This window comes from Chenopodium quinoa, unplaced genomic scaffold, assembly GCF_001683475.1.
Source record: "Chenopodium quinoa cultivar QQ74 unplaced genomic scaffold, ASM168347v1, whole genome shotgun sequence".
Classification (NCBI taxonomy): Eukaryota; Viridiplantae; Streptophyta; class Magnoliopsida; order Caryophyllales; family Amaranthaceae; genus Chenopodium; species Chenopodium quinoa.
The window spans coordinates 447,275-519,363 of record NW_018745470.1 but is presented as its reverse complement, the minus strand read 5'-3'; the positions used below and the strand labels follow the sequence as shown (position 1 = coordinate 519,363).

The window sequence follows — 72,089 nt, the reverse complement described above, 5'->3', positions numbered from 1 at the left end:
AGAGCTAAGCTACAAGAGGCTGAGGATCAGCTCACTGCCAAGAAGGAAGAAATGGTCCAAGTTCAGGCCGAGGCTTCCCGGGTTCAGCAAGAGTTTACCGAGCTGAAAGGCTCCTCCTCCAAGCTCGTCGATGAGCTGAAGAGATCCGAGGAAGACTTGGAGGAGACGAAGAAGAAGTTGGCCGATGCTGAGGCTCTACTCAAAGTCCGTATCTATACCCAAGAAGAGTATGAAATGGGTTTTAGAAACGGGTTCAGAGTGTGCCGAAGGGTCTGCCTTCATGCTGAGCCGAAGCTGGACTGGTCCAAATGTGCTGAATGGGTCCAAGATCCCGAAGACCCTCACATGAAGTATGCCACTCCAATCGAAGCTGAAATCCTTAAGGCTGAGGAAGCCGAGGAAGAAGCTGAGAGGATGGAGTTGGAGGCTGAGCAGAGGAAAAGGGAGGCTCGGCAGAGTGCAAAGCCTGCTTCTTCTGCTGCTGGAGCTGAGACCACCATTGGGCCCAATGAAGCTGATCAGTCTGATCCTCAGGCTGAAGCATAGGAACTCGGGCAGTCGTCTTCAGAATCTTGCGGTTCATCATGCGCTCAACTTTAGACTTGCCGCTTTCTGAATTTTTGCCTTTTGTTTTTTTTTGCTTCAGCTTGCCTTATCGTACAACAGCTTATTATATTTTTATTTCGCCTGTACGTATTTCGGCAGCTGTTACTTTCCGCTTGTGGGCGGCTGCCGACTATTTTTGTAATTCAACATTTTTATTTCAAAGAAGTTCACTTTCTCAGCTTTCTTGTGTATTTTTTTTTCTTCGCTTTACCAGTCTTCGCACTTTAGTGCAGAACTTCGGCTAGCGAGAATCATTTCTGCTGAGACTTCTTTTTGCCGTTTGTACTCGGATGTTTTCAACTTGTGAAAAAACTGACATAAGTATCAAACTTCGGCTGAGCTGAAGGGTATTAGATCAGTTGTGCCATTTCTCTATTTCCCTCTGCCCCCCCAGAAATCTGAAGATGAGGTCTTCTGAATTCTGGAATGGCTGATAATTTTTCTCGGCTAAGCCGAGGATCTTTGAACACTTTGCTTTATTTTCTACATCTGTTTTTAAAGTACTGATTTCCCACCTGAGAGTTTTCACTCTAGAGATGGTACTCTTGTGACACTTTCTTCAATTCATCCAAGGGAACAACTATCCGAAACACCATGCCGGGGCAGCAGTTTATCTGAAGTACGAGGCATCATCATGCAATACTTCAGAGTTGCAACTACCACCCGGAACTGATTCATCCGAAGTACAAGGCATCACTATGCAATACTTCGGGGCTTTATCAGTTCCTATTTTTTAGGCTATGTTTCGGATAAGTCTATGGCCTTTTTGCCCAAAGGAACAGATTCTCCGAAGTACAAGGCATCACTATGCAATACTTCGGGCTTGTATCTTTTTTTGGCAGGTTTTACGGCTTGCCGAGGTACAAGGCATCATTATGCAATACCCCGGACAGCGCCGAATGAAACCTTGAATTTTTGAAAAACCGTAGAAAGCATAAAGACTTAAAGAATACACGCAATCTGAATGAATACTGGCTCGATGGCCTTTTTATAAACAAAATCAGTGTACTTACATAGATTGTACTATCCGAAGGATTTACACATAGTATTTTTTGAGCACATCGGCATTCCAATGGTTTTTCAGCTCGGTGCCATCCATTTGTTTGAGTCTGAAGGTACCGGGCTGAAGCTCTTGATAAATTTCATAAGGTCCCTCCCAAGATGCTGAGAGTTTGCCATGAATGCGACTTTTTTGAACAGCTGCAGCATTCCTCAAAACTAAATCCCCAACTCTGAGAGGTCGTTGATAGACTCTTCGGTTGTAGGACTTGCTCATTCTGAGCTTGTGTGCAGCCATCCTTTCTCGGGCTAGATCTCTAATCTCGTCAAGGAAGTCGAGGGACTCTTTCATGAGCTGCTCATTTTCCTCGGCTGAGAAGAGATTCACTCGTAGGCTTTCTGAGCCCACTTCCACTGGAAGCACTGCTTCGGATCCATACACCAGCTGAAAAGGTGAATGCCCCGTTGCCTCCTTCTCGGTTGTCCGGAGTGACCAGAGGGTTCCCGGAAGTTCCTCTACCCACTTGGACTTTTGATCCTCTACTCTTTTTCTGAGAGCGTTAAGGATCTGTTTATTTGCGGCTTCGGCTTGGCCATTACTCTGAGGGTGGCAAACCGCGGAGTAAGCCAATTTTATCCCGAATTGATCAGTGTATCGGCGCAAGGGCAGGTTGTCAAACTGTCTGCCGTGGTCGAACACAAAAACTTTTGGGATGCCGAACCGAGTTATTATGTTCTGCCAGATGAACTGTCTGGCAGTTTGCTCAGATATGCTTGAAGCAGCTTCCGCTTCAATCCATTTGCTGAAATAGTCGATTCCGACTATCAGCCACTTTCTTTTGTATGGGGCCTCGGGAAAGGGTCCCAGAATATCCAACCCCCATTGTGCAAATGGAAGAGGATTAAGAATTGGCTGGAGATCTAGGCATGGCCGATGGATTACCGGTGCAAATTTCTGGCATTTCTCGCATTTTCTGACCATGTTCTTTGCATCCGAGATCATTGTAGGCCAAAAATACCCTGCCCTGAGAGCTTTGTGGGCTAAGGTTCTCCCTCCTATGTGGTTTCCGCAGATGCCGAGGTGAATCTCTCGGAGAATATAGTCGGCATCCGTTGGACCCACGCATTTCAATAATGGAGCGGAGAAGGATTTTCTGAGGAGTTGGCCGCCGAAGACGAGGAATCGTGAACTGATCCGCTTTATCTTGGAGGCCGAATTCCTATCCTCGGGGAGCTCGTCCCTGAGTTTATAAGCCAGGATGTCATCCATCCAGCTCGGCTCGAGTGCAGCGCAGCAGATTGATATTGCTTCGGCTACACTCTTTTCTCGGCGCACCTCCACATAGACAGAACGGCTTAACTCAGTCAGAGTTGAGCTTGCAAGTTTGGAGAGTGCGTCCGCTTGAGCATTTTGACCCCTTGGGATCAGCTCTACTTCGAAAGATCTCAGCTTCGCAATTGTCGATTTGATCCTTGTGAGGTAAGCTGCCATTGAAGGCTCTTTAGCCTCATACTCCCCCCGGATCTGATTGGCGACCAGCTGAGAATCTGTCTTGAGGTAGACATGCTCGGCTTCCAACGATATGCACAGGTCTAAGCCAGCAATGGCTGCTTCATATTCGGCCTCGTTGTTAGAGGCTTTGAATGAAAATTTTAGTGCATACTCGAAGGTTTTGCCTTCGGGAGAGGTGATGACGACCCCTGCCCCCGAACCGTTCACGGTGGAGGACCCATCCGTGAAGACGGTCCAGATTTTCCTCCTTGCATCCAGAGTCTCCTGATAGGAGCACTCGGCCAAGAAGTCTGCCAAGGCTTGCGCCTTGATGGCTGTTCTCGGCTGATAACCGATACTGAACTCGGTGAGCTCGAAAGCCCACTTTGCTAGTCTACCGGATTTTTCAACCTTGCCGAGGACTTTCTCTAACGGCTGATCAGTTAGAACCGCTATTTGATGAGAATCAAAATAGGGTCGCAACTTCCGAGCAGCCACCACCACTGCATAAGCCACTTTTTCTAACAATGGGTAGCGCGTCTCGGCATCCGTCAGGGTGTGGCTGACGAAATAGATCGGCTGTTGAACTTTTTCTTCTTCCCTTAGCAGCACCGCGCTTACCGTGGCTGGACTGACCGCCACGTATAAGTATAGGATGTCTCCTACGACTGGCCTTGCCAGTGTTGGGAGTTGAGCCAGGTGTTCACGGAGCTGCTGAAAGGCTGACTTTTGTTCGTCTCCCCATTCAATGCCTTTTGAATTTTGGAGCTTCAGCGCCTTGAAGAAAGGGAGCCCTTTGTCTGAGGCTCGTGAGATGAACCTGGACAAGGCAGCCATTCTCCCGGCTAGACGCTGAATATCCCTTTTTGTCTTCGGCTCGGGGAGGTCTAAAGCAGCTTGTACTTTGGCGGGGTTTGCATCAATCCCCCTCTTGCTGACCATGAAGCCGAGGAACTTGCCTGACTTCACGCCGAAGACACATTTCTTCGGATTCAGCTTCATTTTGTATTTTCTGAGGGTGGCGAAGGTTTCGGCTAGGTCCGTGACATGATCTTTTTCTTTTATGCTTTTGACGATTGAGTCGTCAACATAAACCTCCATGTTTCGGCCTTTTTGCTCGGCGAAAACCTGATCAACCAACCTCTGATATGTTGCCCCCGCATTTTTCAATCCGAAGGGCATCATTCTGTAATTGTACAACCCGGAACTTGTTATGAACGCTGTTTTAGCTCGGTCCTCGGGGTGCATGAAGATCTGATGGTATCCCGAGAATGCGTCCATGAAACTGAGCAGAGCATGCCCGCTTGTCGAGTCGACCAGTTGGTCGATCCTCGGCAGCGGATAGGAGTCCTTGGGACATGCCCTATTCAGGTCCGTGAAGTCAACGCACATCCTCCAGTTACCATTTGCCTTCTGAACCATTACAACATTGGCCAGCCACTCCGGATACTGACAGGGTTCAATGAACCCAGCATCTAGGAGCTTATCGACCTCAGCTGCGATGTTCTGGTTCTTTTCGGCGGAGTAGTTCCGCTTTTTCTGCTTAATGGGTCGACTGGAGGGGTCGACATTAAGCCTATGGGAGACGAAGTCCGGATCAATCCCGGGCATTTCTGCGGCTGAGAAGGCGAACACGTCTCCACTGGCCCGTAGGAGTTGGACGAGTGCCGCACGGGTGTTTGGCTCCAGTGACGACCCGATGCTAACACATCTGTTCGGATCTCCTACGGTCAGTTCTATTGACTCGGTCAGGTCATCCGTCTCCATGCTCTTAGAGTTGGATTCCTCGAATTCCGGCCTGCTATCAATATTAGCAGACTTTCCTGACCGCGGCTGGCCATCAGAGTCGTTCGGCTCTGAGGCGGAGTCAGCCTTTTGGCCCCCATCAGATTTCTCGTTGTCTGGGGCTTCATTAGCCGAAACGTCTGAGCCTCTCGGCTTTTTGGCGTTTCGGTCCCGGTGCTTTTCCTCCCCATCGCCACGGTCGCCTCGGCGAGACGTGGATGGCTTGAGGTGATTGCATCGGCGGGCTTCTTTTTGACTGCCCTTTATTTTCTCGGAGCGTCCCTCGTCTGAAACGTATATCATGATTTGATGATACGTGGAGACGACTCCTTGAATGCCGTGAATGAGGGGTCTCCCCATGATCACGTTGTATGCAGATGGAGCATCTACGACCAAAAATTCGGCCATGATATTCCTAGCTGCTCGGCCTTCGCCGATGGTGACAGGAAGTGTAATCTTCCCGTCAGGATACGAGGAAGAGCCGTTGAATCCAGACACCGGGTAGGGTGCGGGGGCCAGGTGCTCGGCTCCCATCCTCAGCTGGTCGAACGCTCCTCGGAAGAGGATGTTCGCCCCGCTACCGCCGTCGACGAGGGTCCGCCAGACGTTGCGGTTGGCGATGCCCAGAATGATTACTAGTGGGTCATCGTGGGGGTATACCACCCCCTCACAGTCTTCGGCTGTGAACAGGATGTTCGGCGCCGGTGACTGGGACTGCCGAAGCTCAGCCTGATGAATCTGATGGGTTAGACCCCTCAGTTGGCGTTTGGCTGTGCCTCGCGAGATTCCCCCGGAAATAACTAGGATGTCGAGGGACTCCTTGCCCTGAGGTCCCTTATCCTTCTTCCGAGCGAAGTTGAGGTCCTGCCGAGAATCTTTTTCAGCTTTTTTCTCCTCGCGCCTGTCCGCGAGGTATTGGCTCAGGTACCCCTTGCGGACCAGATCCTCAATCTGGTCCTTCAGCTGGACGCAGTCCTCGGTGCGATGTCCGGGTGAGTCATGGAACTCGCACCACTGGTCCTTTCCCCTCGTCTGATGCCAGGGAGGCAACGGACGAGGTTTTTTGAATCTCCCCTCGTCCTTCGTCGTGCTGAAAATCTTAGCACGGGGAAGGGAGAGTGGAGTGTATGAATCGTACCTTCCCGTGTAGGGAAAGTGTCTTTCCTTCTTCGGCTCGGCAGCAGAGGACGGTTCTGAGGCCTTAGCCTTCCCTTTCCTCTGTGCCGAGACTTCGGGCTGCTGCCCTTTCGGCTTCTCAATTCTCGGACGAGACTGAGACCTGGATCTGTTCCACTCCTCGGCTCGGATGAACCTATCCGATGCTTCCAAGGCTTCCTCCAGGGTCTGCGGGGGATGCATGACCATGAAGTCCAGGAACTTTCCAGCTTGGAGGCCGTTCCGTAGCGCGAACACGGCCAGGCCTTGATCCAGGCTTGTGATTCCGGATGACTCGTTGCTGAAGCGAGTCAGATAGTCGCGGAGGCTCTCGTCCTCCGCCTGCTGCAGACTCATTAGCTCTGCAGTGGTCTTCTCTCGGCGGTTGGCCGTAGAGAATTTGCTCTTGAACTTGTTGGAGAGGTCGTTCCAACCGGTTATGGAGCCTTCCTTGAGCCCTTTGGTGATCCAGGATTGGGCAACACCTTTGAGGGTCGTAGGAAAGTATTTACACCAGGTAGCCTCAGACCTCGGGTTCAGATACATGTGCCCCTCGTAAGAGGCAATGTGATCCTTAGGATCTGAGGTACCATCGTAAGTAATATGTGCCGGGATTTTGACCGTTGGCACATGCTCTTCCAGAATCCACTTCTGGAAGGGCGAGTTCGATGGAACCATGACCGCCTTCCCCTTGTACCCGGCCTCAGGGACCTCGCTCCCTCCTCTCTCAGAGGTGGAAGTGGTTTTCGTCCCCGGCTGAGACAAGGTTGGGTGGGGTCCGGTATCCTCTGGGAAGGTGAGGCGGCTATGCACACTCACCTCCCTCGAACCCAAGCGTTCGTGAACGCTTTGGCGGGCGAATTCCGGGTCCTTGGAGGGCCCCATGGAATTCTGAGCTTCAGAGTGGTCAGAGGGTTGAGGGTTCCTCCTCCTCTCCTTACTGGAGTTTCGGGTGTCCCCTCGCCACCTCTGGCCGAGCTCTCTATGTGGTGGAACTTGTCCACCATCATCCTGACCGATCCTCCTTTTCAGGTTTCTCGGCTGGTGATCATCAGGCATCTGGATTGGAGCCCCTTGAGCTTTAAGGAACTCCATGCAGATGGCCACTGCTCTGGCCACTTCCTCGGTGGAGGGTCCGGAGGGAGGAGTCTCCCGCGGATGTGACCTGGATTGCACGCTATGGCGCGGCGGGGAGTTCCTCGCACCTGAGCCACTCGGTCTCGGGGATGGCCCCGGCTGCCGAGTGTGGTGCGAGGTGTTCTCCTCCTGGAGGCTAGGACCTCTTGAGGCTTCCCTTTCCGGAGAAATGGGGGCCTCCGATTCGGAAGAGGCTTGCTCCGGGGAGGGATAAACCGGCTGGCGTTCCCTCACCGTAATCCGGCCTCCTCCCTTCTTAGCCTTCTTGGAACTCTTTCCACTCTTAGTCATGGCGACTGCCGGAGTGTTTGATGACTGACGCGAAATTTAGTAGCGTTCCCCACAGACGGCGCCAAATTGTTTCGGATGAAAACAATCGAATCTCGGAAGATCCTTTTATCTTGAGGGAACTTGGTCTCGGTCCGAACGACGCAGGAGCCGAGGGTTTCCTGCACAACAAATACACGTAAACTAGCCTCGGGGGGGACGCCGAGGAAGGCCCCTCCGATGCTTAAGTCAGTATATTAGAGAGAGAAAGCTGTGCAAGAGTTTAGTTGCTTGAGGCTTTATTGTCTTACCAAGAATTGACCAAATTGTTGGCTTTTATACCTTGGCTAATGAAGGAGGCGGATTGGGCCCGGAAGTCAGTTGGGCTGGGCCAAGCTGATTGGGCCGTTGACTGACCTTGACATGGCTTTGAGGATGTTGATTTTTGACTTTAGCACATTTGGAGAGTTGAACCTTAACCTTGGGCTTTTAATTGGATCATTCAGTGACCAGGCCCAATTGGACTAAATTGGACCCAAACAGAGATTATACTCACTAATGAATTCTCCCCACAGACTCTCAAACTCTTCAACTGTCAAGCTTTCATACACCACAACCTTCTAAACCCCCTTAAAATCCTTGTACCTACAAGGAGACACAAAAAATCAACAACAATATTTAACACCTTAATAAAAATTACAAAACAATAACTTTATTGTTTACTAACCTCTCACATTTACCCAGTTTTTCGGGTATTTTCCTCATTATATGCCAGATACACCAGCGATGCCGGGTGAATGGCATGATCTCCTCAATGGGTTTCCGCATGGCGGCAGCCTGGTCAGTAAGAATCGCCTTAGGAGGCCGATTTTTCATGCATGACAACCATTCCTTGAATATCCATCGGAAAGTATCACAATCCTCGTGTGACACCAAAGCACATCCCAACAAAATTGATTGCCCGTGGTGGTTAACCCCTACAAAATTCACAAATGGGAGTTCATACTCATTTGTCAAATATGTGGCATCAAAGCATAAAACGCCACCAAATTCTTCATATGCTGCGCGGCTACGCGCATCAACCCATATAACATCTTTCAGCCTCCCTTGTTCGTCTAGTCGTTGGGCATGATAAAAATTTGGGTTGGCCCCTTGCATTTTATTAAAATAGGACATCATTGCGGTCGAATCCCCGCCAACCATTTTCAACCTCCGTTCCTTGTACACCACGTGCGACAAATCTTTCACAGTTAATCGCACATTTGGTTGGCTCCCTTGTATTTCTGTAGAAAGACACCCGTGAATTTGTGTAACAGTAACACCCTCATCAAAGAATTTCAGCAACTGCCTCCTTGCCCCTGAGGTTAATCCCTTCATTCGATACTCTTTCACTAGGTTCGCCTTACTAGGTGTTGGTGTATGATTAGAGTGCTCCAACTCCACTCCCTTCACCACCCACTCACCCTGGCGATTAACACTTGCATCAACCTTCGCCTTACACTCACATTTTTTAGACTTCCGCTTACGTTGACTCAATTCATCTGCACACACAATACCATCAACTGCTCCCCCTGTACCACTTTAGCCCTCTTTCGTGCCTCCCTCAAAGCCCTCATGTCTGGTCTACCCCAGCACTCACACCTTCAAGTAGTCGAAATACGATCTCTCCCCTCACCTTTCGAATAAACACCTTGTGCTCTCGTGACTCCAAAACCATGTTGTTGGGAATATTCTTTATAATATTCCTCCACATCTTGCCACGTCTTAAAAACCATACCCACCTTTGGCGGTTCTTTAGTTGAAGAACCGCTCAACTGATTGCTACCTACAATTGTGCCTAAGGTATCCAACGTGTTAATTGGAGATTGGAATTGCTCACAATTCATAGCATTGTCAAACTCCTGGGTCATTGGTGATGTTGGAAAAACACCAATCCCAGACTTAACCTGACCACCACCAATCCCAGAATGTTCCTTTACGTAGTTTACATTATCGGGGCCATCGTCACCATCACTCAAAATGTCTTGAACATCCATGTTTTTAGCTCAGCTCACAACAGTCCCAACCTGAGATATATTAGTAGCTTCTATCATTATAGTGTACTAGTATAATTATTTCCGTAAAATACAGGTGTTTAATTTTTTTTTTTACCAAACAGCATTATTGAATTTAGTGACACGCAATTCCCAAATATTTCCATATTACTTCTTAAAACACATAACTCTACTAACCCCCTTTGTGCACGATCTCCTTGTATAACTCGAAATTTTCAGTTATTTGATCGATCTACTCTTTTTTTTTTTTTAAAAAAAAAAAAAAAAAAAAAAACAGATCGATCTACATTATTAAGTCACCATTCCACATGACAATTAACAGAACGGGCCTATAAGATTTATCTTTATCATGAACGGGCAAACATGAACACTCTTCAATAATTCTTAGTCAATTTTCATCATGTGATTTTACAATCGCATTGATAATTACATCAAACAAAAAAAAACATACAAACATAATTGCCTTAATGTCCGTTTCATAACTTACTTAGGTTATTTAGTCGAGATTTATAAAAAATAAGCACAAATTTCAAATAAACAACTATGAATAAAACAATTCATATACTAACTAATCAATATAATCTATAAACAAATCATACCATAAACCTGAAATCAGAGCGCCAGACACATTTGCCGTGTCTTCCACCGAGGACAGATCCAATCTTTCAGTACGCTATGAATTATTTTTTAAATTACAGTAACATGTAAAAGCCTTAATGTGTTTCTTAAAACTTGTTACCCAAGAAAGCTTTTATACAGCTAAACAATAAACCTACCAACCACACAAGTAATTACAGCTTCTCCATTACGTAACCCGATCAACGGCGTTAACATTTCTGCTTGCGACGTTAACACCCGCAAGCACTGTCATCATCCCACTCATCACATAGAATAGGGTACTGCTGCGTTGGTTGTACTGACTCATCACCGTTTATTGAGGAGGGCTGACTTGGCACAAAATATTGACAATCTAAATAAATCATAAAGATCAACTGGACATCCCTCTTAAATAATAGAGATACAAGTAGATCACATTCATAAAAATTCTACCGTAGTAGTCAACTACAGACGACTATGGTCGACTACAATAAGAGATTAAATCTCAACCATTTATTTGTTAATTGACTAATCCTAGGCGTCCAATTCGACAACTCAAAAAAACAGTCATCAAGTCTAGTCATCAAGTCATTAAGTTTTGTTTGGTTAAATTTTTTTGTTCAAAAAATAGTCTTTTTTTTCTTTTACAAAATTGAATAAAAATATCTTCCAAAAAATAATTATTCATCTTCAACCTATATCATCTAAAACCTTCATGTTCAACCTACAACATTCATTCTTTTGGTTCAAATTAATTAAATTCTTATATTTAGTTTAATTTCATAAATTATAATCAATTTATTTATTTGAATCAATGTTTAAAAAATCACTTAATATATATTTTGATTTAGTCAATCAATTTTGTTAGATGAATTCGTCAATAAAAACTTCAAAGTTCTAAAAATAATCAAGTTAAAGTAATTTATTTAAAGATTCGAATAATAATTATTTCATTATTAGTCAAAATTATATTGCGCTTCATTTTAATGTAATTTCATGATTCATCCGCAATTTTCTTTTTTTTTTTTTTTTTTTGAATAGCAATCTTCCATTGTTAAATGTTAAGGTTGAAGATGATTAAAGGTTAAAGATGAATATAGGTTGAAGATGAATAATATATATATATGTATATTTTTTTAAAACAATCCTTTATTAAGTGTGTGTTTTAGGGGAACAAATATTATAATTTATTGATTATGGGGAGTTTTATTAGGTAAAGATATTATAATTAAATAACTTATCTTTTCCTAATTGATTTACTTCCAAAAAAAAAAATTACCAATGTGAGAATTAGGTCGGTACATCTCCTCCATTTAATCCATTATGTTGCTTGCCAAAAAAATGATTTACTCCTTATACGTGTGGGTATTACTAGATGTCTGGATCCGTAAAACTCTAATCAGATTTCTTTGCTATTATCTTTTGGTAAATGATATGACGCAATTTTTTGTAATGAACTTTCCCATAGCCTAATGGTAAGAACCCAATAACTCTCAACTTAGGTCGCCAGTTTGACTCTCTGCTAACACTTACAGTATTATTAATCATTTTTCCTTTTTTTATTATTATTTTTTAATATTAGGTTTTTCAATTATTAAATTTTTTTTTATTTGCTTTAACCTTGTTTTCTTTTGGGGGCATTTACATAATTAATACATGGCTCAATTACCCATCATCCAAAAGTTTTTTTCTAATTTTTTGTTTTCTTGTTTTTTCGGGCCATTACTTTTTTTTTAAATTCGTCGCCCACGTGGCTCGACAGTTGGCGAAAAACTAAAATGCCAGATGTCATTGTCTCGTGGTGTGGCAGCGAGATCGGCTTTATTTATTAGGTACGCGACACGCCTATCAATATATGTTAATGAAAGATGATAATATGATACTTTGTATATTAATACATTTTTTTTACTCACTTATTAATATTAACCCTTTTTATTAATTTTGATCAAACTTATAAATTTACGATGTAGGAGGGCATCGCCCGTGCCAATATCTAGTAAAATATCAAAAGTTACTCATAGTGTTACAAAAGTAACCCATTATTCTTTGCTTTTTTTTTCCCTGCCATACAGTTTGTTAATGTGCACTCAATTTCTTAAAACTTTTATGTTTAAGATTATATAATTCATCTACCTTAACACAATGAGAATTCTCAATCATTACTTGGCACTTCAAACCGAACAATAAGGCTTAAGATAGCTATAAAATGTCTTTAATGTTAATTCAAATTTTGGATACGCCCAAAAGTAAATAAGGGATATCTAAAAGTGAAATTTATGTATGCTCAATGGGTTCCGAGTTTTGTTCAATACAAGATTAATATGTTGCAAATACTAGGACTAATCGAAATTGATAGGATTTTTCTGCGTACAAATTTCGATAATTATCCTTTAATTAAAGACAGGTTGATCTTTAACATTTTATTTTGGGACTAACTAGTAGTCGTTTGGGACCGCCTAGTTGTGTCCATTGTTGCGTACTATGTACATGTTGTGAGTATATGTTTTTGCGTATCTCTAAATTCAGTTCCAAACAAGGATCATGATTAAGATAATGAGACTTTGATTAGATAGAGTGGCAATCAATCGAGTCAAGAGTACTAAAAACGGATTTGATTATCCGAAATAACCTTATACTCTTTTGTATTTTTTAAAATATAATTAAACTACTTAAATTTGTTTTAGGCATGCCCACATATAACTTAGGTAATCCAAAATGGTAAACAATTTATCCACCGTAGTGATTATACATATATGTTTGAATCAAGTCTTAACTTTGTCAACCCTTTTGATTGACTGATAAAATTAAAATTTTGGGTACGCCCAAAATAAAATAAGGCATATCTAAAAGCGAAATTTATGTATGTATGCGTTATGGGTAGCGAGTTTTGTTCTACGTAAGATTAATCGGTTGTAAATAATCCTATATATAACGTCACAGGGTGTTTGGGTGATAAATTTCAATTTCCCTAATTACCCCTTTCAACTTTTTTCTTTTATTTGTTTTTTAAAAAAAAAACCCTCTAAACTTTCTTTTTTAATTAGTGAATAAAAATAATAGTCTAACTTCATCAAAAAAATTTATTAAAAGTTTTAGTTTTATAACTTTTTTTACAAATATTTTTTTATCAACGGTATTTAAATTTACACCCACTTAATTATATTTATTATTATTTTTTATTTAAAAAAGTGAAGATTTTTTTTATTATTGTTATTAGAGTAAGGAAATTTTGACTTTTACCACCAAAAAATTTAGACAAATTGTTTTTTACCACCTACTGTTTTAAAAGTTGTATTTTACCACCAAATAATGTTCTAAAAATTGTTTTTCACCACCTACCGTTAAGAAAACCGTTAAATCTAACGGTGTTAAAAAACATTCTTCAATTTTCGTGCCCGAAATATGTGTTTTATAGGTTAAGGGGGGCATTTTGGCCCTATGGGTCCAATTTGAGGTCAAAATTGATAAAAAAAAATGATCGAAAATACCTCATTTTGCGTGTTCACGCAATTCGATGTATTTTTAAACACGCAAAACGAGGTATTTCCGATCATTTTTTATCAATTTTGACCTCAAAATTGTCCCATAGGACAAAATGCCCCCCTAAACCTATGAAAAACATATTTTGGGCACGAAAATCGAAGAATTTAAAAAAATTCCGTTAGATTTAACGGTTTTCTAAACGGTAGGTGGTAAAAAATAATTTTTTGAGTTTTATTTGGTGGTAAAATACAACTTTTAAAATAGTAGGTGGTAAAACAATTTGTCCAAATTTCTTGGTGGTAAAAGTCAAAAATTCCTTAGAGTAAAGTGGAGGTTTATTATATTGCACACATACGCAATATGTGTGTTCTTAGCTTGTAGTACTATATTAAAATTGCTAGGATTCTTTTGTGTGTGAATTTCAATAATTATCCTTCGATTAAATGTAAACTGATTTTCTTAACCGTTTTATTTTGGGACTAACTAGTAGTTGTTTAGGACCGCCTAGTTGTGTTCTTAGTTACGTACTACATATGTGCATTCAAGTACATATGTTTATTTTTGCGTATCCCTAAATTAAGATAATGGCTATTTAAACCATTAAAGATCGTTATATAATATATAATATTTTAGGTATCCTCAATTTATTTTTGGGTATACCTAAAATTCGAATCTTATTAGTCAATAAGGACGATTGAAAGATAAGACATGGTTAAAACATATACTTGAATGTACATTGTACGGAACAATAATATAATGAACACAACTAGGCGATCCCAAACACGCGACTACTAGTTAGTCCCAAAGTAAAACGCTAAAAATCATTTTGCCTTTAATCAAAGGATGATTATCAAAATTCATACATACAAAAATCCTAACAAATTCGATTAGTAGTTCTATTTCTCTCGGCAGAGAAATAGAGGATTACTCTTGTGTAGAAAAAAACTCTCAACCCCTATACAACACACATTCATAAATTCGCTTTTAGATATCCTCAATTTAATTTTGGGTGTACCCAAAAGTTGATTTTGACTTGATTAAAGCATAGGTTACAGTGTATATATAAATTGTTTCCCAATTTAGGTATACCTAAGTTATATTTGGGCATACCTAAAACAAATTGGTTCAATTATTTTTTTTACAAAATACAAAAGTAAAAAGTTATTTCGGATAATTACATCCGTCTTTAGCACTCTCGAGTTCAAGTCTTGCTTTAAGCATTTATAGTTTTCAAATCTAATACTAGAGGTGATCAACATTGGCCCGACCCACTAGCCCGGCCCAAAAATAGGGTGGGTTTGAGCAAGTATAAAAACGCATTTATAGTTAAAAGCCCGAACCTAGCCCGAAAAGCCTGAAAAGCCCATTTTGGCCTGACAAGCCCACTACTTTTTACGGGTTTGGGCACGAGATATTGTGTTAAGGCCCGGCCCGGCCCGATTTTTTATCACCTCTATCTAATGCATATTGTGGAGGTAACATGACATCCTAGTATTTAAAGGTGTGACATGTGGCACATATTGATGACATGTCATGTTTATTGTGCTTAAAAAATTGACACATGATATATATTTTGTTTTAGCTTGGAACGATTTTTAATATATAACTAGTGTGTGGCCCGGGCGATCCCCGGATTGATAGTTTGTACATGTTTAATTTACTAATCAAATCCGAGTATTTAGATAGTAAGATTTGTCGTTTCGAGTTTAAGTCTTGCTGTAAACATTTTTTAGTTGTCAAAATCAATGACATAATGGAAACAAATAGTATAATAAGACACAAATTAACTTATCTAAGTTAACTATAATTTTGTTGAAAAAAAACACAATTAATAAATGGCTAAGATGGTAAGTCTCTTAACTTAAGACTTGTTGGTCTTGGGTTCAGTTTTGTTATAAGCATTTTTTAGATGCAAACCTAATACATGTGAAAGTGACATGTCATGTTTATAATGACATGTGGCGCATATTATGACATGTCGAACTTGTAAAAGGTGACACGTGGAACATATTCTGTCTTAGGAACGCTTTTTAATATATAAAATAAAGCATAGATAAAGTATTGATTAAAATAAATATATTATATATATATATATATATAATGTTAAAGTTTATTTTCAAGTCTTTATACATTCCGTAACTTGGAAATTTAAGTAAGAAAATGAAGTATTTATTTCCTTTCCACCATCAATCAATTAACCTATACTAAAAGCGAACCTAAAGTGACACTTGTCACGATGTTATACAAAAATTTCCTGCCTTTTCTTCTTTCCTTTTTTTTTGCCAAATTTTAATAACTTCCATTTTATAACCTACCGTAGTACTTATTTCCATTTTGACAACACATCTAATCCAATCATACATATACTCAATTAATTTTTTTTATTTTTTATTTTTCAACATATATTTTATATAATATAAATCTTTTAGTTACAAATATATTAACACATTTTAAAATTAAGGTATTGACATATATCATCATCCAAGATTATCATAATATTATTATAATTTTTTTTCCTCCGACTTAAAATTTATTTTAATTAAAAATAGGAATAATAATTTTGGTAGGATAATTTGTATAAATCTTACAAATATACATAACGTTTATAAGAACAACTTAACAAAATCATTTTATTATATACAAATTTTTGTATGTGGCTGGCCACATGGTGCGGTGGGGGTTACTTGTAAGGTGTTACTGGTTTTCTGAGGGGTTACTTGTAGATGTTACTAGTATTCTGGGGTTACTTGTATGGGTGTTACTGATTTTGGTCAGGGGTTACTTGTAGGGGGTTACTGGTTTTGTCATGGGTGTCTTGTAAGTGTTACTTGTATTTTGGGGTTACTAGTATGAGTGTTACTCGTTTTGGTCAGGGGTTACTTGTAGGGTGTTACTGGTTTTGTCAGGGGTTACTTGTATTCTGGAGTTACTTGTTTGGTTTAGAGTTACTTATAAGAGTTACTCGGAATACAAGTAACACCTACAAGCTAAGTAACCACGCGATACAAGTAACTTTTACAAGTAACCTCATAATAACCCATACAATAAGTAAGTAATTCATATCAGTAACCTCATAATACAAGTAACCCCAGAATACAAGTAACACCCAACAAGTAATCCTTGTCGCACCATGTGGCTTGCCGCACAGAAAAACCTCTGTTTTATTATATTATACTCCTCCGTTTTTTTTTGGTGTTTAGAGAGCCACAAAGGGCGGGGGTGAGAATCGATCCCAGGATCTCCTGGAATCGGGAGGGAAACTCTAACCACTTGAGCTATACCTCACTCTCACTCCTCCGTTTTTTTATAAGTTATGGTTGGATTTGCACATTTGTTGAGACACAACTTTGACCATCAATATCTTTAATTAGAAACTATTATTTTGTTACAAATATATATATATTTGTAACTTTGCACAACTTTGACCATCAATATATATATATATATATATATATATATTGGATAAATTTGTTGAATTAACACCATTCTTTATAAATTTTGTTGTAAAGTTTAATAATGACCGTGCATGGCACGAGATTTAACCTAGTAATTAAATAAAGTTGAACTATTTAATACTCCCTCCATTTTTAAATACCTGTTCCACTTTTCTTTTTTGGCCGTTTTTAAATACTTGTTCCAATTCCTTATTTGGAAAGATTTTACAATATTTAATTCATTTCTCTCACCTAATGGACCCAACAAATATCATATTTTATTAGTTTCATATTCTCTCTCCTTCAATTTCTCCACTATTTTTGCTTTTTATAATTTTTTATTCTTCCACTAATCCCACTACCTCCATATTTTATTACTTTCTCCAACCTCTCCTAAACTCCGTGCATGGAGAAATGGAGCAATTATTTAAAAACGGAGGGAGTACACATTACATAAACATATGAAGTATAATAAAATAGTCTTTTTCATCTCTTAACTTAAACTTAATTAAAATATAACTAAAACAGCCTGGGGGTTACTTACTAAAAGGTTACTTAGGGCCTGTTCACATTTATAGAAGAGAGTTGGACTGAACTGAACTGATTGGAGGTGAACTGAACTGAACTAAATTGAACTGATTGGAGCTGAACTGAACTGAACTGAACTGAACTAAGGGCTTGTTCACATTTACTGAACTGAGCTGAATTGAACTAAACTGAATATTTGAATGTTATTACAATAAAATTAGCTTAATTAGGTAGTCTCAATTAAGTATAATAGAATCCTAATAAAGAATATTTGAAAGTTATTACAATCAAATTATAATTTCAATTAAGGAATTAAGCAAATTTGGATTAAAAAAGTGGATATTTTCTTTATCACAAAAAGAATTAAGCAAAATTTGTAAGATAAAAAAAAAATTGAAAATAGAAAGTTACCCATAGGCAAAATTGGTAAGATAAAAAAAGAACATAGGAAACTATCAAAAGTTACTCACATAAGTGTGTTTCAAAAAAAAAAAAAAAATACCCACAAGCTATCAAAAGTTACTCATAGTGCTACAAAAGTTGCCCATTATTAAGATAGTTAAGGATAGATATTATTTAAAATATTACCATGATTCAAGGAAATTGCTATGTATGTTTTATTTGTCACAAAAAAAAAATTCATATGTTTCAATGAAATTTATATCTTTTTTAACAACTGTAATTAATAATCTCTTAAAATCTTAAATGTATCTAGAAAAAATAATAACATAACAAAACGTATATAGAATTCCAAATTAATTATAAAATCATTACTTTTATATGTTTGTAAAAACTGAGGGATCGATGTAAGTTCATGATGATTTCAAGTAAAGTTAATCAAATAAAGATTAAGTTTGTAGACCAATTTTGATGATCAATTTTGATATATATATGATATTGGAATGAAGATTAAGTTTATGGTGATTTAAAAACGACGTCGTTAACAAAATTTGAGTTTTAGTTATTGATTTTTGTGTTTTTCTATTTTTTGTTCATACGATATCATTTATTTGATTTTTTTTTTACATACTTAAATTAGATTTTATCATTAATTTTTAACATAACTGAAACAATAAAATATAGAAAAATATTGTGTCACATATTCCCTCCCAAAGTAATGCCATCTAGATCAAATAAAAAGGCAAAAAATTACATAGTAAAAGACGAGGGAATATTTTCCTTCATGTTCAATATCCGAGTAACAAACACCAATTCAGCCTATAAACAAGCTAAGTTCATAAGAATAGGCATACTATAAGGAAACTAATTGTTATCCTTTTTTTTTTTTTTTTTTGAATGGAAACTAATTGTTATCCTTTGACTACAAGGCAAACACAATAAAATCTTTACTCTATATTTAACACGTAAGTCTTTAAGGGTTTTTTTTTTTTAATTATTATTTTTTTTTATTTTAATTATTATTATTTTTTCATCATAAACTAACTCCCAAGTTCATCAATGGTATTGTAGCTTCAACATTCAACAATGGCGTATTCTCTCAAAAAAAAAAAAAAAAAAACATTCAACAATGGCGTATTACTGAAAAATCATATAAATAATAAAATTAAATACAAAATCATAAGATAATACATGATTTTCTTAACCAAATCATGTATACATATAAGTAAATTGATTTTAATCTCATTAGTTAATTTAAGTTGATGCATAAATATGATGATTATACATTAATAATATTGATCTCATATATACTTCGGTAATTTAAGGATGAGATTTGGACAAAAAAAATAAAGGTTGAAGGTTGAAGATGCGTGGAGTGCACCATTAAAGAAGATTGAAATTAAACTATCAATATGAGTATGAAGCTATCAAAATGATTTTGAAATAAATCATATGAGAATTCTTCAATTGATCGTTAAAATTGAGATAAATACTAAAAAATAAGTATATATTAAAAAAATTATATCTTGAAAAATAAAAATTACCCTCTAAATGTAATAAACCAAACAACTCTTTGCTGACTATGGCACTGACTGGGCGCTGACTTGTCATGATTTAAATGATGTGTAACTTTAATTTTTTTAAAATTTTTAATTTTTTTTTCGAAGACTAAGATTAAGACTAAAAAATATCAACGGTTGAGATTTAGTCTGTTGTCGTAGTTGACTATAGTCATCCGTAGTCGACAACTACGCTAGAATCATCCTCACATTCATGCATGTATTCATATTCCTCAACTGTAAAAGATGATCACAACTATTCACAGATGGCTTTCACCATTATTTTGTTAAGCTTTGCTTTAACGCTCTTCTTCATACTTGTTTTCCGTAACATAAACTCCCGTCCAAGCTCAAGGCTTCCACCGGGTAATACCGGATGGCCGATACTCGGAGAAACCTTGAGTTACATCCCAAATCCGGCTAAATTTATAAGAGATCGAATGAAAATGCACTCCCATGACATCTTCCAAACGTCGTTAGCGGGGGAGAAAATGGCCATTTTTTTTGGTGCCTCGGGCAACAAATTCATTTATTCAAATGAATCAAAATTCAAGCTGTGGTTACCACGTACAATCATAGATATCCTAGCTTTGACGAACATTGATACTAGCTCCCAACCATGGAAGCTATTCGACGAACACCTACATAAGTTCCTTGGGCTCGAGTCGATGCAAAATTACGTGCCAATTATGGATACTAAGGTACGCGAGCATTTAGAGATTCATTGGATGCCTTTTAACCAAGTAAAAGTTCTACCACTATCGAAAGAGTTTACTATATCCTTTTTTTGCCATTTGATTTTGATCATCAATGATATTTATAAGAATTGGCTACGCCCTACTATGAGATGGCCAAGGGACTAATGTCAGTGCCTATAAATCTTCCGGGAACCACATACAACCGTGCTATAAACGCATCGAAATTTATAAGAGAAAAATTACAAGAATTAGTTAGAGAAAGAAAAAAGGAGGTCTTAGCAAAGAAAGATCATGTGAATGTTGATGATCTTGATTTTTTGGATGGTTTGCTTAAGGCAACGATTGAAGGGGGTGACATTATAAGCGAGACGGAGTTAGTTGGCAAGATTGTAACACTCTTGTTTGCTGCTTTCCATACTACAAGCAACACCATTACATTCTTAATGGCACATCTTACTGAATATCCTGACGTTTACGAAAAAGTTTTACAAGGTACGTACTCTGTATTACTGTATTTGCATTGTTAATTAACATGCTACACCTAAAAATGTTCTTATAGAAAGTTATCAACGAACATGGTCTACAATCATATAACACTTTAAAACTGCTAGAACATGAGGGTTACCCAGTTAATTCCCCAGATAAACAAATTTTATTGTCTTTTCAAGTATCAATAGAGGGGTATATACGTCTTTTCATATACTAGTTGAGGGGTACATTTGTAATTTCCTCACCAAACAGTAATTGGACAGCTCACCAAAAGTACTGAATAAATGACCCTACTTTTTCAATATATTTACAAAACTGCCATTAGATTAACAAAAATTCATTTATCTGGCAGATTAACTTGTATTTTCCCCTAAAAATATTGAGCAATAATTATATTTACATTTGTCAATAATTTTTTATGAGGTCAATTATTGATTTAAACCATTTGTCAATAATTTTTTATGCTAGTCACTTATTGAAATACATAGTATTATTAGTTATCAAATTTATGTACTCGGTAAACTAGAATATCTGAATAATTTTAAAAGTCTAACATAGCATAGTTATTATTTTCAAATTTAGTTGTTCTACTCACACACATTTGATATGTGTTAGAACAATTGGAGATTGCACGATCAAAAGAAAAAGGGGAGCAACTAAATTGGAAGGATATTCAGAAAATGAAGTACTCGTGGAATGTGGTTTGTGAATCGATGAGAGTTAAGACACCCGTCTTCGGAGGTTTTAGGGAGGCTTCCACAGACATCCATTACGGTGGCTACACAGTCCCAAAGGGGTGGAAGGTATGTATGAAAATCAAATATGTTCTTTATATATCGCGCTACTACACAGCCTGTTACCATTTCCTAATAAGAAATTATACTATATATGTAGAACATTAAACATATCTAATTTATTAAGAGTATAGAGCAATTCCAATGACAAGCTAATTGTCAAATTATTTGGCATGCCACATAAACTTTTAAGCTAATTGTCATTTTAGCTACTTTGAGCTCCAAAGGCTAGCTATTAGACTCTATTCACTTCACCTTAAAAAAAATAATATTAAGTAAAAATAATTTCAGTTCAGCAAAAATAAGTTATGTTCAGTAAATTTAATTTTAGTTCAGTAAAAATAATTTCAATTCGGTAAAAATAAATTCAGTTCAGTAAAATTCAGTTTTCTTAAAGAATAATTATATTAGAAAATCAATAAAAATAATTTCAATTCAGCAAAAAAAAATTTTAGTTCAGTAAAATTAATTTCAGCTCAGTAAAATAATTTAAGTTAAGCAAATATAATTTTGTTTCAGTAAAAATAATTTCAGTTCAGCAAAAATAAGGTGAAGTGAACGGGACCTTAGCTTATTATTTAGAATGAACCTCAACTCCTTAATTTACGTTTTTATATTACAAAATATTTAATCTATTTTTTTTTTTTTGGCAAGTTCTTTTACAAGCAAATTAGCTTGTTTGCTTGGTCAAGCTAATTACATTTTCTTACTCCAATAGTCAAGCTAGTAGATAGGGATTATTTAATATTACAAGTAAGTCCCTAACTACAACCATTTGAGTTGCTCTATATTCTTAATAGTTTATTCTGTTCATTTACGAGGTGTGGAGAATGTAAAATTATCAAACGGACGAAACGGTGAACTTTTCAAACAAGTACGGTCTTACGATTATGAATAAGAGAGAATACCACGCATAAGTGATGAGCCCTTTGTCTAAGAAAGACTTAACAAATAAAAAACTTCTTAGTTTGATGACATACTTTTCGTTATAAATTAGACTTTTGACACTATTTATAAATTTTGCTTTGACTACTATATGTTATTTATAGATTAAACAATAAAGTAGTCTTGAAATCTTGTTAGACCCGTTCTAATGTGTACTTATCAATTTAATTTAATTTTTTTTAAAAACATCGTCAACTACTTATCAATTTAAATTTAATATTATTTAGTAGGAGTATTATTTTTTTACAATAGTATGATTAAAGATATTTTTAATTTAATTTTTGCATTGACAAACGTAATAAAAAAACATGTGATTTAGAATGGAGAAAGTAAATTATATCATTAATGTATACTTTTTCTTATGAGTTGGCTTGTAGGAAAAGAAGAGAAGACTAACCAATTATGACAATGTTTTTGTTAAATATATGGAACATAAAATTATAATTAGTCATTCTTATAATTTTATCTTGTTTGAAATCTAGGTTCATTGGTCAGTTAATTCAACACACATGGATCCAGTACATTTTCCAGAACCAGAGAGATTCGACCCATCACGATTCGAAGAGAAACAAGGTCGTGGTGTTTATGTACCTTTTGGATCATGACCTCATGTGTGCTGTGGAAAAGAGTATGCTCGAATTAAGATACTCGTTTTCCTGTATAACGTAGTTACTCGATTTAGACTTTCAAAAGCCAACCCAAATGAAAGGGTAATCTATACACCAGATCCAGTCTTCGTCGATGGCCTACGTATCAACCTACGTTCTCTAAAGGAATAAGAAAAGGATGATAATTAGTTAAAAATGTCTTTCATTTGATTGCTGTTATAGTTATCTCATTTACTCTTTCCTATGATTCTATATAAGAAAAATTGGTATTATTAATCTCAATTTTGGGGTTAATGTGTCAGTGTTATAAAAGTTACTCCGTGTTTTTATAAGCGGCCACATAGTATTGTCAGCCATATAAAAAATACATTGTTATTCCAAAAGCTAAACTTTAAATGCTCATTGTATGATCTGAGTTTTTTTTTTTTTTTTTTTTTTTTTTGTAAAGGTTTGTTAGGGTATATTATTTTCTAATACTTCTTCTATTTTTTGTAAGTGTCACACTTTTCAAAAGCGGCCTTATTTTTTTCTTTTACTTTTTAAAGTAAACCTCACACATATTATGTATGATTTCTCCCTCTTCCTTTTGACCTAACTATCATTTTATAATATTTCACTTTCTCATAATATATCTAGTGGTACCCTAATCAAATTTCCTCTTTTACTTTTACAAAAATTTTTATTTCTGGCTATCCCCCACTTATATATTACTTTATTTGCATAAAAAAAAACCTTATATACTTCCTCCGTTTTTAAAATATTGCACAACTTACCTTTTAAGGAAATATCACAAATATTGCATCATTTCTATTGTAGAAAAAGAAATATTTGTATTCACACTACAAATACCAAATATACCCTTACTTTTTCACACTTGATATTTTAGTTTATATTCCTTTCGTTCCTAAATTACATTCCTTTTTGTAAAATTACACGGGAATTAAGGAGAAAAGAATAAGACAAATAACAATAATGAAATATTTCAATGGGAAATACAAAACATTAAATTATGTCTTTGAGTAAAACAAAGATAAATTAATGATTAATGATCACTACTACAAAAAGTGGAATAAGAAACACAAAATAGAGAACTGTCAAATTGGATATGCATTTTGTAAAATAATATAGAACGCTTTTCACTTATAGGCGATTTATAAATGAAAGAATATAGAACGGTTACGTAAGCTAACAACTCTTTATTATTTTCATCCCCCAAAAAAATAAATACCGCTAAATAATTCAAGAAGATAGAGATCGGTTGTATTCCTAACAGGTTGCGTAAGAAAAAAAAATACAACACGTTTTTACGTATTTGGCCTCACCAAATAACTATTAAAAACATATTAAAGTATACAACTCTTAGAGAAAGACATGCATATAACCCATATGACACTAACCGAGTAACCTCTATAACACTAAACGGGTAACCTCTATAATTTTGACAAAGTAAACCCCATAATATCTAGCTACATTGCATGGCCGCCGACATAAAAAGAGTAAGACCCTGTTTTTTGAGCTTCTAAGCGAAGCAGGGAATATCATATGCAGAGCAGATGTCAGCATGATAGAACAAGTGTCAGCACATTTTTAGTACGATTATTAATACTCATTAGAGCAAAGCTAAGTAGAGTTTAATAGAGTCGACCAGTCCAAAACCGACTATTGCAGCTCAAGTATAAGTTATATCATCAAGATTAACTTTCCATAGTTTAAATATATTTTTTCTTATATATCCCGTGCATTTTGCACGGGTGCACTCTAGTTTTGTAAAATAATATAGAACGTTTTTCACTTATAGGCGTTTTATAAATGAAAGAATATAGAACGGTTACGTAAGCTAACAACTCTTTATTATTTTCATCCCCCAAAAAAATAAATACCGCTAAATAATTCAAGAAGATAGAGATCGGTTGTATTCCTAACAGGTTGCGCATTCTTTAGATACAAAAACCTAAAATCACCCACCCTTTTACCAGCCGCTAGCCATATATAACTTACTCTTCAACAATTATCATCATCTTTTCATCTTTAATTTACAAACCCCTTTGAATTTTTTTATCAACCGTATGAGGTAATTTCTACACCTCTTTTTCCCTCAATTGCTTCTATTGTACAATTAATGGTTTATGGAGGCGGATGTACCATGCGCATGGTGCATCCGTTCCAAAAAAAAAGCGGAAAGAACATTGTATAGCGACGCAAAGAACATTTAGCTAAAATGAAAAGAACATTTAGCTAAGGTGAAAAGAACATGTTATTGAATTGTAAAGATTCAAGAAATGAACATAACACTATCTTATAAAGAACATACAACATCTTCAACCTTTGTCACATTGCTCTCAAATTCAACATTTATATCCAGAATCATCAAATTTTAAAAAGGTAAATTAAACAATGAATTTTATGATTACAAAATATTCTAATTGAAATCTAAAGTAACACAATTAAAGAAAAAATAAATAAAAAATTTCATTTAAAATTACCTTCGATCTTTGATTAATAAATCCACATATTCACCTTCATTAAAAATCACTCCATTAACAAAACAATGATTAAAAGCACCACGAAACTCGATCTAAATGCGTAGCCATCGTCTTCTATCACAAGAATTTCTTTTTCTCTATAAATTTTCCTTTTCTCTCTCTAACATTTTTATTCCTCTCTCTAAAAAATTCAAACAAGTGAAATTAAATATGAGGATATATACAAATTTCTAAATTGAGATTGGGAAATAATTACCAAAACTCTTCAATTATGGAACAAATAATTTATTTGAAGATTGAAAAGCTAAATGTTCTTTTAAAAAATGCTATTATGTTCTTTGTTTTTTTTTTTTGAATAAAAATAATATTCATTACATTATATTATCATGCTCTTTATTAATATTACGAATGTTCTTTAAATATATACAAAGAACATAAAGTTGGATGCATTTTTTTTTAACAAAATAGTTATATGTTCTTTACAAAACAACTATATGTTCATTACAAAACAACCATATGTGATGTTCTTTATAAAATAACTATATGTTTTTTACAAAACAACCATATGTTCTTTATTGAACAATTATAGGTTCATTCCGCCCTTTTTAAAGAAGAAGCGGATGCACGGAGCATGGTGCCTGGTGCATCCGCCTCCACAATAAAAATTTCACTTGAATTTTGATTCATTTGAATAAATGAATTTGTTGCCCGAGGCACCAATAAAAATGGCCATTTTCTCCCCCGCCAACGACGTTTGGAAGATGTCATGGGAGTGCATTTTCATTCGATCTCTTATAAATTTAGCCGGATTTGGGATGTAACTCAAGGTTTCTCCGAGTATCGGCCACGGGCCACCCGGTATTACCCGGTGGAAGCCTTGAGCTTGGGCGGGAGTTTATGTTACGGAAAACAAGTATGAAGAAGAGTGTTAAAGCAAAGCTTAACAAAATAATGGTGAAAGCCATCTGTGAATAGTTGTGATCTTTTACAGTTGACACTACTAGAATTTCGTCCATTTCTGACGGAAAAAATCTGTTGCAAACACCCTTAATTCCGTCGGAAAACTTGTTTCCGACGGAATTCCGTCGGAAGTCGTCGTCGAAAAAGTGTTTGTAGGAAAAATGACCTTTTCCGACGAAAATTCCGTCGGAAACACTTTTCCGACGGAATATCCGACGAAATTTTCCGTCGTTAGTGATTTTCCGGTACCGGCATAATCCGTCGGAAATTTCCGACTGAATTTAAAATTCGTCGGAAATTGCCGACGGAAAATAATTTCAGGAAATTAAAAAAAATACGCCGTGCCACCACCGGCACGACGTATCACCACCTCCAACCACCCAAGACGCCCCTCTCAACCACACCACAGCCTACCCACCTTAACCGAAACACCACACCAAAACCCCAACCCACAGCCACCCTTGACCGAACCCCACCAAACCCACACCACCCAACCCAAAACCCAGCCACCCAACCAAACCCACACCACCTAATTACCCAAAACCCAACCACCCCACCAAACCCACACCACCTAATTACCCAAAACCCAGCCACCCAACCAAACCCACACCACCCAATTACCCAAAACCCAGCCACCCCACCAAACCCACACCACCTAATTACCCAAAACCCAGCCACCCAACCAAACCCACACCACCCAATTACCCAAAACCCAACCACCCCACCAAACCCACACCACCTAATTACCCAAAACCCAGCCACCCCTAACCGAACCCAACTGAACCCACACTACCCACCCCTAACAAAACCCACACCACCCCGTCCGAATACACTAACCAAACCACAACCACCACGAAAATTACCATAATACGACCCAGACCACAGCCACCACCGAAAATAACCCAAATTTAGATCCACCACCACCGAAAATCATCCAAAAATTAAATAAAAAATCAAAATTAAAAATTAGAACGTACCTTAAGATAAAAAAAACTTCGAAATTAACCACGAACTTGGTTTAACAAGGCCAAATTCGACCACGAAAACCCTAGATCTAGGATTTTCATGGTCGAATTTGACCTTAAAAACCGTTAATTTGACTAACATCACCATAAACGACATAAAAGGAGGAGAGCTTGCTTGAGAAGAGAGTAAAGCTTGGCTGAGAAGAGAGTAAGGAGGAGGAGGAGAGGAGAGAGAAAGCGTGAGAAGAGAAGGAGGAAGAGGAGAGAGAAAGCGTGAGGAGAGAGAAAGGGAGGAGAAGATCAAAAGAGGAAGAGATGAGAGAAGGGAGGCGGATTGTGAATGAGGGGGGTTGGGGCGCCGTTTTATTATTAGGGTTTTGGGGTTTTTTCTTTTTTAAAAAAAAAAAATTAAATTCCGTCGGAAACGGGTTATAATTCGTCGCAAATTTACGACGGAATTTAATTCCGTCGGAAATTTCGTACTTTTCGACGGATTTTCTTGTCCGTCGGAAGGGTTCCGTCGAAAATGACCTGTTTTCTTGTAGTGTGAGGAATATGAATACATGCATGCATGTGATCTACTTGTATCTCTATTATTTAAGTGAATTGAAGGAGTGGTAGGGAGGACTAAAAACTACGTGTCCAACTTGTGGAACGCTTAAAATAGCCCTCTATTTTTATTTTTTTTTAAAATATGTAAAACGGATTAGCCCATGAAATATCAAGATTGATAGACCTTAACAAAATTAGAATTTTTTTTTAATTAACTATTGACAATTCATTTACTAACTTAGAAAGCAAATTTACATTAGAGAAAGTTTTGCGTGAGACTGGACTCACCGTAAATCTAATATGTCTGATAATAATATTCCAATATATGACAATAATATCAATTGGTTGTTGGTGTAGTGGTGACTGGTGATTGGGACTACACTTGGTAGGGAGAGCTCGTGTTCGATTTCCCCGCAACAACAATTGGGAGGGGATTGGAACCTAACCACCAAGCTTTGATCCCCGAATCCAAATTAGCCCAAAAGGTGAACTACTACCTCCGGGTACAGTAATTGTTATTAATCTCATTTAATTAGATTGAAGTTCATGCATCAATGCTTGAGTAAAATGTTTTGTCTTCAACAAAAGTAATACTCCTTTTGTTTTTAAATTCTTGTTCCACTTTCTTTTTTCGGCCGTTTATAAATACTTGTTTCATTTCCTTATGTGGAAAGTTTTTACAATACTAATTTCTCTCACCTAGTGGACCAACATAAATCATATTTTATTTATTTCATATTCTCTTCTCCAATTCTCTCCACTACTTTTGCTTTTTACAATTTTTTATTCTTCCACCTACCCCATTACCTCCATATTTTATTACTTTTTCCAATTTCTCCTTAAACTCCGCGCATGGAGAAATAGAGCAAGTATTTAAAAACAGATGGTGTACTTCCTAAAGTTTGTACTCCATAAAATATAAGAAAATTTGACAAGAATATTATGACCTTTACTTGTCCCGCCATAAATAAAACCACGTTTTGATAATCCCCTAATAAAACCACCTTTGCACATGATCTTTCAAAAATAGGATAAAAAAACCGGTAACTTTTTTAATAAGTAAGGACGGAAGCTTGTCACATTATGATTGGGTAGATTTTTTATTTTCAATTTCAACATGTTTCTTTATTAAAAAATAATTAAATAATAAATAATTTAATTTAAAAATAAAATCCTTCCCCTCCAACCACCTTCCCCCCCCCCCCCCCCCTCCAAAATCTGGCAGCAACACACACCATCATTCAGCAACTGTCTACCTGGAAGACTCACATCCCCACCTTCTCTCAACACCGAACAACTCCAACCTCCACATTTTCAATACCATGCCACAACCGAACAGCCGCGTAAAATCGCCCAACGGCACCAGAAGCAGCCCGCGAGTCTGCAACCCATGCTTTCTTTCGTGCCCACCATCATCGAGCTAATCTCAGCCAGCATTCCGCCTTTATAAAAAATAATCGCACACGATCAGTATCGGCAAAAACTCCAGCCACTACCAAACAGCACCAACGGATCAGCTCATAGTGATTTAGTCCCCAAAAACAGAGTAAATCGCAGGCCAAAACTACTACTTCTCCTTCCAAAATCCCCTCCTTTCCGGCCATCTCTTCCCATCCTACCTCTTTCCCCACCAAAATCTGGCCACCTCTCTTTCCTTCCCATCCCAGACCCCTCCAAAATCCGGCGGTGACAGTGTGGGGATCCACGAGAATGGGGTTCACATGAATGGGTGATTTTTTTTTTCTTTTTTGTAAATTAAAACCAATTTTTTTAAAAAAAAAATAAAATAAGAAAATAACAAATTACAAAGTGACACGTGTCATACTTAGCCATTAAACAGGTTACCAATCGATTTCGACCCATTTATGGAAAATCATGTGTAAAGGTCGTTTTATTAGGAGATCATCAAAAGGTTGTTTTTTTATAGCAGACCCGGGAAAGATCATAATATTCATGTCAATTTTTTCCTTAAATATATTGTAACAATTCAAATATGAAATTTTTAATTATTAATTTATATTTATTCAACAAATTCATTAAATTATATAAATTTTTTTTATTGTGTTTAATTATAAAATGTTATTAATTCTGAAATTATATATTACATTTTCTCTTTTTTATTTTTTTTTTTGTTCTTTAAATTAGTAGGGCAGCCAACATGCGCGATGCGTACACCATAGGTAGCCATATCCGAAACTCTTCCGGTTTACCATTACATCACAAATTTAGTTATTAGTAGTAATCTTTCTTGAAAATATGTAAGCAAATGTGTCTAGGAGTATAAATATCCAGTTATCCTCAAATTATTTTAGAAAACATTTTTTACAGAATATAGTTAATGAGTGTATAATTATCATCAATGAGGTCAAATAAGTTAATAAACATTTTAGAGGGTATAATTGTCCAAACACTATCGATTAAAACAAACTTGTACTTATTAATAAGAGTATATATGTAAATACATATTTTATAGGGTATTATTGGTAGCACACACTATTTATAAGAGTAATCTTATACTTTTTATAAGGTAGGAAAATATGTATAAATATCTCAATCGGGATAGAGTTTTAATTAGATCATGTTCTTTTAAGCTTTTGGGAAGAGCAAAATAAGTTGTCATCAAGTAGAGCATATTGGAACAAGTTGTTGTTGTTAGTTGTATTTGAACCCATGACCTCATTTTCTCACGAAGCTCTGATACCATGTTATATACAAAATTTTGCAAAACTCGTTAGTAAGTTTGAGAGAAACACCTTACTTCACAATTTCAAAAAGACGAGCACAACTAGGTTGATCTCGCAAATAAACCTGGGACGTTTATCAAGGTTCAATTTTATCAAATTGTCTAGCGAAATAGGGGCCGGTGTGTGTAATTTAACTTCAACTAGGAATCTTTGCTTTTAACTTCATACAAACGACGTTAGTCAAAGGTGAGTTAATAATCATGGATAACTAGAGTTACCTCCCATGGCCACAACAACCACCTTCGCCGCTTTGCGGCGATATCGGCTGGCCGGCCGGCCGAATATTAAGACACCCTAGTAGCAAAATATGTAATGTGGGGTCATAATAACCCTTTAGGGGAAGGTATGACAAAGAGCGAGGGTGATGGTTAATCGTCGTTATCATGGTCGCCGCTAGTGGTTACGAATTGTGAGGTGGGTTGAATATGGTAGGAACGGTGGGTAGATCTGGTAGTAACGGTGGGGTCGATCTAAAGGAAGAAGACGACTAGGTTTGTAGAGGAGAGAGAAGAAAGTGTAGTATTGTTTTTGGGGTTGATCATGGCGAATGGTGAAGATCAGAGCCAAAGTTCCAGATTCAGAGCAGCCAAAAAATGAAAAAGAAAAAGAAAAGTACTCAGGAGTTGAAGCCATGAAGGAAGGATTGAAAACAAGACAAAAGCACCCAACTCTGGCTGAAGAAGTTAAGTTAACTATTAATGTCCTTCTGAAAACCGTTTATTGCTCCGTGGAGTTACTTTGTCATGTTTTTTCAGAAGCAATTTGACACCTTAGCTGGTAGTAATTGTTTATTGTTAAATTTCTTTTTCGAATACTATTTTATTACAAGAATGCCACTTGATGAACAAAAAATGTTCATCAAGGGAATCAACTTGTATTTCCTCCAAAAAGACCCTAAGATCACTTTGCACCTTTTTTTTTTTTTTTTTTTTTACTCTTCACTGCTCACAAAATGTTAATTTTTAAATGTCTTTTTAGAGGAGTTAATTTATTTCATGATTTTGACATTATTCATTTGTAATTTCACTTTTTATTCAAAGGTGTGTCTCAAGTCACTCTACCAAGTTTCCATCCCTCATCCACTTTTTGTCTCTATATCTTCACTTAGATATGGTGTTGTTTGAAAATTGTCAGCTATAGTTAGCTGATTCAATTGTTAGCCTTAATTTATAGGAGAGGTTTGGTTTGCCATACACTCCCATATATGGAGGGGAAAATTCGCTGATTCATTATTTGGTTTGGTTTGTTAGCTGATTTGTTTTTTAGTAGCTATTGTCGATACTATTAAGGAATTTTTGTCAAAAACTATCTAATAAAGCTTAGGTTTTGTGAGAAACTACCTAATAAAAAATTATTGTAAAAAAAATACCCAATAAAAGGTAATATGTTATAATTAACTACCTAACAAAATGTTAATTGTTGTAAAATACTACCTCCACTAGAAACCCACCATTGACCCACCTCAAAACACCTCCAAAACCACCGCGTTCACCCTAAAACCAACACAACCTACTTGAAATTGCCTTCACCAAGCCGAAACCACCCTCCAATCCCAAAACCACCACCTCTAACCTCAAAAATTTATATCCCAAATCACGAAATTAAACTACCCTCACCAACTCGGAATATCTTCTTACCACCCCAAAAATAACCTTACCAACTTGAAAAACAACCTCTGTGGTGGTTTCGGGGGTGTTTTGAGGTAGGTCAATTCAATGCCTTAAAATTAGATTAACGGTGGAAATTCGGCCAAAGGTAGTACCTTAAAATATTTTACCTTTTGATAGTTTCTTACAACGTTTTTTTTATTAGGTAGTTTCTCACAAATTTTAGGTTGTATTAGGTAGTTTATGACAAAAAAAACCTATTATTAATTGTTAATAATTCTATTAGGTGATGATTCATTATCAATTTATCATCATTTATTAGCAGCAATTGGTTTGCCATAAATGGAAAGGGTGCAAAATATGATAGATAGGTTTGATTTGCCATACATGGAGGGGAAAAAGTGGACAAAGGGCGGTGGCGGAATCAAGATTATAATGTTGGTAGGGCACCATCAATCACATACTAATCCAGTAATCGACAACCAAGCCTAATAGAATTGTAGAATGCTAAATATACTTTTAATTCTACAAAATTACAAATTAAGATCTACCATTCATAGAAAATAATTTAATAGGAGACAAACTTGTTAAAAATAAAATATTAAATTATAAAAATTTAGATTTGGCTGACAATGGCGGTAGACTGATGGAGCCGGGGATGTGGGTTTGCTCACGGAATTGGATAAAAGAGAATATAGAGTATTTGTTTTATTTTTGGGCCTTTTGGGTTTTAAATCATTACCTCCGTTTCATATTATTTGTAATGATTAAACATTTTTCTTCTCTAATTTATGTCAAATCGTGACAAATAATATAAAATAAAGGTAGTATATTCCTATGAGATATGACACGTGAATCAATATTTTGTGGGTATTTTTATTAAAAAAAATATTTGGAGATAGTAAAAGTCATAGATTCAGCTTTTATGCATAAACCGAGCTTAGTAAACAATAGTCCAAACCATATGCAACTTTTATTAAATTTTGACAATTTTTGTAAAAGGGAAAAAAAATTAAAAAATTTTTAAAAAAATCTGGTAGGGCACATGCCGGCTGAGCAAAACTATCCGAAAAACCGAAAACTCGTTCTGTTACCGTTCCGAAAATTAGGGTACCCGATCCGATAACCATAACGGTTCGGGTACCCGTTCCGATAATTTGTTATCGGGTATTGTTTTTAGGTATCATTTTAAAATTAACGGGTACTCGTTCCATTCCGATTAGCAATTGTTTTGTTTTTTTTCCTACTTAAATCTATCTTTTCAATATTTAAACTCTTACATTACTTCATCATCACTATAAATATCAATAATTAATAATGTTATTAATAATTTGGTCAAGATCATGTAGTATTGTTGTTAATTAGTGTTAAAAAAATATCATAATAACTAATTTTTTAAGTTTAATTATCACTATTGGATACTTTATAGGGTACCCGATAACCTTTCCAAAAATTCGGGTACCCGAAATTATCGGTTCCGGTTATGGATATCACTTTTAGTGATATTGGTTATCGGGTACCCGAACCGTTAGTACTAACGGTACGGGTACCCGTCCCATGCTCACCCCTACCAAGACAGACATATATATGCTCCCTCCACCACTGACAATAAGCCATGAATGACACTATATGAGATACTATAATTAATACATACTCCCTTTTTTTAAGTGTCTCATTATGCAAGTGAGACGAGTTTCAGAAAAAAAAAAAAAAAATCATAAAGTACGTAATATATAAGGTTTTTCTTATGCAAATGAAGAAATATACTACCTCCGGTCCAAAAAAAATTAACAGCTTTGGAATATTATATATCTCGCATATAATATCTCAAACTTGCGAGTAATTTGGACCGGAGGTAGTATAAGTGAGGTATAGCTATAAATTAAAAATTTTGTAAAAGTAAAAGAGGAAATTTGATTAAGGTAAAAAAAAACCGCTTTTGAAAAGTGTGACACTTAAAAAAAACAAAAAAAGTATTAGAAAATAATATGCCCTAACAAACCAAAAAATAAAATAAAACAAACTCAGTTCATACAATGAACCATTAAAGTTTTGCTTTTTGGAATAACAGTGTATTTTTTGTGTGACCGGCATAACATATATGTGGTCGCTTATAAAAACACAGAGTAACTTTTATAACATTGACACATTAACCCAAACGTGAGATTAATAATACCAATTTTTCTTATATAGAATCATAGGAAAGAGTAATTGAGATAACTATTACAGCAATCAAACGAAATACATTTTTAACTACTTATCATCCTTTTCTTATTCCTTTTGAGAACGAAGGTTGATACGTAGGCCATCGACGAAGACTGGATCTGGAGTATAGATTACCCTTTCATTTGGGTTTGCTTTTGAAAGTCTAAATCGAGTTACTACGTTATGCAGGAAAACGAGAACCTTAATTCGAGCATACTCTCTTCCACAACACATATGAGGTCCTGATCCAAAAGGTACATATACACCACGACCTTGTTTCTCTTCAAATCGTGATGGGTCGAATCTCTCTGGCTCTGGAAAATGTACTGGATCCATGTGTGTTGAATAAACTGACCAATGAACCTAGATTTCAAACAAAATAAAATAGTAAGAATGACTAATTATAATTTTATGTACTAACATTGTCATAATTAGTTAATCTTCTCTTTTCCTACAAGCCAACTCATAAGAAAAAGTATAAATCAACGATACACTTTCTCCATTATATTTTAAATTAGATGACATGTTTCTTTTATTATGTTTATCAATGCAAAAATTCAATCAAATTAAAAATATCTTTAATTATACTATTGTAGATAAAACAAAGTTTATAAATAGTGTGATGTCAAAAGTCTAATTTCAAATAGAGAAAGTATGTCATAAAATTAAGAAATTTTTTGTTAAGTTTTCCTTAGCCAAAGGGCTCATCAGATCACTTGTGCGTGGTATTCTCTTTTATGCATAATTATAAGACCCACTTGTTTGAAATGTTCACCGTTTGATAATTTTACATTCTCCACATCTCAGAAATGAACAGAATAATCTCATAATTATAGAGCAGAATAACCTCATAAGTGAAATCCATGAGATTTTTTTCCAAATATATCTAATCTATTAAAATTATAGAGCAACTTCAATAGTTGTAGCTAGGAACTTGCTTGCAATATTAAATAATCCTTAGATACTAGCTTGATCATTGGTGTAAGAAAATGTAATTAGCTTGGTCCGCCAAGCTAATTTGCTTGTAAAAGAACTTGTCAAAATAAAACAAATTAGAATAAATATTTTGAAATATAAAAACATAAATTAAGGAGGTGGGGTTCATTTTAAATAATAAGCTAATAGCTAGCCATTGGAACTCGAATTAGCTAAAATGACAATTAACTTAAAAGCTTATGTAGCATGTTAAACTAATTTGACAATTAACTTGTCATTAGAGTTGCTCTATGCTCTTAATAGATTAGATATGTTTAGAGTTCTACATATATAGTATAATTTCTTATTAGGAAATGGTAACTGGTTGTGTAGAAGCGCGATATATAAAGAATATGTTTGATTTCATACCTTCCACCCCTTTGGAACTGTGTAGCCACCGTAATGGATGTCTGTGGAAGCCTCTCTAAAGCCTCCGAGGCCGGGTGGCTTAAGTCTCATCGATTCACAAACTACATTCCACGAGTACTTCATTTTCTGAATATCCTTCCAATTTAGTAGCTCCCCTTTTTCTTTTGATTGTGCAATCTCCAATTGTTCTAACACATATCAAATGTGTGTGAGAACAACTAAATTTGGAAATAATAAATATTCTATGTAGAGTTTTAAAGTAATTCAGTTATTCTAGTTTACGGAGTGCATCAAATTTGATAATTAATATTCTGCATTTCAATAAGTGACTAGCTATATACCAAGCTAAGCTTGGTCTAGTGGTAAGGATTGTAACTTCCAACCTTACTAGTGACACTTTGAGAGTGGGGGATCTCTTACCTTTACCCCCTCACTGGATCTTAAAAATTCTGACCCGCAAATACCTGACCAAAAAAACCGTGAGGGTTGAGATTTTGGTCAGGATCCTTCTCCTTACCGTAAATAATAATAATAATAATAATAATAATAATAATAATAATAATAATAATAATAATAATAATAATAATAAGCAACTAACTATATGCGTATATCAAATCAAATGGTTTAAATCGATAATTGACCTCATAAAAAATTATGGACAAATGTAAAGAGGGTGCCCCCATTTTCTCATGGTGAGAAACAAATTTTGTTTCTCACATGACATTTTCGTAAATAAATCAACAATTTTATTTAACTTTATTCAACTATGGAGCCTATAATAATGAAAAAATTGTTGATTTATTCACGAAAATGCCTCCATAAGAAACAAATTTTGTTTTTCAGCATGAGAAACATTATGGACAATTATTGCATGCTCAATATTCTAGCAGTTTTATAGTGATATATGGTTGTAGACCATGTTCGTAGATAACATTCTATAAGCACAAGTTTCTCGCATTTAACAACGCAGAATACGTACCTTGTAAAACTTTTTCGTACACGTCAGGATATTCAGCAAGATGAGCCATTAAGAATGTAATGGTGTTGCTTGTTGTATGGAAAGCAGCAAACAAGAGTGCTACAATCTTGCCAACTAACTCCATCTCGCTTATAAAGTCACCGCCTTCAATCGATGCCCTAAGCAACCCACCCAAAAAATCAACATCATCAACATTCACATGATCTTTCTTTTCTAAGACCTCCATTTTTCTTTGCCTAACTAATTCTACTAGCTTATCTCTTATAAGTTTTGATGCTTTTACAGCATGGTTGTATGGGGTTCCGGGGAGATTTAAAGGCACTGATATGATCCCCTTGACCAAGGTATGGTAGGGCTTAGCCAATTCTTTAATTTGATCACTATCATAGATTTTCAAAATTAAATTGCAAAACAAGGAAATAGTGAACTCTTTTGATAATGGTAAGACTTTTACTTGGTTAAAAGGTGCCCAATGCTTCTCTAAATGCTCGCGTACCTTAGTATCCATAATTGGCACGTAATGTTGCATCGACTCGAGCCTAAGAAACTTGTGTAGTTGCTCGTCGAATAGCTTCCATGGTGAGGAAGTAGAGTCAATGTTCGTTAATGAAAGAACATCTACAAGCGTAGGTGGTAACCACGTCTTGAATTTTGACTCGTTTGAATAAATGAACTTGTTACCCGAGGCACCACAAAAAATGGACATTTTTGCACCGGCCAACGACGTTTGGAAGATGTTAGCAGAGTACTTCTTCATTCGATCACTTATAAATTTAGCCGGATTTACCATGAAACTCAAGTTTTCTCCGAGTATTGGCCACCCGGTTTTACCCGGAGGAAGCTTTGAGCCTGGAGAGGATGTTATGATACGAAAAATAAGTATGAAGAAAATTGTTATAGCAAGGGTTAAGAAAATGATGAAAGCCATGGAAGGATAGTTACGTTGTTCTGTGATGTTTTTGTTGATCTAGACTTCAAAAAATTTGATGAAAGGAGCTAGAATGAATACATGTGATAAGAGTATGAGATTACTAATTTACTACTCCGTAGAATTAGCTATATATATACAAAGTAAACTTTATATCTCAGTACAAAATACTTCGTAAAAGGAAACCATTTGGACTATTCATTACACGCACGATCTTAGCGAGGGCTAATAGATTTTGGAAGCATTGTAATTTGTCAAAAATGTTTCCATTTTCGGCAAGAATCTTAGCACGGCCCACCCCTTGATTTTATACGAAGTATAATACATTATGTAATATGTATGTGTGCATGGTCACGGTTCAAATCTTGTTGCACTTATTTTTTTAATTCCATTTTTTTTCTGTATTTTTTTTCCTTGTATTCTTTTTTCATGTATTTTGGCTTTACTTTTTGTTATTTTAATAGGAAATAAAATTTTAATCCTAAGGTCTGTTCTCTTCACACTACTAAAATCCGGCTAAATTGCGACCGTTTTTCTACGATCGTCTGAAAAACGGTCGCAAATTATGAAATTTGCGACCGTTTTTTATGCGGTCGCAATATTACGACTGCTTTGAAAACGGTCGCAAATTTGCGACCGTTTTTAGCCTTTTAGATGGTCACTAGGATTTTTGAACAATTAAAAATAATTCTAAATTAAATTAAATCATTTGCGACCGTCAAAGACGGTCGTAAATGTCATAATCTGCGACCGTCAAAGAGACGGTCGTAAATATCATAATCTGCGACCGTCTTTGACGGTCGTAAATGTCATAATCTGCGACCGTCAAAGAGACGGTCGTAAATGTCATAATCTGCAACCGTCAAAGAGATAGTCGTAAATGTCATAATCTGCGACCGCCTCTAAAACGGTCGCAGATTTCTGATTTTGCGACCGTTTTAGCAGTCGCAATATTTTTTTTAATTTTTAAAATAGGGTATAAAACGGATTCCAACTTACACTAACCCTAATTTTTTTACACAGCCGCTACTCTTCCTTCATTTTCCTTATCTCCTCTCTTTCCTTCCCTCTTCCTTCTCACGTTGCTCCTCTCTTTAATTCATTCTCCTCTTTCACTCTCGTCTCCTATTTTCTAAATTCTCTTTCTCTAAATTTCCTCCTATTCTCCCTCCCGTATTCTTTCCTCTTCTCCTTCTCGTTCTCTTTCCTTAGGATTTTCGCTCCATCTTTGTTTCTTTGTTTCTTCTTCATTTTATTTTTTTTAGGAATTGTGGTGTTGTATTTTCGTCAAAGTTTGGTATTAATGGTCAAATTCGACCATAAAAATTCCAGATCTGGAGTTTTTATGGTCGAATTTGACCATATAAACCTAAAGAGGAAGAAGTTTTGTGAAAGGTATGTGTTTCTTCTCTGATTTTTTATTATATTTTTGTTTATTTTCAATTTTTGTTGTTTTATTTTGTTCTCTAATTTTCATGATTGTTCAATTTTTTTCCATTTTTTTTTTGTGTTTTTGTTTGAGTTTTGGTTCGATTTTTGTGTGTTTTTGTTTGAGTTTTGGTTCAAATTTTTGTTGATTTTGTTCGAATAGTGGTTTGATTTTTGTCGAAATTGTGTGATTGTTGTTCGAATTTTTGTGGGTTTTTTTTAGTTGAATTTTTGTTCAAAATTTTCTTAGTGTTTGTGGGTTTGATTTGTGTTCTTACTTTTTTTTGTTGATTTTTTATATAATTTTTGTGCATTTTATTTGTGGGTTAAATTGTTTTGATTAATTTATGTTGCTTTTTTTTCGGTTTTTTGTTTGATTTTTGTAAATTTGTTCGAAATTATATGGGTTGTTTTTTTTTTGTTAAATCGAATGTTTTTGTTGGTTAAATTTCTGGGTTAATTTTTTTGATAAATTTATGTTTTTCTGGGTTAAGGGTAGGTGGGTGGTGGTGGATATTGGTGGTTGAAGGTGGGCGAAGGTGATGGTGGGTAGAAGGCGGCGGCTAGTGGTTGTTTAAGGTGGGCAGTGGTGGTGGTTTGGGTGGGATCTAGTTTCGGTGGATCTGGGTCAAGGGTGGGTGGGTAATGGGTCTGTTTTTTTTTTTTTTAAAAAAAACTTTTAGCGAACGCTTATGACGGTCGCTAATTTCAAGATTTGCGTCCTTTTTATAAAGCGGTTGCAATTATTATATTTGCGACCGTTTTCTTAACGGTCGTTGAAAATAGTAAAAAACGGTCGCAAAAAATCTGCGACCGTCAAACGGTCGTAATTTTGTTTTTTTGCGACCAAAAGAATAGCGACCGCCATGTTACGACCGTTGACGGTCGCAATGATGTTTTGCGACCGTTTTGCTATTTTTTGCGACCGTTTGAGGCGGTCGCAATTTAGTCGAATTTTAGTAGTTTATCAGCTTAATTTAAATTCACTCTACCTCCAATCAATTCAGTTATTAATTTTCTTCTCTCATGAACAATTCATTTTCATTCAGTTCAGTTCAGCTCTATTCAGTAAATCAGAACAGGCCATATACACCACGACCGTATTTTGGGGCATGTACAACTTAAGAACCACCCTACCTACCTATGGAGGGTATGATTTTCATCTCCATAATCCCGCTCCCATCACCCACCATACATAGACCCAAATCCGTCAAGGTAGGTCTACTATTTGACCCATCCCAGTATCCCACTAACTTCCCTAATGCTTCCCTTTCATCTTATAATCATGATTCTTCCTCATCTTGTCATTAATATGGATTTTTACATCTAGGGGTGTAAATGATTCGATACGTTCGTGAACTACTCGCGAATAAGGTCAATAAAAGCTCGATCAAAACTCGTATGTTAAATTAACAAACAAGCTTGAATAAAAGTCTTAAGCTCGTCAAATAGATGAACAAAGCTCAAACAATATCATGTTCGACTCAATAATGTTCATGAACAACTCGTTTAAGCTCATTTAATTTATAAGTTTTTTCATTCACACCCAAATAAAACTCGATGAATTTATATATCTTTTACTCATACATATTTATTAGAAATATTAATAATTTCATCATATATAGGCATAAAACTCTGTAATTCCCTTTTCCTATAAAATGGATGCCTTAGAACTTGAAAGAAATCATTTTTCATGATAAATTAGGGCTAGTGTAATAAATCCAGCCCGATTTAAACCAATTTATACTCAAATGCAAACGAGTATGTTCGTGAATAAAGCTCGAACAAGCCAAATTATTAACGACCCAAGCTTCAACAAGATTTTTAAAAACTCGTTCAACCTCGAGATAATTCGAACATGAATAGTTCTTATCAAACTCAGCTCGACTCGAATCGTTTGCAGCCCTCCATAAATTACAATAATAATTCTTTACTAATGTATGTATGAATACTCCATCTGTTTATTTGTTATGTACATCACATTTCTAAATACGTAGTATTACTATTTTATACTCCCTCCGTTTTTAAATACTTGCTCCATTTCTCCATGCGCGGAGTTTTAGGAGAAATTGGAGAAAGTAATAAAATATAGAGGTGGTGGGGTAGTTGGGAAAATAAAAAAATTGTAAAAAGCAAAATTAGTAGAAGAATAGGAGAAGAAAGAGTATTATGTTGGGTCTAGGCCACCAAGTGTGAGAAATGAATTAAATATTGTAAAAGCTTTCCAAAAAAAGGAAATGGAGTAAGTATTTAAAAACGGCCGGAAAAGAAAAGTGGAGCAAGTATTTAAAAACGGAGGGAGTAATTGTTTCTTCTTTTATTTTTTATTTTTTTTATATTTCTTTCCCCACATAATCTCTATTCATTCCTCACATCCACGACTTTTGGTAAATTCTATCTATTATTATTATTATTTTATTTATTTATTTTTGTGAAAACTACTTTTGGTAAAACTATTACTCCATTGATACTCCGATTACACGCCTTCAACAAAGTCCACTACCTTTCAAGTCAATGGCGAATTACGTACTGATAATCTGATATTCATAGTAATGCAAATTACACGCAACCATTAAAAGTAAGGCGCGAGGGGCGCGAGGCTGACAAAATTTACAGTGAATGCTTCTACTTAGCTTTGTCCCGATGTTTCCTCACCATACCTTTTACAAAGCAACACAGCTAATCATTAACTAGATGAAGTCTTGTCCAATACTAATTTTATATTGTAGTCGTAAAAAATTGCAATACTAATTCAATACTTCGTATATAATACGGTACCTACAGTACACCATTATTTTGTATACTTATATCAGTGTCAAGGTTACTGAAACATTAAACTTTGTTTAAAAAATAAATAGATAAGATCTATGAATTGCTATTTGCCATAATAAAATTACTCAACCTATAGTATTAAAAGACTTTTATGCCCCTTATTATTTTGAAAATAACATAACAATCCAACCATTACTAACTACTAACTTTGTCGTCCTACCTTGACCATACTCAAGCCTTAGCTCCACATTCATACCACCACCCACCTTGACTGTCCACCACCACGACTCAACCTTAACAATAAACTTGACCGATCCCACAACGGTTGACTACTAACATTGTACTTCCCGTACAATAAAATTAGATGACGACTGTCTGCGTTCATATCGGAGGCACTTGGTGGGGACTACAAACCTTCGACGCCGAAGAGTTAGGTATATGTTTGATTTTTTTTTTAATTTCCGTTGTACACGGTCGCATGCTATATGCGACTACACTGCGGTATAGTCGCAAGTTACATGCGACTATACCGCGGTGTAGTCAACATGCGACTATACCACGGTGTTGTCGACATGCGACTATACCGCGGTGTAGTCGCGTATTACATGCAACTATACCACGGTATAGTTGCATGCTATATGCGACTACACCGCGGTATAGTCGCATGTAGCATGCGACCGGGTACTATTTAATTATTTTTTTTAAGCAAACCTTTTAATTTATATTAATTAATTTTTAATAATTATTAAAAAACAAAATACACTTAATTTAATTAGTAAAATTTATGAATTAAAAAACATTTAGTAAATTTATGGGCTTAAACAAATAACAAATTTGCCAAAAAAAAACAACTAAGGGCAGATGGGTCATTTAATACCGCAGCATAAGTAATTCTATTGTGGCATTTAGAAAAACCCCTAAAAATATGGTTGTCAAATAGGAAGGTTATATTATAATAATATGGTAAATATATTTGAAGAAGATTTGATGAAAAAAGTGGTTTAAGAGGGAAATAACAGTACCAGGAAGTGACACATTTCATTCTGGTGTTTATTTTTAGATTCTAAACTACTCCTTCCGTTTTTTTATTTGCATCACTTTCCTTTTATGGGTGTTTTTTTATTTGCATCACTTCTATATATAGTAACTTTACACTATATTTTATTATTTCTCTCTCTTACTTTAAACCCCACCCAAATTAATTTATCATTTTTCTATCTCATGGTCCCACTACTCTCTTACATACTTTCACTTTCATGGTCCCCACATTACTTTTACCACAATAAATTATTCATCCACTCACATTCTTAATTCATTCTCCTAAAACTCTGCGCACTTGCAAATGATGCAAATAAAAAAAATGGAGCGAGTATTTTTTTCTTTTACCTTTTCTGTGTAATTGTCGTTAATTTTTTGGGTTTTTAGGCAAGGTGGTTGTGCGTGGTCATAGGTGGTATTCTTGTGGGTGGTCGTAGCCTCGATGGTGGTGTGGGGTATGGATCATGGATTTGAGTATGGGTCGTGATGGCAGTGGGTGTCGATTACAAGGCCCAAATAGCCCAATTTCTCAAAGTATATTGAATAACTAAAACAACTCGGAGTCAGGTCGGATTGGAGTTGGAGTCGAAGACTTGATAGTTGAGTCCGATCGGAGTCGGAGCCAATTTTAACCTCCGACTTCTAGCTAGTAGAATCGAAGTCGGAGATTTTGCATAATCTGCTCCGAGTATGACCCGTTGTCATGAGATTATATAAACGGAGGGTTGTGAGACAATAAATTCATGTCTCACAAGGGTAATATAAGCATTCCACACGTTAGTTTAAAGTTGTCTAATTGAGTTATCAAATAATATCACTGAAGTTTCAGTGGTACAAAATACACTCTCAGTGGTACAAAATACAGTCTCAGTGGTACTTCAAGAAGCTCCACTGGAATTTTAGTGGAACAATATATAAACTCAGTGGTAGTGGTCCCCAATAATTTTTGTCCGTTTTCGCACGTGATACATGTCTGAAAAGTTTTAGTAGGGCTCACACCACCTTTTTCACTCTTCCTATCTCTCTCCTCCTTTCTCTCTCTTCCTTGTACTTTTATGTTATTTTAATAGTTGTGAGACACTTCCATTTGTCTCACAACCCTTGATTTATACTTACTCATGTTATCATCCCTAGGGGAATGATAGACCGCTACCCGGTATAGGCTACATACCCCGCCCAATACCAAGTGACGTCAGAATTTTATATATATATATATATATATATATATATATATATATATATATATATATATATATATATATATATATATATATATATATATATATTATTTAGGGTAATTAACAGTACTTAATGACTCAATAACAGTATTTGATAAGTTAATAACAGTACCTTAATTTAAAATAACAGTTTTTAATAATACACTGATTTTTACTATAATTCGATCTGATAACTACTTAAATGACTTTTAACGGTACTAGTTATCACAACTCTACTACTTATACATCAAAATAAATTATTTTAACAGTTAAAAGTCCACCATGCTTCGCAATAATAGTTATTTAACTAGAGAGTTTTGACCTATACCTGAACTTAGTCGACAATGGAACCTCCGGCGTTCTGAGCTTCCCGCTTTACCAAGGTAGCTAACCCCAACCCTGTCTCCCTTAGATCAGGCTCAGCACATATCTAATTCGTTCCCTACCTTAGACCGTAATCTCTAATTAGACAATCCTTACTGTGTTTATGATGGAACTAAACAGAAAGATAACTCATTTGATATATAAAGCTATGGATGGATTGTTACGTTGTTCTGTGATGTTTTTGTTGATCTAGACTTCAAAAAAATTGATGAAAGGAGCTAGAATGAATACATGTGATAAGAATACATGTGATAAGAGTATGTGACTACTAATTTACTAGAATTAGCTATATATATATATATATATATATATATAGACTCTCTCCGTTTTTAAATAATTGTTTCATTTCTTCATACGCGGAGTTTTAGGAGAAATTGGAAAAATGTAATAAAATATGGAGGCAGTGGGGTTGGTGGAAGAATAAAAAATTGTAAAAAGTACACTACAACATAAACGAGCAAAAGCAATGGTCAAATGCAACGGTTAAAGCTAATACAACGGTCTGATGCAACGGTGATAGCTAATGCAATGGTTCAATGCAACGGATAAAACTAATGCAACGTTTTTGTAAGCTATTGCAACGTTCCTAACATAACCGTTGCATCAGCCTATCAAATGCAACGGAATTTTAGGCTACTGCAACGGTCCAAAAATGACTGCTGCACTAGGTGCTAAAATGTGAAAATTTAAAAACGCGCCTTGTTTCCTGCTCCCATTATTTTATCAAAAATTTGAAATCGTTATTTGGCGGGACATCATTATTTTTTGAAAAAAATTCTTACCATGTACATACTCTTATTGTTTATCCTCTATTCTCTTTCTCTCTCCATATCTATCTTGTCTCTCTCTCTCTTCAAGTTCCAAACTTCCAACATCAAGCTTCAAATACTTTCAATTATCATATCTTTTTTGTAAGTTTTTGTTTTGTGAAATTTATTTCTTTAATTTTTTCATATTTGAAGTATTAATATTTTTAGTACAATTTTACTTAATTTTTGTTTATAATTATTGACACGCTATTTTTTTTTTTATAATTAGCTATTACAAATCAATGAATATTTAGCTAATGCCTTGTTGTATTTAATTATTTTATAGTTAATTTATGTTGGTCATGATATATAGTTCTTTTCAAGTCCTTACTATTTCATTCAATTCTTCTACTTCTATTAATTATGTTTTTAGATTATTTTTCTCTTGGGGATTTTGTTTCATTTGCTCATCTAGTTTTTATATTATTATTTATGGATGTTTCTAAATTTAAGTGTTATTTTTGGGTTTGTGGTTTTATTTAATTTTTTGATATTTAAATTAATTATATAGGCTTGGTTGGTATCAACATATCATTGTACTATGACAAATATGTATAATTACCTTCTCTAACAAATTTATCTAATAAGAAATTCAAGTAACTTTTATTTTAATGTAGAGTGATGTGATTAAATGATTTTATTCTCTAATGTAATTTAGTTGTTTGTTTTATGTATATAGGTACATGGTGATATGATGATGAACAACATGGTGTATATCAAGGAGGAAGAATGGTGATGGGATTATTGTGACAATATTGTTGGACAATTAGATACATATAAAATTAGTTTTTATAATCTCCTTATATAGGTTTATATATTAGTAAATATTTTGTGAACTATTTAGATAAATATTTTGGGTATGGAATTGTTTGCAAAGTCAAATATCAATGTAAAATTACTTAATGTATATATACATATTTCTAGAGGAAAAATAAAATGGTTGTTATATAATTTTGTTTACATTATTTGTTCTTTGTAGTTTTATTAATTATTTTATTTACTACATGCATTAAATAATAATAATAATAATAATAATAATGCAGCGGTTCTATAGAAAGTAATGAGTGTTGCACTAGAACTAAAAGACCATTGCATTAGGTCTGCTACAACGGTCCGTAGGAGTTCTAAAGAACCGTTGCATTAGGTTTTATTAACCGTTGCTTTAGGCTCTGATGCAACGGTCCATGGTTGATGGCATAGGACCGTTGCATCAGGTAAAATGAACCGTTGCATTAAACCTAATGCAATGGCCGCAAATGCTACGGTCCTTTAACTGTTGCAATAGGTCTATAGCAACGGGTTTTTGTCCTATTGTAACGGTTTTTAGGGGTTGCATTTGCTCGTTTATGTAGTAGTGGTAGTTTAGAGAATTGGAGGAGAGTGGATATGAAATTAATAAAATATGATTTATGTTGGGTCCACTAGTATAGAGATATGAATTAATTATTGAAAAGGTTTCCAAATAAAGAAATGAAGCAAGTATTTACAAACGATCGCAAAGGAAAAGTGGAGCAAGTATGAAAAACGAAGGGAGTACAAAGTAAACTTTATATCTCACTATTAAGAGGTTGTGGAATCAAATCCTGTGAGAGATTCCGACTCGATAGGACTCCCCAACTCCTTACGAACAAATAAAAACCAAACTAGTGTGTAGTCCGAGCGTTGTACCGGTTGCTACTTTAATTAGACCTTGTGATTATCAATTATATACATCTATTTTCATTTTTATAGCATAGCTTATGATTGGCTTAAATGGTTAATATCTCTCTTTCTTATAAAAGGTTGGGTGTTCAAATCCCCTTATATGGCGTGGTCTACTTGGCACAAAGACGTTCTTAGTAATGCCTATTAATATATTAGTATGGATACTTTTAAGGAAAGCATTTGGGCTATTCATTACACGCACGATCTTAGCGAGGGCTAACAGATTTTGGAAGCATTGTAATTTGTCAAAAATGTTTCCATATTTGGGAAGAATCTTAGCAAGGCCCACCCCCTTGATTTTATACGAAGTATACTACATTATGTTGCACTTTTTTTTTTAATTCCATTTTTTTCTTGCATTTTGGCTTTACTTTTTGTTATTTTAATAGTATGAATTAAAATTGTTTCCAAAAAAAAAAAGTATGAAATAAAATTTTAATCTTAAGGGTTTGTTCTCTTCAGTTTAATTTCAGTTCAATGTAACTCCAATCAGTTCAGTTACTAGTTTTCTTGTTTCATAAACAATTCATTTCAATTCAGTTCAGCTCCAATCAATTCAGTTCTCTTCAATTCAGCTCAACTCAGTTGAGTAAGTCAAAACAGGCCTAATGTTACGTTTATTTTACATATGCTTAAGCTACATGACTAATAAGATGTGGATTTTTTTTTTTCAAAAACTTATTTAGTTAACACTTCAATATTAATATGTATAGAAAAATTGTAAATATCTATCCCTTAAATAATTTTTTGCCAATTCCGAGCTCAATTTGGTTCCTTAGGGCCTAAAATGACCGTTAAAACCTTAACCGAACATTTTTCTACACGCAAACCGTTGAAAATATTGAATTAGGTTGCAATTTGCAATTTATAACAACTTTTGGGATGTAATTCTCTCATAAAATATTCAATTCAGTTCAACTCAACTAAGTTCAGTTCATTTCAGTTCACCTTATCTCAGTTAATGAGAACAGGCCCTAAGGCGGAGTGGGGCATATTTTGGGGCATCTACAACTTAAGAACCACCCTACCTGCCTATGGAGGGTATGATTTTCATCTCCATAATCCCGCTCCCACCACCCGCCATACATAGACCCAAATCCGTTGGCAGGTCTACTATTTGACCGATCCCACTGACTTTCCTAATTCTTCTCTTTCATCTTATAATCATGATTCTTCCTCATCTTGTCATTAATTTTGATTTTTACATCTAGGGGTGTAAATAAGTCGATACATTCGTGAATTACTCGCAAACAAGGTCGGTAAAAGCTCTATCAAAACTCGTTTGTTAAGCTAACAAAGAAGGTCGGTAAAATATGCAAACGAGTATTTTCAAGCTCGAGATAGTTCGAACACAAATAATACTTATCAAACTCAGCTCGAACAAGCTGAAACTTAGCTAAACTCAAATCGTTTGTAAATTACATCAATAATTTTTTGTTTTACTGATGTATGTATGAATACTCCCTCGGTTTATTTGTTATGTGCATCACATTTCTAATATGCTATTTTTGTAAAGTACATCACTATATTGTTTCTTCTTTCATTATTATTTTTTTATTATTATATCTCTTTCCTCACATAATCTGTGTTCATATTTTTTTTTATTATTTATTGTTTCTCATATCCACTACTTTTTGTTTTTTTTTTTTGAAAACTTATTTTGGTAAAACTATTATTCTATTAATACTCCGATTACACGCCTTCAACAAGCTCCACTGGCTTTCAAGTCAATGGCTTACGTACTGAAATTCATAAAAGTAAGGCGCGAGGCTGACAAAATTTACAATAAATGCTTCTGGTTAGCTTTGTCCTGATGTTTCCTCACCATAAATGCTTTTACAATAAATGCTTTTACAAAGCAACACAGCTAATCATTAACTAGATGAAGTAGTCTTGTCCAATACTAATTTTACAGGGTATATTGTAAAAAAAGGCAAAAGCTAATGAGCGCTTCCGGGGCGTTAAATAAGAGAATTAAAGTGCAAATATTAGAGTAAAATTAACATTTATTACACCGAACGACGCGTGATTTTGTCATGAATTTCTAAGTTAATACCATTTCAACCAATATAATTTATCCTTATCTAACGCCCCGAGACGCTCGTTAGCAAGATCGTTGTAAAAAATTGCAATACTAATTCAATACTATATATAATACGGTACCTAGCTACACCATTATTTTGTATACTTATACCAATGTCAAGGTTATTGAAACATTAGACTTTGTTTAAAAAATAAATAGATAAGATCTATGAGCTTTTATATTGGACAAAATAAATGTTGAAACTAAAGAGAGAGATAAAAACTGATAATTCGATATATTCACACAGTGAAATCAACTTACATAATGCATTTAAATAAAATGAAAAACCTAACTAATGGGTCCTATAATTTAGGATCATTATCCCACTAACATAGTAACATTACTCCACTATGTACATAACCAAAAACACTAAAAACAATATTCCTAAAAATACTCCAACTAAGTTTGAATTAATCAACCAACACACCCCCTTGATTCAAACTTACTGAACTCGACTACGGACTACCAAGATACAAATTACATAAGCGCAACCATGAACAGGCAAACACGACTTGAACACAACAAAAAAACTCTCGACTTTGACTTGAACATGACCTTGAACTCGACACAAACATTCATAGCCCCACGACAAACATGGCTTTAACTACGACATTTGACTTCTTGCATAGTCACGACCTCTTCGACTTTCTTCATCATGACCACGACTTGGACCTCGACTTGGATGATGCTATTCCCACGAACGCGATGCACATATTCATCTCTTTGCTATAGAAACTACGACCACAACCACACAACTACATACACTCGACTTTTCCATATCGCCATGAACACATATTAATTATTAATTATTAATTATTAATTATTAATTATTAATTATTAATTATTAATTATTAATTATTAATTATTAATTATTAATTATTAATTATTAATTATTAATTATTAATTATTAATTATTAATTATTAATTATTAATTATTAATTATTAATTATTAATTATTAATTATTAATTATTAATTATTAATTATTAATTATTAATTATTAATTATTAATTATTAATTATTAATTATTAATTATTAATTATTAATTATTAATTATTAATTATTAATTATTAATTATTAATTATTAATTATTAATTATTAATTATCAATTATTAATTATAATTATCAATTATCAATTATCATTTATTAATTATGAATTATCAATTATGAATTATGAACTATTAATTATCAATTATCAATTATTAATTATAATTATCAATTATCAATTATCATTTATTAATTATGAATTATCAATTATGAATTATGAACTATTAATTATCAATTATCAATTATTAATTATTGTAGACACTCATTTGTCTCCCCAAAACCAAACCCAGTGATGAGTATCTTTCACGTCGAATCATACACTAGTAGAAAATATCATTTGGTCACCGGTTCAAAACCCCCCTATGCCACCGGTTTTGAACTGGTGGGGATTTGGGGGGTGGCAATAAACAGACTCAAGGCCACCGGTTCAAAACCGGTGGCAAAAACTAGTATTGCCACCGGTTAACCGGTGGAAAATCCCTTCCCGCTTTTTTTTTTGTAAGGGTTATTGGCACCGGTTTTTGCTCAAAACCGGTGCCTTTAATGACAAATTTTTATTTTATTTTTTTTGCATTTTTTTCACTTAAATTGATGTATAAACACTAATATATATATAAACTTACATATTTTTATAAAAAAAGATGCTGTAATATTACAATTTTCGTCCAAAAATAAAATAAAATAAAATACAAAGTTACACGGCAGCACAGAAGCAGCTACAACACAGAAGCAGCAGTAACACGGCAGCACAGATACAACAGTAGCTGCAGCCTTACGAGGCAGTAGCTGCACCAAAACAATCAGAAATTGCAATTAGATATTAACAATGAATAAAAAACAAAATTGAAACTAAACCTGTAATATTCTTGAGAAATAATGTGGGATGGGACCAAGATAATAATCTTTAAATTAGCTAATCAGAGATGGCAACAAGAACTAATACCCTTCAACAAATGTCTACTAATCAATCCAATAATGTCCACATCATAACATCTGCTGGACCATGTTTTATATAAAAACCATTACGTTTGTATTAAAAGCATATGGTCATACCACCATACAGATATATTTCGATAGTTGTGGAATAATAAGCAACATGGGTTAGCAAGATAATTAATTCCCCATTAATATGATCAAGCACACCTTAAGTTGAACTGTTCACACGTATTTCCATGTCAAAACAGGTAGGTACATAAGAAAGGTTCCACAAGATATGTGGCACTCTGGAACTCCAATTTCCCCAAAAGCCTCCTTTTCTTAATAATGCCTTCCTCTTTTATACTCGTATGTATCTTAGCAAGAGAACATAAGATAAATGGAACCAAATTGGAATTCTTTACAGTGAGAAACACTCTCAAATATTTGGAGAGACTACTATATGCATAATCTAAATATCTCTAAATAGTAACATTCTCTTTCTCAGATGTCTCCTACAAAAAACATTCCAGTCAAGTTAAGAGGTTTAGGCTACAACTCATATGTCACCAATGTGCATTCGAATATGTTTTTGGCCATATATTTAGCTATTTCCTTGGCAAACTCCAAAGAAAGCAACTTTGGATAACTTCAAAAAACTACAAATTATGTGTGATAACAAGTTCTACACCATGAAACCTAGAGTCACTCACTTCCATTATGCCTATTAGAAGATAAAAACCATGTTTTGCCTTGTCATTACCTAGTATGACAAGGCAAAGAGGAATGTGACAGAGAGATCAGAGACATCGATATAGCATAACGTGTTGACTGTGCACATAGTTATTATACTACCAACCTTCAATCACAATAAATAAGGAAATATCTGATCACATGGCCATAGCAAAATTAAAAACTCTATATATGCTGTTGGAAAAGAATCATTGATACATTACAAGAAAAAGACAGAAGCAGCAGCAACATGGTAGCACAGATACAGCAGCAACACAGAAGCAGCACCCTGCGAGGCAGCAGCTGCAGCAACAGATGCACCAGAACAATCAGAAATTGCAATCACAAATTAACAATGAAAAAAAATTAAGAAACAAAATTGAAACTAAACCTGTCCTTATTAAGCACACGTCTCGGAAATTACTTTTCCTGCAAAGAAGAAAAACACAGAAAAAGAGACCAATAAGAATAGCACCAAATAAATGTAAGATTAGTGATAGAATCTATTTTCTTTCTCTACTTAAACTCTTCAACAACTAATTGAATAAAAAAACACTATGATATTTTTAATTACTATGGACTCAATCTCCACAATAGGTGAAGCATAGATATACACTTATGAAACAAATCACAAAAAAAAAAAAAAAAAAAAAAAAAAAAAAAAACAGATCAGGCAATAATAAAAGAACTGCACTTAGAATTCACAAAATATGCACTTACAAATATCACAATACAAACAAAAATGATAGTTACCAAACAAGCACTTCCAATTCGAAACACCAAAACTATTACAATTTCAACAAACAAGATCACAGTTGCACCAAATCAAATGCTAAACAAAAAGCAACAATAATCTAAATCATATCAGATATCACATATTTAAAAATGAAATTACATTAAAAGGTTAAATAAAAACTTACATTCCACCAACTCCTCCAATAACCTCCGAACTAATTGGATGAAATGGAAGCTCGCAAATTCCAACCTTAAAACACCAATCATTCAATAATTTAATAGATACTCAATCAAATCATAATAACAATAATAAAAAAAATTAAAAAAAAAAGTAAAATCTAATTCTAATTCAATCCTTTACGAAAATCCATCTAAAATAAAATTAACATGAGCAGTAATTTATAACCTTAACACCAATTTGAACATTTGAACCCTTTATGTATATGGTGTGGACAAGAAATAAGACCTTAAATATATGAACAGTAATTAATAAGAAAACCCAGAAGCAGCAGCTCTTATCTCGTCCAATTTGAACTCAGTGAAACTCGGTTGAGACACACTTTCATCTTTCCCTTCGTTTTCTACAATCACCCAGAAAGCAAAAATATATAAGCATCAAAACAAATCAAAGATTAAACTACAAACAGTTAAACAACATCCACAAATTCAATCTTTGATCTCAAAACATAACAGACCATAACTCCTCCTGGATCAGATCCAGCAACTAAAACCCAATCAAACCCATAATCCCCTTTACTCCTGATTCCAATTTAATCCCATTCATGTAACTTACTATTATTAGCTAACAAAAGGGACAAAATCGAACTCAAAATCAAACATCACATACAAACTCAAACCCAAACACAACAACCACATCACAAAATCCAAAATATAACCTTATAACTCAATGAAATCGAAATCAAAATCAAAATTCATATTATCAGCTGTAAATACCCCCAAAAAAACCCACTAGACACTCAAAAACACCCAGAAAAAGGCCATAAAAAATCGAAACATGTCTGTCAAACATTAACACAACAACCTAATCAATTCCAAATCAATTCAAACCAAAAAAAAATCAGAATTTTAGTAAATTGAAGCCCGATCTGAACCAGATCCTAACCCTAAAAACACAATTCAGCAAAAAAAAACAAATCGAAAACAATCGAAAAAATTACAAATACAAGTACCTTATTCTCGGATTTAAGCAGAGGACTCAAGAAGAGATAGAGAGATGGAGTAGGCTGGCGGATCGCGACCACCATCACCATAATCACCTTGGCGCCGTGAAGAGAACAACATGTTCATCAACCTCATCACAACATAACCCCAACTAATTCAATCAAACGCCCAATTCATTTCAATTTTTCATCATTAATCACAAAAAAAGTAAATAAAAATCAGAAACCCAAGATCTCAAATCGAAGAGCACATACCTTTGTGAAGAATTCCACCACATCTGCAAAGATCTGGCACCGGTAAATAAAAAGACCGTCAATTACGATGGTGGCGACAACATTCACCACCGCCGTCATCCTCAAATCCTGAATTCCCCAGTAATGCTGCCAAGAGAGAAGTGAAAGAAAGAAAGAGTGGAGTGGCGGTAGATGGGGCGGCGGTAGATGGAGCAAGAGGAGGCAAGTGTAGAGAGAGAAAGGAGGGTTTGAGCAAAGAGAAAAGAGAGGAGACGGAAAAATTAAGAAGAGAGAGAAAACAAAGGAGAGAGTACGAGAAGAGAGAAGTGGAGATGAGGCGCCTTTTTTTTTTAACAAAACCACCGGTTCAAAACCGGTGGCCTTTTACCATTTATGCCACCGGTTCGGATTGAACCGGTGGCAATTTAAATATATATAATCCCGCCCATTTTTTAAGCCACCGGTTTTTGAAAACCAGTGGCCATTGAGCGGTGCCTTTTTGTTTTTTTCTACTAGTGATAATCTAATGAAGTGAAAGTGTGGAAAGTTTAGTGTTCAGATAGTTTTAATTTCTTTTCTCTTCTCTCTATTTTTGAAAACTTATTTTAAGAGAATAGCCAATCCAGTTTAGTTGGTCCATGATATGGGTCCACTAGTAGTGTAGTTGGATGGGTCTTGACAAGAGCTTTCCAACGATATATTATAAGCCCAATTTCGATGAATATTGAGGAAGTTATGGCCAATTTACTGAATTGGGCCCGGTTTGAGTCTTATATGCGGCCCAATGATCTAGGGGAGGGCCTAATATAGATTTATCATTCCTAATGCAATTAGGAATGGTTTTAGTCTTCTAGATTCTTCTAGAATGTTCTTTTCATTCCTAATTCAATTAGCATTGATAAATTGACTTCTGTTGACTTTTAAGAGTTTTAATTAGAATCAAAGAAAATTTTTTGAGGAAAAATACGATTTTATCCTCCTGTCAATCACAGTGAGTCAAGTTTATACCTTGAGTCATGTCAAGTTAATGAGTCAAGAAATAGGTCAACCCTAAGATGATTAAAGAGATTAGCAAAGTTACATAGTAAAAAATAAATACAGGTGCAGCAGAATAGGGAAGACCCTACCCCAACGCCAGACGAAAACATCTAGCGTCTGGCAACAGTTTTTAGCGCCTGCGCGCTAAATCCCAGTGTCTGGCGACAAAGTCCATTCTTGGCGCCAGAGATATTTCAGCAGCGACAGAGCTCGAAGCCTCTCAGAAAGGTGATTTCGACCTCATACAGCAAATTCGGGTTCCTTGGTACGCTAGTTAGCCCCTATAAGCAATTTGACGTGATTAAGTAGTCGGTTTGATTACAGTCACAATAAGTGATCGACCTGATGAAAGATCATCTCACTTAGCTTAAAGCACCTAAGCGTTGGCTTATCACGGACATAATGGTTCACAAGCAGCAAACCGCCGATGTATTGGCATAGCGGAAGCAAAGTTCAAGCGAGCTTTAGAGATCGACAAGCGTTGGTCTTCGGAAATTTTTCTTCAGAATATTATCGCAACAAACGTTTAAGTATCGAAACTCTTTTGTTCAGAGACGAATGGACATATTATTCAAGCTCTATTGTTCAGAGACGCGTGGACATATTATTCAAGCTCTATTGTTCAGAGACGCGTGGACATATCTTTCAAGCTCTTTTGTTCAAAGACTCGTGGACATATTATTCAAGCTCTATTGTTCAGAGACGCGTGGACATATTATTCAAGCTCTATTGTTCAAAGACGCATGGACAAATTATTTAAGCTCTATTGTTCAGAGACGCGTGAGCATCCTATTTTCAAAGCTCTTTTCTTCTAGAGACGCGTGGGCATATCAATCAAAAGCTCTTTGTTCAGAGACGCATGGACATATCATAAAAGCTCTTTGCTCCAGAGACGCGTGGGCATATCATTCAAGCTCTTTTGTTCAGAGACGCGTGGGCATATCATTCAAGCTCTTTTGCTCAGAGACGCGTGGGCATCCTATTATCAAGCTCTTTGTTCAGAGACGCGTGGACATATCATCAAGCTCTTTTGTTCAGAGGCGCATGAACATATCCACAAAAAAAAAGCTCTTTGTTCAGAGACGAGTGAACATCAAAACAGTAAGGTGGCGTTCCCTAGATTATGGAGAGTTGTCACAAACAATTAAAGGTGATTTCAAGCGAAGTTGTCTTCGACCATGTTCCCTTAGACGTGGAAGATGGTCACATAGCGGAAGAGGATTGTTTCAAGCGAAGCAATCTTCGATGGTATTCCCTTGGACGTGGAATATTATTAAAGCGGAAGAGGATCGTTTCAAGCGAAGAAGTCTTCAATATTGGAAGCAGTTACAAGCGTAGCGGTTTTTAAGCGGGATGACATTCTCTTGGCAGGAGGTTATCAAAACCACGGCAATGCGGCAGCAAATCGGTTACTTTCAGAGACGTGTGCTCGACGGTGCAAGATACGCGTTTCTTAATTCTTTTATCTGTTTAACTAACGCTAGTTTGCAGGTATCGGCGTTACAAGAGTGATTTAGGATCGCAGAACGTTCTGAATCATTCTCCGTCCCTATCGATACTTTGACTTTTGTTTTCGAAACTCGCGTTTCTCCAAACTCAGTCAAAGTGGGGGCTTCTGTAGACACCCATTTGTGTCTCCCCAAAAATAAACCCAGTGATGAGTACCTTTCGCGTCGAATCATAATCGAATGAAGCGAAAGTGTGGAAAGTTTAGTGTTGCGGATAGTTTTAATTTCTTTTCTCTTCTCTCTGTTTTTGAAAACTTATTTTAAGAAAACAATCAATCCAGTTTGGTTGGTCCATGGTATGGGTCCGATAGTAGTGTAGTTTGATGGGACTTGACAAGAGCTTTCCAACGATATATTATAAGCCCAATTCCGATGAATATTGAGGAAGTTATGGCCAATTTACTAAACTGGGTCCGGTTTGAGCCTTATATGCGGCCCAATGATCTAGGGGAGGGCCTAATATAGATTTATCATTCTTAATGCAATTAGGAATGGTTTTAGTCTTCTAGATTCTTCTAGAATGTTCTTTTCATTCCTAATTCAATTAGCATTGATAAATTGACTTCTGTTGACTTTTCAGAGTTTTAATTAGAATCAAAGAACATTTTTTGAGGAAAAATACGATTTTATCCTCCTGTACGGCAATTTTTATCTGATTTTAAGAAAACGCGTGGATTTCTGAGTCAGCGCCAAACGCCAGCTGTAGCGCCTAACGCTACGATTGGCGCCTGGCGCCAATCTTAGCGACTGGCGCTAAGGTCAGCGTCTGGCGCCAACTCGGTTTTTTGCGTCAGAACTCTGTTTTTATATTTTATCTTTTGGCTGATTTTCTTTATAAATAACGTCGTAAAAACTCCGTTTTCATTCATCCACAATCACCTACAATCATCGATTCTTTCAATTACCAACTCTCATCAAGTTTTTGATTATTACTCTCTCTCCCTCTCTTTTCTAAACTAGCTTCTCTCAAATAAAAAATTCCGCATTCATTAGATCTAGATACACCTAGCCATATTCGAAGGTGCCTTCGCCCTAGACGTGAAAGGTTTAATTTATGAGGGTTTGGTCCCAAATCTCTCTTTCAATTATTTAATTTAATTTATTTATTTTTATTATTTTCCTTGAAGTTACTAATGCGTGTATTTTGTTATTAGAAAGAGGTACGAGGCATCAAAGTAAGTGCTTTAATGGTTTTTGTTGATGTTATGATGTAGAGTTCATGTTTATGATGTTATTATGATTCCTAGTATCATGTCTATGGTAATTTTAATATCAAATATGATTGTTATGATGCCTTTTATGTTCTTCCTAATATTTATGATTGTTAGTATCATGTTTGGGTTAACGCTTGAAATATTCCCTACAATTATTAATTATTAATTATTAATTTTTTTTTTCACTTTTTCTGTGTAATTGTCGTTAATTTTTTGGGTTTTTAGGCAAGGTGGTTGTGGGTGGTCATAGGTGGTGTTCGTGTGGGTGGTCGTAGCCTCGAGAGTGGTGTGGGGTATGGATCATGGATTTGAGTATGAGTCGTGATGGCACTAGATGTCGATTACAAGGCCCAAATAGCCCAATTTCTCAAAGTATATTGAATAACTATAAAATCTCGGAGTCAGGTCCGATTGGAGTTGGAATCGTAGACGGAGACATGATAGTTGAGTCCAATCGGAGTCTGAGCCAATTTTAGCCTCCGACTTCTAGCTAGTAGAATCGGAGTCGGAGATTTTTCATAATTTGCTCCGATTATGACCCGTTGTCATGAGATTATATAAATGGAGGGTTGTGAGACAATAAATTTATGTCTCACAAGGGTAATATAGGCATTTCACACGTTAGTTTAAAGTTGTCTCATTGAGTTATCAAATAATATCACTGAAGTTTCAGTGGTACAAAATACACTCTCAGTGGTACAAAATACAGTCTCAGTGGTACTTCAAGAAGCTCCACTGGAATTTTAGTGGAACAATATATAAACTCAGTGGTAGTGGTCCCCAATAGTTTTTGTCTGTTTTTGCACGTGATACATGTCTGAAAAGTTTTAGTAGGGCTCACACCACCTTTTTCACTCATCCTATCTCTCTCCTCATTTCTCTCTCTTCCTTGTACTTTTATGTTATTTTAATAGTTGTGAGACACTTCCATTTGTCTCACAACCCTTGATTTATACTTCTTCCTATTGTCATCCCTATACACTAGTTTAAGGAAACAATAAATATACAAAATAATAAAATCAACACCCATTTTAGTGTTAAAATCCATATGGGTCAGCCACTTAGCCCACTTTAAGTATTGAGGTATAGGTAGACCAATTAATTTTCAATCCAACAAAATTTTTGACCCGTAACTCGATATAACCTGAACCTGTTTAACCCGTAAAGTTGTGGGTCAAACCCGACCTGAACCCAAACCTGAACCAACGACTCGATTTTATGGGTGTATTCTTTTTAATAAATACATTTATTTGAAAATTAATGTTAGTTTATTGATTAAGTTTGATTGTTTGTCTACTATCAAACATTCATTTTATCTTTTTCTCATTTATCAATCTTATACAACTCTTGTGCAAATCCACACAAATCACCTCCGTCATCAATTATCGACCTACATTAATTGTATCTGTATAACCCACATTACTGTCATACCCCCAATCGATAGGTATACTAATATTATATCAAGAGATATAATACTCCACATATATAACTATGTTGGTATCTTCCTTAAATATCGGGATGTTTAAAGTTTTATTTTTCAGTTTGTTATCATTTTTTATTAGTAAGAATTGATGAGCTTTAGTGAAATGGTGACGGTTTAAATTATGTAGTATGTAATGGCGAAAAATAATAAGGTGAAAATGTTCGATTAAAAGATTGAAAAAAATTAGCAAAGTAAGCTTGAAAAATCAGATTTTTTTTTTTTAAAAAACAAAAAATAAAAATAAATTCAGTGGTCCACATACATCGGTGTACGTTAGGCCCAATAAGCCACCTGCACTTTCTCCCCAACTTGCATTGGAAAATGGATGCTTTCTCATCTTTGCTAATAAGCATCCTTCGCAATTTTCAAATGATTATAAATCGAATGAGTCGCGGTTTGGCGAGTGGTGGGGCGGGGATGGGGAAAAAACCATACCCTCCATGGGTGATGGGGCGAGGTGGATTTTAGGTTGTACCTGCCCCATCCCTGCTCCTCCCCTCCCGCCCCATCCCCATCCCATACTCATATATATATATATATATTGTATACTTTAATACTATATCATAAAAATTAATACTATATTTAAATTGTATACTTCTACAACAACAAGGCAACAACCATATCCAGTTCTTATGGATAGTTAAGGAGCCTGTTCCAAAATTGTGTTGTGTGGAAAGTAGGGCTCGCAAAAGCTGACCCAACTCGACAACCCGACCCGAACCCAACTCGAAATAAATGGGTTTTGAGTGAGATTTTCAACCCGTTTATGTAATTGGGTCAACCCAAACCCGACCTGAAGTTAAACAGGTCGGGTCCAGGTTGGAAATTCCCACCCGAAACCAACCCGCCTAACCCCGTTTAATTAATTGGGTTGGTTTCAGGTCGGGTCAACCTAAACCCAACCCGAACTTAGTTCTGATTTATTTTAAATATGGGCCAAGCCCAAACTATCTAAGCCTAAAAGCTAAAACCCTAAAAGGCTAAAACACTTCTCACGCCGTTTTGCCTCTCATTTGCCTTCTCTTATTTTTCTCTCTCATTCTTTTTCTCTCTCCTCTCTCTACTCTTTCTTGTTTTCAATTCTTTTCCATTAAAATTCTGATTTAAACTCGTTAATCTTAAGGTGACTTACTCGCAAATTTCATTATCTTTACTTAATTTCGTTGTGTTTTAATTTGATTATGTTTTATAATGCTCTATTATATTTTCAATTCAATGCATGCATTTTGTTTTAGCTTGTTTATGAGTTTATGTTTTATCTCTGCATTTTAATCAACTAACAATCGTTAATTATTAGATCGAATTATTAGCCTAATTTTGTTAAATTATTTTATTTGCTGTGTTTTAAGTTTTTTTTTTTTTTTTTTTTCTCTTTTTTTGGCCTTTTAAATTTTAATTTAATGATGTTGGTATTTTAATTCTTCACATTTATTCATGCGTTTGATTTAACTTTTCTTCAGGTTTAAATTTTGTATTTTTGCAAGTTCATTTTCTGCAATTTAATTTTTAACGAGGTTTGTTTCTGCTTTGTTAATTTCTTATGCATTCGAATTTGTTTTCACTTGCAGAAAAATAAGAATCCGAAAATCAACCATGGAAGAAGAAAGAAGGAATTAATGATAAAGACTGCAGTTTTTTGGCAAAATGGAGAAGCTTAGATGTAAATTATGTTGCACAAATGTACTTCATATATGAATTGTAATTATATAATGTTTACAGGATGTATTCAAATATTGTGAGTGTTAATTTGGATTAGTTTAACATCAATTTCCTTTGTATTTTTATACATATAAAAAACTTAATAAATTGTTTAAATAAAACTTTAAAAAATCAGGTTAAATAGGTTGGGTTCAGGTCAACCAGCTTATAAACAGGTCGGGTTCGAAAATCTGACCTGTTTATGTAAACAGGTCGGGTTCAGGTTTGGGGTTCTGACCCGTTTATATAAACAGGTCGACCTGAACCCGACCCGACCTATTTGCCACCCCTAAAAGTGGGAAGATACCAGGTACATGTAGCTCATGATCTAGCGAATAGGTGCAGATTGAATTTTACGTCGTTTACCATTATGTAACTTTCTTTTAGTCTCCTGATATCAAAAAAAAAATAAACGACAGCAATTATGAAGTTTGGCACTTTGGTAGTGTCAATGGCTGGGTTTGTTGCCGACGCTGTGGTTGATTTTTCTCTTCGCTGCAGCAACTGGTGCATTGCTTGATGTCATATTCTTACGAGCTCTCACATCCATATTAAATCCTTCTTGGTTAATTCTAAGGGGCCTGGTCAAACTGCAAATTATATTACTAGTTTTACTACATCTATATTTAAATAATGAATTAGGTAAACAACATACTACCTCCGTTGCAAATAATATGTAAAGGTAGTTATTTAATAAGCTTTCTTGTTATGATGATGAAAAAGGTGAACTATCTTAGTACCATATATCAATAATGATTACGTAAACAATATAATTTAATAGGAGAAATTTTGCATTAAACCACCTTTTATAACCATATTTTTAGAGGAAACCACCTTATAAATTTTTTTTCGCAAAAACACACCTTAATCTAAATTTTTTTTGCAAGATCACACCTTTGGCCGGAAAACAGACTTTGACCTTGTATTCCGGGGTTGACCCACCACATGTCTCGCACGTGACACCCTAAAAGGACGCACTAACCAATTTTCCGGCGGCCAACCACTTTCCATAGCCAACCAAAAACCCAGCCAACTAATTTCCCCCACCCGCTGCCAGACCCTGCTAGCTAAAGGCGCCGGCAACCACCTCCCTACCCCTGCGCCGGCGATCCTGCTCCCTTCCCTTTCCCCCAACCCACGAATTCTCTCTCCTCCCCTTCCACCTAACCACCATCACTTTCTTCACCCTAACCACCCGAACCCGAGATCCACCACCACCTACTTTCCTAAAGCGCTGCCCATGAATTCTCTCTCCTCCTTTTCCACCTAAAGCAGCGCCGCTCGATTTATTAACCTAAACCCACACTCCGCCATTCGTCAACCGCCATGAATGTTGCGCTTCACGAAGGTATGGGAATGGGTTGGGCTTGAGGGTTGGGTTTAAGGACGGGAATGGGAAAGGGAGGGGATGCGGTCGCCGGCGACGAAGGAGGGAGGTGGTTGCCGGCCACTGGAAGGGGGAGGGGGCTGGGGCAGAGGAAAAAAGGAGGGTTAGTGGTTTTAGGGGGTCATGTGCAAAGCACGTGGTCAGGTCAACCCCGGAAAACAAGGTCAAACTCTATTTTCCGGGAAAAGGTGTGGCCTTACAAAAAAAATATAGATTAAGGTGTGTTTTTGCGAAAAAAATTTATAAGGTGGTTTCCTGCAAAAAAGTGGTTATAAAAGGTGGTTTAATGCAAAATTTCCTTTAATAGGCTTTCTTGTGTATGATGAATAAGGTGAACTACCATAGTACCATATAACAATTGTGGAGTGAGGGATAACTCAATTAGCTTTCATCCCGGTTTCAGGAATCATGTGATTAATTCTCGTCACCCGTCCTTGTGGCTCTTTAAATACCAAAAATAAATCTATCAACATTGTGGTGTACGTACTAAAGCAGTAAAGCTTGATGTTTGCAAGATTTGGTTTCCATTAGTTTATATGAATGACTATTCTTAGATTATTGTTAATTTTCTTTTTAAATTTGTCTCCATTGAGTTTACCAATCTATATTTTAGGATTATAAAAAGTTTGTTCATCCCCTTATGAGCAATACTCACACATGCAAGGCACACGTGTGGGGGTAATTCAGGGTGCAAGTCATGCTAAAAAAATTTCTGGAAACCTCACAAAATTATTCATTATTTCTATAGTAGGAAAACCACCTTTAAAAAAAATTTTAAAATAAAAATAAAAACTTGTAAGAACACACCTTAATATAATTTGTTTTTTTGCGAGACACCACCTCCTTATCGCCAGATTCTAGAAATTGACCTTGTATTTCAGCGTTTTCTTGGTCCCATACAACCCTCTATCGTTTGCAATTGATGTGTAGATACCAGACAGTAGTGAAGCAAACGCACTGCACACTTCAAAAGCCGAAAATTGTTTCTGGAGTATGTTGGCAGTTCCTGCAGCTAGATGGTTTGTTGTAGCAAATGAACAGACCTTGCTCCTTTTTACTGGGTGGTCTCTTAGTAGGAAATGAGCAAATAACTTCATGCAGAAGATCAGGCATATAACAGTGTGTCTGACCCCCCCAGTCTCTTAGCAAGAAATGAGCAAATAACAGTGTTTCCAACTCTGGAACCTAATTGCTTCATCTCCTGAATTTGACCCAAATCAACTGACCTGAACAGAACCCTATCCGGATGACCCAATTGTCACCTCTACAATTACCCCCTAGCATAAAAGCTGTTTCAGACCATCATTGTATCCTGTCCGACTGAAGCCCATAGTGTTCGATATCCCAATTTGCTTTATCAGTTGGTATGAACCCAAATTTCATTTATAGAATCCCACTTTCCAGCAGCAGCAAATGAGTCTAATAGGGAAACGTGTGAGCCAATTTTTCAATCGAGACACAATTTAAAATATTCATAAACCACTAGACTTCCCATACTTTGCAAAGCAGTTTGCATGAACTGAGCAAACCAGCCCAGACACTTAAAAGTTGAAATAGTTTTTTTCTGGTATTCTCATAATAAACTTCCCACATGAGCGCTATGTTTCCAAAGTGGCACAAAAGATTAGCCATACAAACATAGTGCTTCACCTGAAGCTTCAATGTATAGTCCCTCTCCATGACTTCAAATATCTCCCAACCTTCGTCTACCAACCCAGCATATCTGTACACTAAGATAACAAACAAGAAAAATCTACTAGGATCAACAAAAATCAAATAAAAAACTAACATATAAAGCATAAAAAAGTCTTTTCAGGTCCATTGATTAAAATAGTAGCACGAGAGCATAAATGAACTAATGAAAGAACCCTTTCAAGTTTAGGGGATTATTTAGCAGTCATTCAATTGGACAATAATACAACTATTAATAAAAGTACTTAATTTAGTCATTTATCACTTTGTCTAGTTATCTACCTTTTGCACTCACTTGTGCAGTTCTTACATTGCAATGGAGAAAACCAATCTACACAATTGATTTATTAAGATTATCATTTGGAAGAAAATAAATAGTGTAGAGACCAGAACTTACCCATTCTTCTTTCCAACAGCATACATCAATAGGTGATGCTTTTTCTGGAGTGTGTGCAAGCCCTTCAACTGGAAGCTTTGTTGTAGCAAATGCATATATCTGTGCAGACTGTGCTTTTCAAAAGTAATTCTGATGCAGATAAATCCCAAAGGTGATTATCTGAATAATCATGCAAATGCAAGTGAGCTGATTGTTGCCAGCTTAAAAACCATTAGGCTATTCATATGATGTCAATATCCATTTCACCTTCACCTTAGACCAACATGAAACCGTTTCAGACCATCATCTGCTCCTGTCCAACTCAAGCCTGTATCTTTTAATACTCCTCTCTGCTTCATCAGTTCCCTAACTTTATTTGCAGAGTCCCACTTTCCCGCAGCAGCCAGTGAGTCAGATAAGGCAATATATGAACCTGGCCTTCCATAAGCACCCAAATTAAAAAGTTCATCTGCTGCTATACTTGCCATCTCTAGTTTGTCATGCAATTTACATGAGCTGAGCAAAGCAGCCCAAACATCTGAATTAGGTTTTTCGGGCATTCTCATCACAAATTCCCATGCCTGCTCTACATTCCCAGAGCGCCCTAAAAGGTCCACCATGCAAGCATAGTGTTCCATCCGAGGCTTTAATGAATAGTCCCTCTCCATGCTTTCAAAGATCTCCCAACCTTTGTCTACAAACCCAGCATATGTGCATGCCGAGATAGCACACAAGAATGTAACATAATTGGGTTTTATTTGATTCTTTGCTTGCAATTTGCTGAACATTTCAATCACTTCATAGGGTTTCCCATTTTTTCCATACCCATCAATCATGGATGTCCACGAAAATATATTCTTTTCAGGCATGGAATCGAATACTTGACGAGCATCATCAGTTCTTCCACATTTTGAATACATATCTATTAGAGCACTCCCAATTTTCACGTCAATAAAATACTTAGTTTTCACCAGGTGACTCTGTACTTGTTGACCAATTTCAACTGATGCCAACAGAGAGCATGCTCCAATAAGACTCGCGAAAGTGGAAATTGTAGGTAAATAACCTTGTCTCAACATATCAATGAAAATTTGAACCGATTTCTTTGCTGTATCAGTTGACTTACTATAACCTTCAATCATAGCATTAAATACCACAACATCTTTGTCAACTATCTCTTGAAACAGCGACTCAGCATCCTCCATGTTACCACTTCTTAAGTAGCCAGATATCAATGAAGTAGAATAAATGGCATTCTTCACTGACATTGAGTTAAACACACACCTAGCATAACCAAGCCTTTCAGATTTGACATACATATCTATTAAGGTAGCAAGAAGAACAACATCCACTACATCATCATATTTTAGAATCCGAGCATGCACTTGTCTTCCTATGTCACAGATAAAAAATAAGGGAACAGGTACAGAAGCCCACGCTTTTAGTATCAATGAATGTGTAAAGCTGTCAGGCTTTTCATCAGAATTGCACATCTGACGAACCAAATCAAAAGTTTCCAGAACTTTGCCATGCTTCACATAAGCATTAAGCAAATAATTATAAGCAGAGAGTGATGGATCAGGCATTTCTTCAAGCAACTGCCTCGCATAATTCATAAAGCCAGATTTCAAATGAAGGATGAGTAGTTTGATAGAAATGTTCTTATTTAGTTGATAACCAGCTTTAAGAATATGGCTATGAATCTTTAAGCCATGTGAAGGTGAATCTGAATTAATGAACTGTTGAATAGTGGTTGACAGCGAAACCGAAGTTGAATTTGAAATACAGGCAGCTGTTGGTGAGTGGAATTTCGGCACATGCAAAGCTGAGAAGCATAGAGATCTAATTTGGGTTACTTTGACATTTCTCATCTTACACCATAACCCTGGCTCACTATGACCTGATAAGTCAGCAAAATTACAGTAAGAATCAAAAAACAAAAAGAAACCTTTAACAGTACACCAGGCAATAAACTACATGCTTTCAGCTAGATTTTATTTTCAAATGTGACATCAATAGAATGTATTTCAATTCAGAAATTAGATGACTTTGTCGACAGAACCACGAACATCATGATTGATAATTTCCGAGTATACAAGTAATAAAACCACCAAGGCATCAATAGGATGTTTTCTCAGTTAAGCATACCAATCAAAAGTAGATAAACAAATAATATATAAACAGATAATCTTTTCTCTTCGCCAAAGAGTATCCAAGAAGGTTATTAACAACAATCATACGGAAATTTAGTTCAATTACAGGTAGCAACCACAAATCAACACGAGCAACAAATTATCTCAAGGTCTTTGAAACGGCTTCCAACTAAAGTGGATAAAAGGGTTGAAGTGTATACAACCTTGTCCTGCTGACAATGGTAAGGTTTGCATAAGACCTTGGACCCCAATGCAACACCTACCAGATACTTTACAGAAAATAAGTGCAGATGTTTGATAACGATGACAAGTCATTCTGAATTGGTCCATTATAATCCAAAACCAAATAATAATGAATTTTCCAACCCCAATTATAAATGAAGTATTGTTGGTTTATGAACAATTGTAGTTTGATAACTATAAGAACCACTATATAACAACAGTGTCAGCTTGATATAACCCCTAGCTAATGATGATGAACTGTGATTTTGAGATCCTTAGAGAAACAGAAAAGTCATCCACCAAACTTAAGAATAGGTGGCCTCCATAGACCTAATGACTCAGATTGACATTTTCAGACTCGATGCAAGAGAAATATTTAAAATTCTTGATGCAGAGGCTGGATATTATCTTAAAAGTATTCCCCCAACAGAGGTGTATAAATTGAGCACCCAACTAAAATGGGATTAGCCCTACAGAAGAAGAGTGTTCCTCTTGTGGTAGAGCATTATAAAAGCCAAGTATTTTGTGTAGCAAAGCATGCAAACTCAACATTTTGGCAGGCTATGGTGATTATGCCTTCCCAATATCTTTCTTCACTAGGTTCAATTAGGGATAAGTCCCTGTTCTCTAAACACACCAATAGCATGCCACTAAAGACCAATCTGACTATTGTAAAATACATCAGCACATAATGACACAACCCAAAAGTTAACCAGCAAAGACTTCTGAGAACATTCAAAAACTTCTTCAATGGAATAAACATTGATAGCACATTCTGCATATAATGGTAGAAGTTAGAAAATCTACAACATATAGGAAGACATAGGAGCTAAGAAAATCTCAAGCCTACCTACATAGTAAGCAACAAATCTAACTTTAACTATAAAGCAAAGAACAACAATATACTCACTCAAGTACTCTATTACTTGAGTTACGTGAAGCAAAAAAACAAAATATACTAGTCCACGTGTTACGTCTAAGGTAAAACAAGTCAACTTTTGATCCTTTATTTCTTATATTATGGGTATTTTTACACAACTATTTTGCATTTAAGAACTTTTGCTCATGTTTTTCATAGGTTGACTTTGGAATATTTTTTCGTAACTGTTGCAGCCTGAATCATGTTCTTATGCCAAGCCCATCATCCTAAGAATTAGCAATCAACACACCTTGAAAAACTCCAATACGATAAACAGCCGCATTAACTACGAAGTATTAATCAGAGAAACAAAAACGAACTAAAGAAAAGTAAGCTACGAATAGGACACCATATACTCATACGATTATGCAAAAACAAGAAACAAAAGCGCAATGGTTAATCTTTCAAGTTTGTAAAATGGACCAAGGCCGCATCCATCAAGAAACAGAATCAGACCCCTTATAAGCCTAAGTGATATTTCATCCTAAAACCGATTGGCTGTGGGAATGGATTGACTAATCGCGCTAAGAAGTTGGTAATCTCCCATCTTCTCCAATGTCGGCAAACTCACAGTACAACGAATCGAACAAAATGTGGACAAATTGTTATGAGGAAGCAAAACAACACTCCTCAAAATTCAAAATCATTAATCCAGGGCAAGAGGTGCGGCCGCCCTGTACCCAGAAAGTAAAGGCCCAATTTTACAGGTTATTAACAACAATCAGCAACACGTTAGCAATTAAATTTGACTCAATCATCAAATTAGGTTCCAAAAATCACAATTAAAAATTTCTATCCATAAGATCAACCTAAATTGCTAAAAGCGAGATTCTAGCAACAAAATCAATCGTTATAACCTTGCATAACTTCAGTAATTATAACCAACAGTCGAATAGTTCAATAATGAAACTAACAAGAACCCTAAATTGACTATACTGATTTATAAATAAACAATAAACATAGATTGTGAAATAGATATATAATGATTATAAATAAATAAAATCTTACCTCAGAAGCTGCTTCAATGGAGGAGAGAAAGCTCAGAGTACGCGCTTCAATGGAGAAGAGAGTGCAGCTTAAAAGTGATAGCTCCCATTATACAGTACATTATACATTTCTACTCGGTATTTCCTTTTTTTTTTTTTTTTTTTTTTTTTTGAGGAACTACTCTGTATTTCCTGGTATGTTTTTAGTATTTTTTTTTTTTTTTTTGGAAAAAAATTCAATTTCAAAAATAAATCTTTTTACATATATTTATAAGGTAATAATTACATACAAAGTATAATCGAAGATTTAATGTATCTTTCCAAAATAAATATATTGACAACTATAAACACAAGCAAAAAAATATGTTTATTACAACACGATTATATAATTTTTTTTGATTTTTTTTAATTATGTAATAGAAGTTACGAGCTTAAACAATGAAATGTGAATATCAAATCAACAAATGATACTTTTGTTATTTTCTTGAATAATTTATGATTAGAATTTCAATCAATTAGCACTCCATGAAAACTTCAATAATACTTGCTAAAGATGACACATGTCGCTGATTAGTAGTGTGATTTTTTCTTGTCATTTTTGTTGTTTTTTAGAATTCAATTGATATGAATGTATGTAACATACGAAAGTATATAATGTTAATTTTAAATATAGTTATTGAAAATTATCGTGCATGGCACGGGACCTAACCTAGTAAAGTACTAATTGGTTGTTGTCGTAGTAGTGATTAGGACTGCACTGGACTCATGTTCGATATCCCGCAATAACAATTGGGATGGGACTTAAAGTTAGCCACCCATATCCTCGAATCCAAATTAGCCCAAATGTTGAACTGAAAAAAAAAAATACATGAAGTAAGGCAAATCCTTATATACTATTTCCGTTTTTTAGTTGACACATTTTGATTTTATCATTATTTACACACTTCCTTTTGACCTTGTTTTGTAATTTATGTGTAATGAAAAATAGTCACGTGAGATATTGTTAAATTCCTCACGATATGATCAAAATATCAACTTTTTAGAAATTTTATTTCTCGGTAATTAAAGATAGGAATAATTGAAATTAATAATCCTACATTTCACCCATCTTAAAATAGTCCCACTTTGAAGTTAACTTATAATAATCCTAACTTTTAAACCCATATTCTTTTAATGGTCCTTCATCAGTTTTCACTTATAGTAGCAGGTTTCCTAACCTACGTGGCAGTCACCTATCCATGTGGCATTGACTGTTCATTAATTTTTAATATAACCTTGAAGGTCTTATCCATATATTTGCCCAACTAAAACGGTGAAGGGCGTAGAAATTCGTATGGGTCAGGGTTTATTCCCTAATTTTTGACAAGTTCCTAATTTATAATTTAGGGTTCATACTCTAATTAATACATCACCAAGCACAACAATCAATTCAAAATGGACGAAACCCAATCACAATTATATAAGGGTTTAGATATGTTACCTGCAATTAGTACTAAGCAAGTCGAAATTGAGAAAAATCAATCTATTGCAATTCCCAATTCACAATTATTGTTGTTCGTACATTACACCAAGTCCACGAATTTCCTCCTTTTCTTGCAACAATTTAGTTCACAATATTCAACTGAGCATTGAAGAAACCAGAAAATTAAAAAAAAAAAAAAAAATACAGAGGAAGAGTAGGAAGAGTAATCATTAATGGCGCTGGCAAAGGAGTAGCAGTTGGAGAAGATTAAACAAAGTCTTGATTTAGGAGGGAAATTAAGTCAGTAAAGGAATTAAGTCTTGATTACCCGGTTACCGGTCATAAGGTTTGTTAAAAGTTAGCATTATTATAAGTTAACTTAAAAGTGGGACTATTATAAGAAGATGAGTAAAAAGTAGGATTATTAATTTCAACTATTCCTTAAAGAAATGAATGGTTGAATTAGTGCATTGGCAAACGCAACGAAAAATATGTGTCAACTAAAAAAGAAACGGATGAAGTATTATTGATTTTATCCTTAATCCACTTATTTCGTATAATGTATTAGATTTATCATACGTAGTATTAGTTTTCCAATCTTATATTTATTAGAAATTACACATTAATAAGCCATCACACTCATTATAAAATAAGGGCATGTTCTCTTACGTTGAAATTCAGTTTAGTTCAGTTCAGTTCTGCTCAGTTCAGTTCAGTTCAATTCAGTTTAGCTCAATTCAGTTCAGTTCAGTTCAGTTCAGCTCAGCTCCTAATTTCCTTCTCTTATAAAATATTCAGTTCAGTTCAGTTCAACTCAGTTCAGTTCAGTTCAATTTTGTTCAGTTCAGCTCAATTCAGTTCAGTTCAGTTCAGTTCAGCTAAGTTCAGTCAATGAAAACAGGCCCTAAATAACGTCACCTTATTAGGGATTAAATTTACTATAATAATTGTTAAAGTTAACCTACAAAGATCATCTTACAATACAATCAATGTAATGTTGCCTTATATAAGATTTATGGTTAGGAATATAGGAAATATACTATTGTGATATATTTTCCACATACATCTTATAATACGTATTGGGGCTAACTTGGGTTCCGCTCAAGGACCTAAGCTAATGGTTTAGGTAAGTATCTAATGTGTTCTTCTACTGGAGAAGTTATTTTTGGGGGAGAAACTATGCGGTTTTGGGATTTGCGCGCTCCCTGATTAGAACCCATAAGAAGTCCAAATGGTTTGGACTTGAGTCGGTCGAAAAAAGACATACAACCTTGGCAAGAACGCCGTTCAGCATAATTTATGACTCATGCTCCTTTAGGTTCTTTAAATTCCGTGGGTGGTGTGGCTACCGAGATCAATGCAATCAATATGTCTCTCCTAGAAGTTGGTTTGCTACTTCATTCTCATTTTGTTTTAGGATTTTTCCTATTCGTAGGTTGTCATTTGTGGCATGCGGGAAGGGCTCGGAATATAAGAAATTTTTGTTAGCGCTCACAAGGTCTAAACTAGCTCTGATAACATGTAAAATATTTATGAGACACTACCTTGAATTATATTGATGATCTTAACCTATATTTATAGCCTACGAAAGATAAGCTAAAAATTTTACATAAACTTTTTAAATCCTAAACAATATCAGATTACCATAAATCTATCTTAGAATATCATTAACATATATTAATTCTAAGAGAAAAGGGCATAGGAGGAAGCAGAGGTGGCGAAAGATTGGAGAACATGTAGCGAATCTCACAAGGAATTCTCATAGTTTAGAGTGTTTGAAGCCATGCATTTGATAGATAGACTTGGGCGACAGTGAGTTTTACAACGATGTAGTGGATTTTGAACGACGTAAGTGTAATTGTGGGAGAGAGGGTGGCG

The 72,089-nt window shown here is 35.4% G+C and overlaps 3 protein-coding genes and 2 long non-coding RNA genes across 9 annotated transcripts; 2 read left to right on the top strand and 3 right to left on the bottom strand.

Annotated features, from left to right (window-relative positions):
• Positions 1 to 20,342: 20,342 nt before the first annotated feature.
• On the top strand, positions 20,343 to 23,026 carry LOC110715127 (beta-amyrin 28-oxidase-like). Its single transcript, XM_021893701.1, has 3 exons — positions 20,343 to 20,685; positions 21,298 to 21,485; positions 22,904 to 23,026. Exons 1-3 carry the CDS (start codon positions 20,343 to 20,345, stop codon positions 23,024 to 23,026), a joined length of 654 nt encoding a protein of 217 aa, XP_021749393.1.
• Positions 23,027 to 34,451: 11,425 nt separating this feature from the next.
• LOC110715088 (beta-amyrin 28-oxidase-like) lies at positions 34,452 to 38,323 on the bottom strand. Its single transcript, XM_021893670.1, has 3 exons — positions 36,869 to 38,323; positions 35,890 to 36,077; positions 34,452 to 34,908 (listed from the first exon to the last, which is right to left on the bottom strand). Exons 1-3 carry the CDS (start codon positions 37,794 to 37,796, stop codon positions 34,612 to 34,614), a joined length of 1,413 nt encoding a protein of 470 aa, XP_021749362.1. The 5' UTR covers positions 37,797 to 38,323; the 3' UTR covers positions 34,452 to 34,611.
• A 12,571-nt stretch (positions 38,324 to 50,894) lies between these two features.
• Positions 50,895 to 54,394, bottom strand: LOC110715033. 4 transcript variants are annotated; one of them, XR_002510189.1, is made up of 7 exons: positions 54,095 to 54,394; positions 53,849 to 53,991; positions 53,125 to 53,239; positions 52,844 to 52,908; positions 52,315 to 52,352; positions 52,143 to 52,226; positions 50,895 to 51,062 (listed from the first exon to the last, which is right to left on the bottom strand). It is a non-coding gene; the product is annotated as an uncharacterized LOC110715033 (long non-coding RNA). The 4 variants fall into 4 exon arrangements; XR_002510188.1 differs by having other exon boundaries at positions 52,148 to 52,226; positions 54,095 to 54,393; XR_002510190.1 differs by lacking the exon at positions 50,895 to 51,062 and having other exon boundaries at positions 51,767 to 52,226; positions 53,849 to 53,970; positions 54,095 to 54,390.
• A 5,781-nt stretch (positions 54,395 to 60,175) lies between these two features.
• On the top strand, positions 60,176 to 61,083 carry LOC110715046. The gene is made up of 2 exons (XR_002510198.1): positions 60,176 to 60,439; positions 60,885 to 61,083. It is a non-coding gene; the product is annotated as an uncharacterized LOC110715046 (long non-coding RNA).
• Positions 61,084 to 61,193: 110 nt separating this feature from the next.
• On the bottom strand, positions 61,194 to 68,976 carry LOC110715045 (pentatricopeptide repeat-containing protein At1g28690, mitochondrial-like). 2 transcript variants are annotated; one of them, XM_021893616.1, is made up of 3 exons: positions 68,772 to 68,976; positions 64,491 to 66,369; positions 61,194 to 64,131 (listed from the first exon to the last, which is right to left on the bottom strand). In XM_021893616.1, the coding sequence occupies exon 2, from the start codon at positions 66,338 to 66,340 to the stop codon at positions 64,739 to 64,741; it is 1,602 nt and encodes a 533-aa protein (XP_021749308.1). In that variant the 5' UTR covers positions 66,341 to 66,369; positions 68,772 to 68,976; the 3' UTR covers positions 61,194 to 64,131; positions 64,491 to 64,738. The 2 variants fall into 2 exon arrangements, with proteins under 2 accessions (XP_021749308.1, XP_021749309.1); XM_021893617.1 differs by having other exon boundaries at positions 61,194 to 64,124.
• Between the last annotated feature and the right edge of the window lie 3,113 nt (positions 68,977 to 72,089).

Coding starts and splice junctions, on each gene's coding strand:
- LOC110715045 (XM_021893616.1), bottom strand. CDS start 66,340: ATGAGAAATGTCAAAGTAACCCAAATTAGATCTCTATGCTTCTCAGCT.
- LOC110715127 (XM_021893701.1), top strand. CDS start 20,343: ATGGCCAAGGGACTAATGTCAGTGCCTATAAATCTTCCGGGAACCACA. Junction 20,686..21,297: donor TTACGAAAAAGTTTTACAAG/GTACGTACTCTG, acceptor GATATGTGTTAG/AACAATTGGAGATTGCACGA. Junction 21,486..22,903: donor CAGTCCCAAAGGGGTGGAAG/GTATGTATGAAA, acceptor TTTGAAATCTAG/GTTCATTGGTCAGTTAATTC.
- LOC110715088 (XM_021893670.1), bottom strand. CDS start 37,796: ATGGCTTTCATCATTTTCTTAACCCTTGCTATAACAATTTTCTTCATA. Junction 36,078..36,868: donor GTACGAAAAAGTTTTACAAG/GTACGTATTCTG, acceptor GATATGTGTTAG/AACAATTGGAGATTGCACAA. Junction 34,909..35,889: donor CAGTTCCAAAGGGGTGGAAG/GTATGAAATCAA, acceptor TTTGAAATCTAG/GTTCATTGGTCAGTTTATTC.